Here is a 72,089-nt window from a genome sequence, read left to right as displayed (position 1 = left end):
ATTTTTTTCTATAAGATATATAAGCTGGGATTTTTCCGTACCGAACCATAAAACGGACCGCGTTTAGTTATGTATTTCACTACGTAAAATGCATTATGCATATAGGAAAAGTACCGACTAGTTATGTATTTTTCTTCTCCCGATGGTTGCAGCGCAGGACAGTTACACAGGCATTCCGATCCAGAACACTAGGGTTGAGTAGGAGCGAGAAAGAAAAAACCAGCAAATGAATAGCACCGATCGTTTTGTCCGGCAATGCTTGGCCGACTGAAACAATGGCCATCTCGAGCTCAGCATCAATCACCGGACGAACGTAGCTACTCAATCTTCAAAACAGGATTCTTTTGATGCATGGCGAGTTGCTGCTCCAAGGCTTCCTTGAGTGTGCAGTCATGGGAACCCTTAATCTGGACCTCCTTGAGTTCAGACAGTTTTTCTAGCCCAGAGAATTGCAATTGAGATCTCGAACCACTCAAGCAGTGAGCCTTCAGCAGCTCAAGATTTTGCAGTGCTTGTGATCCGAAAGTTACATTGAAGGTGGAGCTGCAAGCAATCTCAAGTACCTTTACTGTTTCATAGCAGCGCAACTCTTCTCCATGCAACATGACACAAAAGTCGAGCTTACCACCAGGAACCTGCTTGATACTGAGACGTAGAATACAAAGCTTAAGATACTGGAGGGCCCTAATGGTATCTTCTGCTAATATAGTCATCTCCAAATGCAACTTTGTGAGCTTGTGAAGAGGGTTGATCCATACTGGCAACTTGTCTACAAGCCCATACAGTTTAAGGCTCTGTAGATTCTTTGGTGGCGAGAACACCGCAACGTTGGGGAAGATGCCATCCAAAAGTTCTTGATGATACTTGTTTACCCGCACTGACAAGGATTCCAAATGGCCATGACCTGAGAGTGCAGAGAAAAACTCCTTGCTGTTTTTCTTGTTGATACCTGAAAGCCCGAGCTTGCGCAACTGGGTGAGCTTCCTGAGCTCTTTCAGGATTGCCCTCCCCCCTGCAGAATTGACATTTACAACACCGAGCGTGTGCAATGCTGTCATTTCCCCAATCCTTGTAGACACCTCAACACCATCTAGTTGTCGACTTCTACAGAACACAGATGATGACGGTGATGCCGAGGTATCTGGTGTTAGTTGTTCCTCTTTTGGTATTATGGTACCAGCACGAATGTACTGCAGCTTCTTTAGCTTGGTGATGGTCATTGGCATCGTCACAACAGAGGTACGTAAGACATCCAGAGTCTCTAGCTGCCTCAAATCACCCAATGAACTCGGCAGCCGGCAGATATCAGTGCATCCTCGTAGCGAAAGGTACTTGAGGCGAGACAGCAGCTTCATCATTTGTTTGAGGTCTTTGTATTTCACATCTGATGCATTCTCAAGATCCAGCACCCGAAGCAACCTCATCCTGTCAGAGATGAAGAAGGATCTCCACTTTCCGAACACTGTCAGAGACCGTAGCCGTGAGAATTCTATGTTTTCAAACACAATTCTGTCTCTATCCCAGCTTTCCAGTATGCTGAGGTGACGCCCTGAGCGTTGAGTGGTCATGGTGCAACTGCCCCCCAGTTCAAAGACAAGGTTCTCTTCCATTTGACGAGAGATGATGTATTCGCGGATGAAACTGTTGACTTGACACAATACCATTCTTGTGTCATTGAATGCAGTTGTGACTGAATGTGGTGGCTGCTGGATTATGCTCAGATCAAGCAGCCTCGAGAAGAAACACTCTCCCCTCTCCTCTGCAGAACTCTTGTCGGAGTCCCTGGAGTAGCCCTCCGCAATCCAGCGTCTCACTAAACGCCTCCGTCGAATGCAGTGGTCTCTTGGAAAAATCGATAGATAGAAGATACATGGCTTGAGGAAATCTGGGCATGTACGAAAGTACGAATGCATCCAGCCAAATAGTGCCTGTAGACTAGCGAACTCTGGGCTGCTCTCCAGCTCATGCATAAATCTGCGATTCATAGAACTTGCACTATCCATCCATGTGACTGTCTTGGGTGCCAAAAAATCAGCTATAGCAACTATTACTTTGGGAAGTCCGCCACACTTTAGTATAAGTTCTTGTAGCTCCGCAGCTTTGGAGTCCGTTATAGAAGATGATGTCTTTTTCTTAAGTACCTAATGTTCCAATATTTGAAGGACAAATGTTAGTAGTTAGTACTATAAGCACATTGGATTTAGATGTTTCAGTCACAAAATGTAGGTGCATGGTGAAAAACGTACTTGATACATGCATCAGAAAGGCCATGCATGTCAACAGACTAATGGGAAAAATATATAACTGCAATAATTCATTCATAAATGTATTAACTATAAATGTTAAACCAAAAGAAAAGGAGCAAAAACATCATTGTTTTAGCTACCATTAGCTTCCCATTTTAACAAAAAACTAGAGAAAAAGAATCTGTGAAGCCGTATAACAGTGTAATACAACAATTGCATTTTTTTATACAAATGTACCACGTCATTCTTTCTAGCCACCGAAAATTACTTATTCCCTAGAATATTTTGCTGCAAATATTTACACAACTATATTACTACAATAGTTTTTTTTTCAAGAATCTACCATATTGTTCCATAACACTACTATTAATCCCATGTTTGTTTTGTTTCCATAAGCGAACATGGGGCTTTCTAGTAATTTAAATCTATTATTAACAATTGAATATATGTTACTAGCCAAAATTTAATATGACCTCTACGACCATATGGAATCGACCATGCCACTTTTTTTAGCAGAGGGTCCTATATTTTTCCACAACTGTTTGAACAGGTGCAATGGTTACAATCTGAAATGTATGCAACCTGTTGAGGATCATAAGGTTACACAACCGCTCAGTCAGATACATATTTTTCCCATTTTCATCATGACGCCCTCCAAATGACACATGAATTAGAGGACCAGATTAAAATGCTATGGACACATAAACACAGTGCCGGAGCTTTGAAATACATGGAGAGAGTATCAATCGCATGACTTCATACAAAATATAAAATGATCAACTTCTCGTAATATTCCTATTTTCCTTACCAAACAAGACATTGGGACTAAAATCAAAGTCCCTTGCTTGATTTCACCAGTCACCACAATTTCCCACCAGTGGACCCCTATTCCCGTTTCCAATTATACCTATAGATGCGGAAAATTGTTTGTTTGATATATTTTTACCATCCAATCATTCATGTCCTAAGGGAGAGTATCACAGCCATCCCTACTCCCAATACCCCAGCGAGGCAGATCGGTGCCAACAACCCCATCTGTCACTGTCGGTCCACTCCTCCTAAGCCCCTGCCCTCCCTAACATTCGACTAGGTTGTTGAAGTTCACCATCCGGAATCCTATCATCAACAACTGCTGGCTCCCTGCAGTTCGGCTTAGTTGATTGTAAACTTTTGCTCATGTTGGTTGTTGTAGTTTGTGGCTTTGTGCATAGTTCCGCTTCTTTTCGGCTGAAACACTGTCCAGGACCGATAGGTAAGGCTATTAAGACGGGACAGCTTCAGGTAACTTCCTGCTGCCGATCCCAGCAAAAAATTTCTATTGTCTAGTAAAACTAGGATCAGGCTGTATTGGGCTCTTTTAGTTGGGTCTAACTAATTGTTTGAGATTTTGCTCCAATCTAGTTTGTTGTTCGAATTTGGCAGTTGGAGATTTATTGCTCAGACTGGTAGCTTAATAGTTTGATCTGGTTTCTGAATTGGATAAGGTTGTAGTTTGATACAATTTGCTGTGTATACTATGTCAGTTCCAAAATTGTTTTTTTTTCTTTCTTAAAACAATTGACATGCACATGTCAATAGAACTAGGAACATATTATACTCCACAATTGTAGTCACTCAATTTAAATTTTGAAAGTAATTTGACACTGAAGCGAACTTGCATAGTGTACATCTGCTAAATGATGGTTCATTACAGCTTGCGTGATCTTTGATCGGATTTATGGTTAAGCATTTTAAGAGGGTCATTCAGGAAAGAAAAAAACATATACGCCAACTATCTGCATTACGGATACTTGCTTCCACACCAATCTTTGCAGGTCCAGCACCTGCAGTTCCAGTCCATAGGATGAAGAATTGTGGTTGAAAAATATGCATGCAAACAATTTATTCAGATTAGTTGGAGTTTGTGTTAAAGTTCGATTATTTAGAAAAGAAAATTAACAATAGAAGTGTCACTTGAATCACTTTCATTTAGAATATTCGTAGCTCAATAGTCTCAGGAGCAGCCAACCAACCTAAGAAACAACCAGATTACCAGGTTCGGTGAGCCCCGATCTTAAAGCTCAGTCAGGGGGGCGTCTTTCCCCTCTGAATGAGTTTTTTTAAAGACCAACCATTTATACTAATAATAGACTTCTGATATTAAAATATATTGATGGCTGCAAATCTAATGATTGCTTTGAGTTTTGGAGTTGCTCTCTTCGCCTAGATAGTGACACGATGGTCCTAGTGCAAGATATGCTCATGGCTATTTATGTAGAATATTTCTCTCAGTCCGAGAATACATGTCACGTCTGTGGGGAAGTGACTGGATTGGATAGCCAGGTGTGGGAGGTCTCCGGCCAATTCTTTGCCAATTTCCTACCCGTTGTGGAAGGTACGACGCCCCAGGCGTTGGTTCTAGTAGCAAGGGGATGAGGAACAAAGGTAACAGTAGGGAGATGAGAACTAGAGAACAGGGATGAGAAACTAAATTGATTTATTGCTTGATTCCCTGAGGGGGGGGTGTGGCTGCTCTTTATATCCAGAGCTTGACCGACTCTAAACCGAGTAGGACTCAAGTCCTAAATGGACTTCATCTCGGGTCGTCCCTGATTACAACTTATCTCTTTCCATCTAATAACTCTACTCCTAGCCGAGTTCAATTCTACTAACATATCTAACTCTATCTTCTCAGCCGAACTAACTATGCAAACCTATCCTAATCCAACTGACCTTCGGATTTTAATCCTAAACTGACTCATTTATTGGAATCCGACTATGCTAACTTATCTGGTAATACCGCACATAACAATACAAGGCGTATTTTATTGTGGCCCGGTCTCTAAAATTAGAAACATACTTATAATTTGACTCATTGTTGGTCAATATATATAAAAGTTTGACTTTCCTATAATAAAATGCGCTTTGTAATTTTGGACGGAGGGAGTAACATTCATTCTTTACACCTATATAATAAGGGTGAGATAATAATCGGAGGTTGTTGTTAATCAAGTGAAGGGGAAAAGAAGGAAATTTGCACATCAAGTTTCGAGTTTCCAAAAAACATTTATGCAAAAAATTACATTGAAATGATGTAGAGCAGATTAATGTTTCTTGTGAGTAAACACACCTGCTTTTGAAAGAGCTCGAAGGCTGCTTCAGCTTCTAGACCTTTGACATTAAGAATGACCTCTTCATTATCTGCACAATGTGTGGCGATGCTTGCTTCAGTTGTAATGGCAATGATAATGCTTCCAGAAGGTCTAGATACTAAAGCAGGTTGAATTATGTCCCATTCTTCCGTAGACTGCAGATCATCAATTATGACGAGGCACCGATGTTCTTTTAGAATCTTACGACACTCTTGAATAGGGTCTTTGATTCCCATGGATTGAAGGGGTTCTGAATGCAAATCGGAAAGAAGGTTCCGACAGAAGTCCCTTAGATTTAACGGATGGGGTACATTGACCCAACCGTACATGTCAAATGATGAGCCACTTCGAAGAATTCTGTCATAGTACAAGTTCCTGACGAGGGCTGTTTTCCCAACGCCAGCAATCCCCCACAGAGACATCACTTGGAAAGCATTGAAACGTGCCTTGGCAATATAGTGACGAAGTTGGTTCGTTTCTAACTCGCGTTCAACAAGGTAAAAATGGTCCATCCAATCACGGGCAGCTTTCCTTTTAGATGTGGGAAAGTCACTCCTGTGGCTCATTCCGTCATGTGTTAATATCTCAATGCTGCTGTCCATCACCCTATTGATCTCCTCACCTTTAACTCCATGACCTTGAGAACCCTGAAAGAGAAAACAGTTACAAGGGCATACAAAGGAACTTTAGGCTTGAGGGAGGGGATGTAGAAGTTTAAAAAAAATTCTCATATGTAAGGGAGATGACATTCTGCAATTTTGTAAAACTGAATGATCAAGCATGATTTCATTTAAAAGATATCAAATTGACAATCAGTGAATGAATAGAGATGGAAATTATACAAACAATATTCCTGATGAATTTTTGTCTTTTTTTCATATCTCCCAGCTGAACTCGAGTTTGATCTTGAAAATATACATCGTTGTTGGATAACTTGATGACGCCCAGGCTTACCTCCTTGAAGAAGACACATACAGAGTGCTCAGCTGAGTACTGCTTCAGCTCCAACACTTGATAAGAATTCCCGATGCACAAGCTTGCGATTTCACACTGCTGCGTGGATACAATGATCCAGCTGCCGTTCTTCTTGTCAGGTAGATATGTCCTGATGCCATCCCACTCTCCCATTGTGGACACGTTTTCCAGGACAACTAGGTACCTCTTCTCATTTACTTGCTTCATGAACGCATCAATGAGTCCGCCTTGCGTGGTCGCTGTAACCTCAATCCTCTTCAGTTCATTTACATCTACATTGGTTCCTTCTTGCAGGCAAGAGTTTGTGTAGAACTGAGATACCAAGCTCTGAAGGAACTCATGGGGATTGAAAGGATGTGTCAGTTTCACCCAGCCACGGCATCCGAAGTTTTGGCAAATTTCCGGGTCTTGGTAGGCTTTCCTGATGATGGACGTCGTACCAAGATCACCACCTGTTCCCCACACCGAGATCACCCCAAGGTCACTGCATTCCTTGGCGATCAACTGGGTGAGGTCCCCCAAGCCTTGCTGTTTTCTCGCAGTGTGCCTCGCCTCAACGAGCATATCGAGCGCTGTCGTGCTGACGGCGGTGCTGGACGCCGGCTGTGGCTGCGTGATGGGCTTTGAGCCGGAGTCGCTAATAAGGCTGTAGCGCGAGTTCCTCCTGCTCACATCCTCAACCCTGGCCTTCAGCTGTTGTATCTCAGCGACTGCCTCATCAAGGGGCAGCGCCGCCACCGCCATGCACGGCGGCAGCAAGCGGCGCCACCAGTTTGGCTCGTTGTCCAAGTGAACAACAAACTCAATGCAATCCTCCACGTCGTAAGCCAGGTCGCGGACTTGCCTGACCCAGGTCCTCACCACACTGTTCTTGACACGCTCCTCGTTGGCAACGTTGAGGAAGGAGTGCATCATCTCAAACTCGCCTGCGATGAACACCAGTTCGCGCTGCGTGCTCTGCCGCAGCTTTGCCTCCTCCTCGATTGCCAACTGCGCCTTGGTCAGCGCCCCCTCTACCACCGACCTGGCCAAGCCAACCACGAGATCTGCCATTGCTCGTGCAGTCTCTCACTCTCTACTTACGTTTTAGTTGTGTGGTAGCAGGTCGCAAGTAATGTTGCTAATGCTCATAATTGTGCATCGTCTAAGAACAAAGAGATGGGACTATAAAAGGAGAGATCAGCTGAGATACAGCTAATTTGGACATTGTTAAACGAAATGACCAGATCTGAGAGATGATTTGGACTAATAACAAATTAATTTGGCAGTAGACTCACAAACTTAGTCTCGCCAGCTGAACACTTCAAATTGACATCCATGTAAAAGCTGTGCGTCTCGGGTCAATGGATCTGCACTGAACCGACACCTTAATCAAGTTGACCTGAATCAAAAAGAGAAAAAAAAATTAATGAAATAGAAACAGAATGATTGGCCTATGTTGCCACATGGGGGTAAATCACGAAATTGACCACTTAGGAGCAAGACAATTGGTACACCTCAGCAAAAATATGTCAAACACACATTTCTAAATGAACACAATTTGGAGTAGTTGTTACATACCGTACAGCTTAAAAGAAGTGAAAATGTTTGTCATACTAATTCATATGTTTCTTTAATATCAGCCAGCTGTTAATGAGATGGCCACAGCCCAACAGCCTTGAACCTTGGCATCACCTAAGTTGACTTCCTTTTGCATATACTATACAATCTAAACTCAACTAACTGATCAACAGTATGTTGTAGGGGTTTATAAACAGTTCTAAATTTGGTTTGCAAGATGAAGGTTTTGAAGGTTCCTAACAGAATAGCAGAGCAGTTGCATCAGATGAACAATTTTCAGTGACATGATCAGCTATATATGTCTACTGAGTAGGATATAATGCCTCGGAGAAAAGCTTCTGATAAAATACATACTGTTGAATTCCATTATAACTTCTGCAACCTTCTCCCAGTATTCCAACGAGGAAGAAACTTTGAAAACTCAGTATTCCTATGAAAAACATAATTTTATTGTACTAATCTTAGAAAAAAAAAGGATATGTTCACAATGGATAATCATATGAAAGCCTGGCAAAGGTTCAGTTTTAAGTGTTATCAGTAGTTTGCATCGTGCATGTAAGTGTTAATAACAAAGAGTGATGAATGTGCTGCCAAACGGGAAGTGCAGAAATGTTGTGTGGTTACCAGCCCAAGGCAATTCATGTGCCAAGTGAAGATTTTAATCAAATTTAACTTCCAAGGTAAATTCGAAACGCAGGGTCGCAGATCGAATGCTGGAGAGGGCCAGGTCACATACAGTAACATACGCCTTTGGATCATAGTGGCATAGAGGAGCGGCGGCGGCATCATAATGGCACGCCGACGATGCAGGGGAGGTGTTGCCGTGTCGGCGTTCCTGTTGTGCCTCTAGCACCGGGGACTGGGGTGTAATCAATCAAGTGAAGCACAACCATTCCACTGAGCAATTTTGTCGAGCACCTAGCTTGCATCTCTTACGTACCTGCCTCTCCCTATAGCAGGGTCGATATGTAAGTACAACAATGGTTTGGGTTCGAGTTCAGGGGCATCGATGAATGCTAGAACTGGAAACTCAGCAGGAGGGTAATCAAATCGGTTAATCGTATGTTTGGCATGAACGTGATAATTCGAGGCACTCGCCAATACCAGCTGCACAACCACTAAAAATCTAAAATTGCCACAAAACCTGAGCAAGACTGACAAGTAGCTGCAATCACAATTGATCTAATATTTTGAAGAGCCACCTGAATAAGCAGTTTCATTAATACAGAACAGCAATCTGAAATTTATCTACAGTCCCAGCAAAGACATGTCCATATGCGTTTCACGATGGAATCGGCAACTCTGGCTTACCTTACCAGAGGTAAGTAACTAGACGAACAGTACTTGTGACTTGCCTTCATGAACCCTACAAAACTGCTGTTTGTGAACAGTAACCACACGAACGCGGTTTGGGTTCCAAAGAAGACTTAAAGTCCACAGGTCTTCGGGGATTTGAAGACTTGGCACACAAGATTAAGTGAAAATTCAAGCAAAAAGCCAAGTGTACAAGATTAGGCGTATTGATGAAGATCATGATCATCATATACCCAAATCCCCATTCAAAGGTGAAAGGTACTAGACATAAAATATTTTTCAATTGGTATTTTTGCCTTGCCTAGAATTGCATGTGCTTAATTCAATTCACCGTAATGCCTAGTGCAGGTTTTTCATATGTTAGGTTGTTTGTGTTCCTTTCTTTCTTATGAGCAATCTATATGGTTTATTAGTTGTAGGTTTCTTTCATAGCACTAGTCCTTCAATTGGTAATCACTAGCTCTTCAATTAGTATTTCTTATGTGTCATGAACCAATCCATATAATAAATTTCTTATTATTATCAATAACAAGTGTATATCTCTTACAAATATTCAACACTTGTATACACACTTTTAGGGAGAATATATCTTATGGGTTGTGATTTTGAGACTAATATATGTTTCAAGTGATATCTTTTATAGTCTCATGAAGTGATCAACAATTCCTCGGAGGTATGCAACGCTTAAAAGATTCAATTGATATCAATTCATTTTCTACATTTAAGCTACCTTCATGCATAATATGTCTTAAACTTCCTATCTTGTCATATTATCTAGTTGTGTATATATTTTTACTCTCATCATATGAATTCACATATATAGGGAGAGTTTAGATTATATTATGTGGGTTTCATGATTTGTGATCCTTGTTTGTCTTTTATAATTGGTATCAATGCCTCCTATTCTTTCAATTAGTATATTTTCAATTGGTATCAATACCTCATGGATCATAGCTTATGAAGCTCTCTTCCAAAATGCTCTAATGTTTTTCCCTTGAGCTCAATATGAGTTTGTAGCCATTTTGAGATTATTGACAAGGGGGGGGGGGGGATTTTGAGACCAAAGTAAGAACCAAGAAAAAACAAGATGCAAGAACTATCTTAAGTAGATTGTTGACAAAGAGGGATGCATCTTGAGTTGACAAAGGAGATGAAGAAGCTCTTGCATGAGACGATCGAGGGAGATATAAAAGGAGGGGAGATTGTAGCAAAAACAGGAGATATAAATTGGTAAGAAATGATTGCCTTACAATTAGTATCATAATTTGTTCTGACCATGCATCCAAGCAAACAGGTATGGCCTTATGAATTTTTGAAATCATGTATTCTCTTAATTGGTCTACATTGGTATCATTTGCCTCTTGTTTTGGTTGTGTTGTTATCAATCACCAAAATGGGGGAGATTGTAGCGAAAATGGCCCTATTAGGCTATGATTGTGATTTTGGTGATTAATGATAACATAGTCAATGAGACTAACATGTTTGCCAAAAATATATGTCAGTAGGTCTCATAGATGCAATACATGAAGAAACCACTGCAGCTGGGACAAAGTTTGATTGAATTGGAAAAAGTCCCAAAGAAATTGTTCTCACCGGAAGGTCCGGCACCAGAAGAATTGCACTCACCGGAGCATTATGTCCAGAGGCAGTTTGCCACACCAGATGATCCGATGATAAGGAATATACACTCCAGAGCAATTATGTCAGAATGAGTACACCAGACTAATTCTTGCAGATAAGAATTCAAGCAAAGAAGATTGAAGATCTACTCACCGGATAGTCCGGTGATGAAGTGATGCACACCGGAGGCTTCATCGGAGTATTTAACAGAGTATGTGGAAAACCCAGACAAGGAGAAGTTCTACACACCAGAAGGTCCGGTGACGAAGATAGTGCACACCGGAGGCTTCACTAGAGCATTTAACAGAGTGTGTGAAAAACCCAGAAAAGAATAAGTTCTACACACCGGAAGGTCCAGTAATGAAGACAGTGCACACGAGAGTATTTTGTGCAGAGAAGAAGTTTGGCGTGGTCTGGCTCAGGAAAACTCATCGGATAGTCCGGTGATGGATTGAAGATTACACCGGACAATCCGGTGTTCAGAAGAACTCTGAGTGGAGTTTCAACGGCTAGTTTCTAAGAATGTAAACACCGGATGGTCTGGTGCTTGTACCTCTATTAACGCTGGATCATCTGGTGTTCACACAATATGTGAGCCATTGGGATAATGGCTAGTCCGCAGGGTTAAGGATATATATACCCCTCCACTCATTCATTTGAAGTTGCTGGAGTCTAAAGAAACCCTTGTACATATAAGAAGATATCCAAGCCATCCAAGAGCATAAAGTGTTCATCTAAGGCAATTAAGCACACTATTAGCATGTGATTAGTGCTTATAGGCCTAGAGAGAAGAGTTGCTAAGTGCTGTAACTTAGAGTGTGGATGAAGAAGTGATCCAAGCTTGTACCTCTAGGTACGTCGACACCTTGGAGTCTTGGTGACTTGCCAAGAACTTGTTGACCCTCCGACTTGATGTGAAGCGGTGACAAGAATATCGTGTGGGGACGCGGGGACCCTTGTCTTTGTGACTAAAGCTCTGAAGTGACGATGGCGTACAAGTGACCGGAAGAGAGGTTAGTGGTGAGACCTTACCTTGGTGGTTTGGTGGCTCATCGTGCTTGAGGCCTTGTCTTGGTGACTTGGTATCTCAAGAAGCGTGACCGGAAGAGACTTGGCGACCAAAAATATATCCTTTGTGGAACTCCAACATGGACTAGGGGTGGCTTGTGTGCCACCGATACCATGGGATAAAAATCCCTCGTGCCGAGTTTGTCTCTCTACCTCATTTACGTTTCCGCATTTACTTACTTGCAATTCTCTTAAGCGATAGAGTAGATACACTAGATAAGCCTAGAGCACATTTAGATAGAACTTGAGATACACTTATCTTGTTAAAGTTTTGGAGCCAATAGTTTTAAGTGTCATAATTCACCCCCCCCCCTCTTAGGATGTCCTCGATTCCCTTCACTTGTGCTCAGCACTGTAGATAAGAAAGACACACTCAATAGATTGAGCAGTCAATTTGGTACGTTCACACGGGGCGAGAAGAACGTAACAAACACAGCCAAAAAGACAAAGAGCAGAGTAGTCAGGAAGCTGTCCACATAGACACTCGAAAGGAATCCCTCCCATGATAGCAGAAGAGGGTAGGATATTGACCAAGTATGTGGCAGTGGAGACAGCTTCAGCCTAAAAATGAGGTGGAATAGAAGAGACAAGCATAAGTGCACGAGTAGTCTCAAGGAGATGACGATGCTTGTGCTTAGCAACACCATTCTGAGCATGAGCTCAAGGCAGGAGAACTGAGACAATGTGCCCTGTCCAGCAAGAAAGGAATGAAGATGCCCAGGCATAAATTCACCAGTAGAGTCAGCACGAAAGACACAAATAGGAGTGCCAAACTGAGTGTGAATCATAGTGGAAAAACGCTTATATATAAATAACACCTCGCTATGAGAAGACATGAAATAAATCCAAGTGTGGTGAGAGAAATCATCTATAAAGATAATATAGTAGCTATAACCCCCTTTCAAAGCGAAAGGAGCCGGACCCCGTACATCTGAATGAACAATGTCAAAAGGAGACACTAACTCACTATGAGGATAAGGAAGTTGAACCTGTTTGCCAAGCGTACAACCCTGACAATCTAAGGACGCATCTCCTGAAACAGACCCTAAAAGACCACGATGAACTAATGAAGACAGACATGACCCACAAACATGACCTAGACGATGATGCCACTACTGGAAGGAGCCTGTAGTCAAGGAAGTAGAAAGACCGACGACAGCTGCAGAAGGAAGATGAAGCCAATTAAGCTCCCATAGATGTTAAGAATAATGGCGCTGGGGGCTAGTACCAATCAGAGCACCTGTGCGATAATCCTAACCATAGCAAGAGTCAGAATCTAGAATAACACGATAACCATGGTCAGTAAACTGACCAGCTGACATGAGCTGCATGGTGAGTTGGAGAACATGAGCAACAGAGGGGACGTTAAAAGAAGAAGTGCTAAGAGTGCCCCGACTAGCAACAAAAGGAGAAGTACCATCAACGGTAACAACATGAATAGGAGAAACAAGAGGATGAAGCGAGAACAGACTGGAAAAATCAGAAGTCATATGAAAAGATGCTCCTGAGTCAAGAATCCAAGGTGAAGTACCTGACTGTGTAGAAGGTTGTCTCTCAGTGACAGAAGAGAGGGTAGTAAAACCAGCAGAACCTGTCGGTGCAGAACCAGAGGTAGCAATCAGGTGATGAAGCAGCGTCACAATCTCCTGTTGAGTGTCGGTCAAAGAGGTAGTCGAGGAGCTAGCGAGGTAGAAGCACCCGGAGAACATTGAAGATGCTTCTTCTTCCAGTAGCAGTTCGCCTCGACATGGCCCTCCTTGCTACAGTAGACACAGCGAGGGCGACCGCAACCACATGAAATGGGCACAGGTGGTGAAGGAGTCATACGAGCAGCAGACGATGGTGTAGTCGAAAATGTAGGCCTAGGAAGTGGACAAACAACCAATATTGAAGGAAGTTGTAGCAGTCCAGAACCGCGCAGACAAGTCTCCTCTAAGCGCAACTTTGTAAAAGTCTCCACAAGCATGACACAAGGATGTTGAGCAAGAAGTTGAGCCTGACGCTACTCAAACTCCGGATGAAGGCAAGTCAGGAACTCGTAGAGGTGTCGAAAGTCAGGCTCAGCACGCAGATCAAAGTAGCACTGACAAGAGTGGCAACCAGCAACAAAAAGAGAGTCCAACTAACGCCACACATCTGACATCTGAGCATAGAAAGCATCAACTATGGCATCACCCTGCTAAAGAAACTTCTCCTAGCAAACAACAGACAGATAAAGAGCATCCCCTGACGACTCATAGGTCTGACGAAGATGAGTCCACATCTAAAAGGCAGTAGAGAACCCAACAATCTCAGAAGAAAATCTATAATCCACATTAGCAATCAGAATAGACGCCGCACGAGCATCATCATCCATCCACTAAGCAATATCAGACAACCGATCATAGTACAGCTCCAAAGCTTCCGAATAGACGGAGACAGCCTTCTCATTGAAGGTGATATGCCCTAGAGGCAATTATAGAGATGATTGTATCATATGTCTATATTCATGTATTACCAAATAATGTGTTATTCCAAGAATGACTATCATTTACATTGATTGGCAAGTATGTGACTTGTTCATGAAACTCTTTGTTTATATCATGATATTATTCTTAGTCGATCCTTGGTTGCATATTATTGTGATGATACATAAGACCAACACATGTATTGATTGATGATCACATTTCATGGATCATAGGTATAGAGATACCAGGTCAATAATGTGAACATTTATGTTAGACAACATGATGTTAGATAGATCCACCTTAAGATACTATTGGGATTGTTATTTATGATGTGCCATCAGTTGTTATCTCAAATGGTGTCCTTGCACGATCCTTAGACCTGAGATCATCATTGATTCACATAATGTGTTGTGGCATACTTTGAGGGTGTCAAATGCTATTCTGTAACTAGGTATGAGCGATCAAGATAGAATTTTCCCCTCGAGCTAGTTGGATTGAGAAAGTGCATGGCCATGCCAATATAATTAAAGAGTTAATGATGATGAATCCACTACTTGATCGAGTGAATGGTCGAGCTATCACAAGTGTGGAACGTATCTCGCCTTGAGCTTAACTAGTATCGTGAGGTGAAGGGATCAGTACATGTGTATATCAAGGTTCAGCCGATATGATCTTTTGTATATACTCAAGAGTCAACATATCCTGCTAAGGACCGCTATTGATTTTGGTTTGGAAAGGGTTTTCGAGTTGTAGCCGCTTGTACATGAACCTAACGGATCAGACACTTAATGGGTTGAAACAAAACATGCGAATTTGATTCATATATGGGTTTTGATTGGATTGTGATCCATGAGAAGTTATAGTCCTAAAGGGCTTCCAACATGGGAGCCCATTAGCGAGCTTTATATAAGGAGAAGCATGGGTAGGGTGTGCATAGGTTGAGCCACTCCGAAACCTTAGCCGCAGCCTTCCACACGATCTCCCAAAAACCCTAGCCGCGCGTTCGGTGCTAGCACATCGGCGCTCGGTGTTTCTGCCCAGTACATGTGGATACCGTAGAGACATTGCTTCTATTGCGGCACTGATCTTCTCAGCGAGTCAAACACAACGTGTTCGAGTTGGTCGAGGAGCACGATCACCTGCTCAGAATTAGTCGAAAAGCATGACCACCTGGTCAGAGTTGGTCGAGGAGCATGACCACCTACTCGGAGTTGGTCGAGAAGCATGACCACCTACGCGGGACTCGTCGTGGATCTGATCGAGAAGCTGCTCGAGGAGTTTGACACGTACGATGTTGGATCGGTCTACTCCAACTCTTCTTCTGATGTACTGCACGTCAAACGGTAACAATCTATGATCTGCTACTAGGAAAATTCCCTGGGTGAATGCGACAGAAAAATTTTGTTTTAGGCTAGCGTAGCCTGCACGTTCGCCAACAGTGGTATCAGAGCCATCTTACATAGTTTTTTGTTTGGATCGATCACATATATGTGATATGTGATAGTAAAGATTGGATCTATTATTTTAGTGATCGGTTCATGTGATGAATCAGTTACTGCATGGTTTTGTGTAATTGGGATCGGATGAGGTGCAAGTCGATGGAACCATACGACCAAAAAGATTAGCTCGATCTCCCACCTAGCCGCGCATGCGACTTGTCCCTACCAGCTGGAATCACCATCGGGGCTATCAGCACGCGCCGCTTAGTGGTCGGGAGAACAACAGATCTAGGTTGTACGTGTTGTCATCATTTCCAAAAAACCTCATGCGTTAATCAATATGATTGATCCAATGAAAATTGAGGTATTGTGAATAACTCAAAATCGGCTTGATGTGATCAATCTGATGAGATTTTCATAGTGATTTCATAGATACGATCTATGAATTTCTGAGAGGTTTTTAGGGCGCTACCTTGAAACCCGCGAGGGGCGGTTTCCCCTTCGACCCCCTACCCGCAAACCGGCTAGCGGGACCGTCGTGATGTCCGAGCCTAGGGCTTATAAAGATAACATGTTGACATTGCAACATTAGATTTCAATTTCACGCTTAGCTCGTTTTTGCAGAAAATTTTGTGACTAGTATGTCCTTATTTTTTATGTGATGCATATTTGTATTTTCCATGACCTGTGTGTCATGGTTAATTGTAGCCCAAGGCTGTCATGATATTGTATAACGACCTGTGTGCTGACATGTGATGCTTCATATTCTCATGTAATTTGTCTAGTGCTATTAGGTGTAATAGACAAATACATAACCATGAAAACTCGAAGCATGATGAATCGGAGGACAGGGACCATGGCGATAGAGATCACCATGTAAAGGGGTCATACTATGTCACAGTTAATATGATTGCCTGTGATGCTTATTTATGTTTCTGTCATGTTGTTTTATTCATGTTTTCTATGAGATGGATATGTTTACATGATAGAATAGCTTCTCTTAGAAAAATTAAGAATAATTGATGTCCTTCTAAAAGCTGCACCTACTTAGGTTTTTATCATTGTTTGGTAGGTCTGCCAAAGCAGGGTGTTATCTTTTATCTTAACCAGTTAGGGTGGATGTCGGACATCCACACGTATAGTGTTGGTTTACTTAACAAAACTATCAAAACAGTTTTGGGCTTTGGGGCATAGTATTGGGGCCAGGGCATTTGATGACACCTAATAAACAAGAGTCACATAGGGATGCGATTAGCAAGATGTTGCTTACCTATGTCACCTAAGTTTCTAACAGTGATGCCAAAGTTTACTAGAACCTAGTTGAATATAGATCTTGTTCCACTATATGTCGTTAAAGGGAAATAGTTCCAAAATATATAGTGGGAGTATATTTTGTAAAAAATTTAATTGAAAGGTTTACATAAACATAGTGTGAAACTTTACATATTTATTTCTGTTGTAGATCATGGCACCTACTGTTAACGCCAATTCCACTTTTAATTTGTGATCGATTCTTGAAAAAGAAAAGGTATCTGGAACAAACTTTATTGATTGGTATAGAAATCTGAGAATTATTCTCAAACAAAAGAAAAATGAATATGTTCTAGAGGTTCCCTATCCTAATGAACCAGCTAATAATGCATATGCTGCTGATCAGAGCGCTTACGAGAAGCATGCCACTGATTCACTCGATGTTAGCTGTCTCATGCTTGCCACTATGTCCTCTAAGCTTCAGAAGCAATACAAGAACGCGGATGCTCACGATATGATTATGGGACTCCGAGGCATGTTTGAGAACCAAGCTAGGGCCGAGAGGTTCAACACCTCCAAGTCCTTGTTTGCGTGCAGGTTGACAAAAGACAGTCCAGTTAGTCCTTATGTGATCAAGATGATTGGTTACATTGAGAGCCTGGAAAAACTTGGTTTTCCCCTTAGTCTTGAGTTGGCTACGAATGTAATTCTCCAGTCGCTCCCTACAAGTTTCGAGCCGTTCATTTTGATTTTTCATATGAATAGCATGGAGAAGAGCATAGATGAATTGCATTGGATGTTTAAGACTGTTGAGGAAAGCATTATAAAAAGCTTTAGTCATGTGATGATTGTTCAGAAGGATAGTAAGAAAAGAAAGCGCAAGGATAAGGATAAAGCGTCAGATGAGATCTTGAGCTCAAAGCCTAAACCTGTTAGAAAGTCCAAGGCAGACCCTGCTGCTTCTGATGCTTGCCACCACTACCATAAGCCTGATCATTGGTGGAGGAACTGCAAGCTATATATGGAAGAACTCAAGAAGAAAAAGAGAAGTAAGACGTCCACTTCAGGTATAAATGTTATTGAAATTAATCTCGCTACCGAATAATATGTTATTCCAAGAATGATTGTACCACACGTCTATGTTCATGTACTACCAAATAATATGTTATTCCAAGAATGACTATCATTTACATTGATTGGTAAGTATGTGACTTGTTCATTAAACTCTTTGTTTATATCATGATATTATTCTTAGTCGATCCTTAGTCGCATATCATTGTGATGATACATAAAACTAGCACATGTATTGATTGATGATCATGATTCATGGATCATAGGTATAGAGATACCATATCAATAATGTGGATATTTATGTTAGAGAACATAATGTTGGATAGACCCACCTTAAGATACTGCTGGGATTATTATTTATGATGTGTCATCAATTGTTATCTCAAATGGTGTATGTGCATGATCCTTAGACCTGAGATCATTATTGATTCCCAGAATATGTAGTGGCATACTTTGAGGCTGTCAAACGCTATTCTGTAACTGGGTGGTCATAAAGATAGTTTTCGGGTTTATCATAAAACATGTCGTGGGGTATGAGCGATCAAGATGAAATTTGTCCCTCCTTGATAATGGGAGAGATATCTTTGGACCCCTCGAGGTAGTTTGATTGAGAAAGTGCATGGCCATGCCAATATGATTAAAGAGATAATCATGATGAATCCACTATTTGATCGAGTGAATGGTCGAGTTATCACAATGGTGGCACGTATCTGTCATTGAGCTTGACTGGTATCATGAGGCGAAGGGATTGGTATATGTGTATATCAAGGTTCAGTCGATATGATCTTTTGTGTATACTCGGGAGTCAATATGTCCTTCTAGGGACCGTTATGGATTTTGGTTTGCAAAGTGTTTCCGAGTCGTAGCCATTTGTACATGAACCTAACGGGTCAGATACTTAATGGGTTGGAACAAAACATGCTAATTTGATTCGTATATGGGTTTTGATTGGATTGTGATCCATGAGTAGTTAGAGTCATAAAGGGCTTCCAACGTGGGAACTAATTGGCGAGCTCTATATAAGGAGAGGCGTGGGTAGGGCATGCATAGGTTGAGCCACTCCAAAACCCTAGCCGTATCCTTTCACACGATCTCTCAAAAACCCTAGCCGTGCGTGAGGTGCTAGCACATCGATGCTCGACGTTTCTGCCCAGTACGTATGGATGCCGTAGAGGCGTTGCTTCTATTGCGGCGCTGATCTTCTCAGCGAGTTGAACATGACATGTTCGGGTTGGTCGAGGAGCACGAGCACCTGCTCGGAGTTGGTCGAGAAGCACAACCACCTATTCGGTTTGGTTGAGGAGCACGACCACCTACTCGGAGTTGGTCGAGAAGCATGACCACCTGCTCGGAGTTGGTTGAGGAGCACGACCACCTGTTCGGGTTGGTCGAGGAGCACGACCACCTGCTCGGAGTTGGTCGAGAAGCATGACCACCTGCTCGGAGTTGGTCGAGGACCATGACCACCTGCTCTAAGTTGGTCGAGGAGCGTGACCACCTGCACGGGACTGGTCGCGAATCTGATCGAGAAGTTGCTCGAGGAGTTTGACGCGCACGGCGTTGGATCGGTCTACTCCAATTCTTCTTCTACTGCACTACGCGTCGAGCGGTAACGATCTATGATCTCTTACTAGCATAATTTCTTGGGTGAATACGGTAAAAAAAATTTGTTTTAGGCTAGCGTAGTCTGTCCATTCCCCAACACTCATAAGCAACTATGGTGATATCAATAGCTGCCTTGTTTCCTGTGTCAATAGTCGGCTGCACGGGCTCCGTCAGAAGCTCCAGGGAAGGCAGACAAGGAACGTCGCTATAGAGAACACCCCAAAGACAAAGGCCGTGCAAATGCTACACAAAGTCCCGATAGTTGGCACCATCAAAGAGCACTGAGCACCGAGGAACTAAAACAGTGCTTGACGACATCCTGAAAAGATGATGAACAACGGCGAGAGTGCAAAGGAGAAGCAATAGTCGATGGCAAGAGCGCAGCGATGGCAACGAGCTGCTGAAAAAAATTGCTCTTTTTTTTTTGCTTTCAGCTCTGGCTGTGTAATAAACATAGCTCTGTTTCAGAGCCACCAATAGCACGCAGCGGGAGGAGCCGACGGAGGAGACCGATGAGGAGCCGACGGAGGAAGCCTGCAGGCGAATCAACTGCGATCGACGTGTAGGCGGCCTGGGTAGAGCGGCATGGGAGGTAGGCTAGATGGGCATTGGACCCGATAGGCCAGAGCGAGGCGGGACGCGGGAGGGGAACTGGCGGAGGAGGCCGACGGGTAGATCTACGACGAGCTGGCAGAGGAGGCCGACGAGTGGATCTATGACGACTGACGCGCAGGCAACTAGAGCTGAGCTGCACAGGAGGCTGGCCTGATGGGTGACGGGCCCAATCAGCCGGAGCGAGGCGGAGGAGGTCGGCGGGGCGGAGTCAGGCAGAGAACGTCGGGGTGAAGTCGGGCGGTGGCGAGCAACCGAGCCGAGAGCCGGCGAAGATCTAGCGGCGGCCGGTGAAGACAGGCATCCAGCGAGCGGGTTGAGAGATATGATAGCGGTTGGATCTAGACGAATCGGGAGGGGAGAGATGGATCGGCAAGGGAAGAGGTCGAATCTGACGAGCATTGTAGATGAACAGTAGCCAAAAGACGCGTGAAGTTGCAACACGTGGAGAGAGAGAAACCCTAACCTTAAATTTTGGTTCTGTATACCATGTTAGAAATAGTAACTTATATTCACTAGAGGCACTAGACCAGAATATATACACATATACAGGTGATAATATGCAAGAAATTTCTTATAGTCTAGAGATATTACACAAAGCAATATATATCTCTAACACATATAACACAGAATATGCATAAACATGAATAATAATTGTTCTAAAAATCATATGAAAATAGCCGGCCTCTTAAAAGCACTAACTTGGAGAAGAACACTTCACAGACTGCGAACAGAACTTCAAAACGAGCTTCTGGGATGAATGGTTGTGTTGCTGCTGGTGCGTGTATATTAAGTATCCAAACAAAATATTGATCTTGTAAACAAATATATGTTGACTTGACTCCAGCCAGACTAAGATGCCCAATGAGAATCTGAAATGCATGTTATTAGGTTCTTTGCTAACGTTGGTTACGTATGAAATTATTATGATACTTAAAGATCATAAAGCTTAATTAAATTGAAAGGAGTACAGCATATTGATAAAAGATGATACCTTTTTAATATAACATATATCCCGTTGTCCTCAATGACCCTCAGTGCTTTCTCATGCCAATGCCAACAATATGTTTAGCTTAGGTAATGTGTGGCAGGTTTTTGTGAACAAATCCACTGGATTATTACTAGTCTTGATTTTTGGTATTTTTATATCCCCTTTAGAAGATATGTATCTGGTATGAGTGTGGGCATGACTAACATTTCTTCTGCAATCAAGCATCACTATCTTTCCGAAGAATAGTGGGTGTTTTATCGGATTCCACATCATTAAACTATTAAATATACGATAGATTATTTTTCTAAGCCATTTAAGCATCGAAAAATTGACTTGACTCAGCCATGTGATGCCAGCACCGTCCAACCAATCAGCATCCGGAGAAACTTCTGTAGCTTAACGCTAAGCGAGAGGTCATTAATGGCACAATACAGAATTTGAGTCTGTAATACTGCAATTTGGTAATTATATATACTTGAAGTAACTAAGCAAAGAGCCAAAGACTTGACTGGAAAGGATTCTGGCTGGTGAGGTGCGTGTTCACGAAGAGCAAATTCCAACTTCAAAGTTTACCTATAAGACCCAACCACTACGTGCATCATGGTAGTAGACTCACTGCTAGAAATCGGAATTTCTTTGTGGGCAAACTATAATTTCCTTGTCAACTTTCAGGGAAATTTGAATTTCCATGTCGGTTTAGGGTACCTCTCTGGGAAATTTGAATTTCCTTGTCGGTTTCTATTAAACTTTCAGGCAAATTATAATTTCCTTGTCAATTTTCAGATTAATATAACTCAAATCTACAATCCTAAGGTGAACATTACTGACAGGTAACCCCAGATATTTCATAAGCATGTACCCACCTGACAGTTAAACAAATTTGCAACAGTTAACTGCTCTTGCTCAGAAACTCCCACTACAATTACTTCACTTTTCTAGTAATCTATTTTCAACCCAGACAGGTGTTCAAAGAAGTACAATAAAATGTGTCAGACCACCATTCACTAAATGAGGGATTAATCCTTTAATTAGCTCTGCATCTCTAGCATTAGTGAGAATGGCAGCTAAGACATCTACAACAAAGTTAAAAAAGAGATGTGAAAGAGGATCACCCTGCCTCAGTCCTTTGGAAATTCTCAAATAGTTTACAGGCACACCATTAATTAGTTTGCTATCAGCCAACTATGAGCGAGATTGCGACCACACAACAACCCTAGTAAAGGTGAATACCAATATTTGTAAAAGTCTACAAAGTACTGACTTAGTCAGAAAAAAAAAGAATATTTTTGCAAGACTAAGAAGAAACAATTTATTCTAGATGCAGACTATGTAAAACCATTGATGGATTCGTGATGATCTTTATCATTCCAACTAACTGTTAGGGGCTAAACAAGGACATGAGACTGACGAAGTTTAGAGTTTAGACATAAGCTGCTGTATTTTTCTGGCCATTTTTTATAAAGAAAGCTAGCAGCCGCCCGGCACATTGATATGTTTGATGTCAACCAACTGTGAATGAGATAGCAAACCCCTAACCACAGCATTTCTTGTACTGTAGTGGAGACAGATTGATTACTACAGCATGTGAGGACGTCGAAGATGTTATCCCAGAACATACCTCTTTGAATATAAAGTGAATTTACATGCAATATTTGTAAAGTCTGCTTAATACTCTCTGCTAACCAAAAAGGAATATTTTTTGTTTGATGATTTGTGTGATCTCAAAGCTCACACATGACTGACTCGTAACAATACTTATTAGATGCAAGAGCAAATGTGAAACCACTGACGGAATAGTGATGGACTTAATCGTACTACCTGTCTATCAGGGACAAGAAAATGGATGATAAACAGACGAGTTGAGACACTGGCGCCATATCTGACCATTGTGATAAACGAAGCAAGCATCTGGCTCATTGAATAGTTTATTGTTAGCTAGCATTGAATGAAATGGTGAATATAGACCCCTTGCATCATCCAAGGTGACTTTCTCAAGAGACAGACTAGCTGAACCATTTTCGAATGTAGTTAATCAGACTAGCATGTGTCTGGACATTTTACTATTCTCACCATCCCTAAGATGGAATAATAAGGAATAAAAATATGGTAAGATCAGACCATATTCGACAAATATTCGAGTCAATTCTCCGAAATCCACTCCAGATTTCAGACTAGATTGGTTGGGTGAGAAATTTGCAAATGAGTCGAATCCATATCCCTTGTTTTTTATGAGGATGTATAAATTTTATTTTAGCGTACATATTGTCAATAAACATGTAGGCACGGAGACCATAAAAAGAATGCCCAAAACCTTATTAGATATATTGGGTTAAAATTCAATCATTTTCTCGAATGTTTGAAGTGCTAAAAACTTTTAGAGCCACCACAGTGTTTATAGAATTTTTTTAGGGTGCTATTGTGTTGTTACCTGCAGAATGGTGCCAACCTGTCAAAAAACACTCTAATGTGTAGCAAGCTTTACACCAAATTAAAAGATGTACCCTTTGCAATTAGTTCTCCCTTTGCTATCACCTCCTGGATTCACACAATAATTTTGTGTTCTTTGTTTTGGTGCGAAGCGTCAAAATTGATTCCATGTAAGTTTGCTAGCTTCGCATTTCTCCAGCGTTGAAACCAGTGCAAAGTACCAAAAGATTCACTTGGTACCTGGTCTATGCCTCCTTCCAATCGAGCAGTATATCAGCTGCCATAAGACCTGGGATCAACATGACAACAAGCGGCAATCGAGCTGCCAATAGTAGAGGCTCAGGTAGGCTCAGGTTTCCAGTCAAAAATAGTAGAGGCTCAGATGGTAGAATATTTTAATGAAAATTTGCAACTAATAAGAACAGTAGATAGCATCTACAGAACATTACTAAATCAATGCCCAGGTCAAATCCATACACATATGCATACAACAACAGAACCTTCTTTTCCATTATTAAGAAGATACATAAGCAGAACGTTTCCAGTACAGAGGAAAAGAACTGGGCAGAATTTAGCTATATATGTTTTTCACTTCTTTTTTGTTGAACGAAATGATTTTCACATCTTCTCCTAACGATGCAGAATACACATAGGAGAAGTACCAATCATCTTGACAGCTTAAAGGATGCAGATGTTTTAGTTTAAATTGGCATGATGTTCACATCGTAGTACTGGATCAAGTGATAGGAAAAAGAAAAAGTAATGAACAGGACCAATCATGTAGTTGTACCGATGCTTGGGTCAACAGACTGATCATCGCAAGCTCACATCAGGATGAATATGGTTCCTCCAGCTTCAAAGCAGGTTTCCTTGGATGCTCCTTGAGTTGTTTCTCCATGTCCTCCTTAAGTGTGTTGTCATGGGAACCCATAAGCCGTACTTCCTTGAGTTTTAGTTTAGACAGATTCTTTAGCTCAGTGAACTCAAATGTCGACCCACTACAGCGGTGAACCATCAGCAGTTCGAGATTTTGCATTGCTTCTGATCCAAAGGATACATTTACCTTGGAGCTACAAGCTATCTCGAGGATCTTAACCTTTGAATAACAGCGCTGCTGCTGTCCATTCACCCAGACACAAAAATCAAGCCTACAATCACCATCTTGAAGCGGCTTGACACAGAGACGTAGGATACATAGTTCTTTTATCTCCCCAAGGACTTTAATCATGTCAACTTCTTCTGACATGGCTATCTCCAAATCCAACTTTGTAAGTCTGGGAAGATCTTTGATCCATGCTGGCACCTTTTTTATAAGCCCATATAGCTTAAAGCTCTGAAGGTTCTCCGGAGGCGAAGAGATGTTATCCAGATAATCTTGATTGCCCTTGCCGAGCCACACTGACAAGGATTCCAGACGGACATGATTTGAGATGGCAGCACAGAACTCCTTGTAGTTTTTCTTGTTGATACCGGACACACCGAGCTTACGCAATTGGGTGAGCTTCCTGAGCTCTTTCAGGGTATCCTTGCCCCACGCAATATCAGCATTGACAACACCGAGCGTGTTCAACGCCGTCAGTTTATCAATCCCTTTAGGCACCTCAACACCAACTAGTTGCCGAGATCTGCAGAGGTTGGGCAACCAGGATCTCGAAGGACATGGTGTTGATGATTCCTCTGTGCGGGAAGTTTTGCCAGCACGGATGTATTGTAGCTTGTTTAGCTTGGTGATGGATGCCGGCAAGGTGACTATGGAGGTGCCCCTGACATCCAGAGTCTCAAGCTGCCTTAGCTCACCCAATGAACTCGGCAGATGGCAGATCTCACTTCTTCCTCGCAGAGATAGGAACTTCAGACGAGGAAGAAGCTTCACCATCTGCTTGAGGTCTTTATCTGACACATCTCTCGCATTCTCCAGATCAAGCACACGAAGCACCTTCATACTTTTAGAGATAAAGAATGATTCCCACTTCCCGAGTACTGTTAATGACCGTAGCCGCGAGAAGTCAATGCTCTCGAACACAATTCTGTCTCTGTCCCAGCTGTCCTCTATGACAAGATGACGTCCTGTGCGCCGGGTGGTTGGAAGGCAACGCCCCTTCAGTGCAAAGACCTCCAGTGCAAATATGATGTTCTCTTCCTCTGGACGTGAGATGATGTATTCGTGAAAGAAAGCACTAACTTGGCATAGGACCATTCTCATGTGTGCGATGACTGTGCACTGTGGCGGCTGGATCATGCTCAGGTTGACGAGCATTGAAAAGAGCACCTCCCCTTTCTCCTCAGCCGTGGTGTCTTTGGTGTCCCTGGCGTAGCCCTCTGCAACCCATCGCATCACCAAACGCCTACGTCGAATGATTTGGGACCCAGGGAATATTGACATATAGAAGATGCACGGCCTAAGGAAATCCGGGCAAGTACGGAAGTAGGAATGCATCCAACCAAATAGGCCTCGCAGACCACCAAACTCAGGGTTGCTCTCAAGCTCGTGCATAAATCTGTGATTCAGAGTTCTTGTGCTATCCATACATGTGACTGTCTTGGGTGCCAAAAAGTCAGCTACAGAAACTATTACTTTGGGAAGTCTGCCGCACTTTACAATAAGTTGTTCCAGCTCCCTGTCATTTGAACTCTTTAAAGGGGACGCCTGGTTTTTCTTTTGTACCTATCATTCCAGAAATTTAAAATTATATTAATCATTATGATAAACACCAATTACATTAGGTATTGAATTTTTTTAGTTGCAAAAAATCAAGATGTTGAACACACGCTTAATACATTAAAAAGGCCACCCATCATCAGAGAATAATGGGAAAATAACTGAAAATTTTCATACTATAAATGAACGCTGAAGGAAATAATAAGCTCAAATGAGGAAAAATACTGCTGTACTGATACACAGGATGATGATACACCTTTATGTATTTCAAATTGTTTGAACAAGTGCTGGTAAGGATTGGAAATGTTTGACCTATTGAGAAGCGTATGTTAATCTGCTCCTCAGTTGTGTGATGAATGGGTAGGGAGGTTTACAGGAAAATGAGATCTTTTGTCCAGATTGGTGTTGCAGCAGTTTTCTGGTCCGTTTGGGAAACCAGGAGTACTGCATGTTTTCACAATGAGTTGCCGTCGGATCCTGTTGCTTTGATTAAGTTCATTTGCAGATGGCTAAACGATGGGCTCTGTTGCACACAAAAAAAGCCAAACAAGGAGGCCATCATCCAGAATGCCAGGCTGCTAGAACAAGTAGCAAGGGAGGTCTTTGTGGCTAGTAAGGGATGAGGGATGAAGGCTGACGACAAGAAGAATACAAGGATGAGAAGAAATCTGAAGATGACGATTTGCTTTTGATGTTCTGAAAAGTTACTCAGCAGTTATCAATGTTTTTTCGGCTGCGGGTCATTGCTAAATGTCAGAATTTTAGTAGGACGCTATGCAGGCATGTTGCCTTGCCATTGATTGTGACCAGATGTCTCATGTTTGGAGCATCTGCTGATCATATCGTACTGTTGGTTTCTTTTACATTCATCCTGAACTTGGATCTTGTAGTTGACTGTGATTTCTATTAATAGAAATCGGCAGGGGCATTTCCCCTGAAATGCTCTTAAAAGAAAGCATATCTTCCCTGGGCAGACAACAAACCTAACAAAAGATAAAGCAGGCCTCTGTTCTGATTTACTTTCCTATCAAACTACACTTTATTGCTTGCATGGAACCATAGGGTGAAAGATGGTTTTGAATTGTTGACATCATACTATAATAAAGTTCACTACTTACGCTCTATTCCTATGCATTGCAAGGACTAAATTTAGATTTTCTAGCATTTGTACAAACAAATTCAAAATCTTGCATAAAAAGACTATCCATCTCTACGACACAATCATGGATAACACATTAGAGAACAACACGATATGGATGTGATGGTAATCTCATTTTGTTCTTAATCTCCATGACCATGGGTGAAGGAGAAACAAATGGTATTTTTACATGAGATGTTATGCTTGCGGAAACAGTCATGCAGGAAAATAGATTCAAGGAACTAGAGCAGATGAAAGTTTCTCGTGAGCAAGCATACCTGTTTTTTAAATAGATCAACGGATGCTTCAGCTTCTAGACATTTGACGTTAAACACAACCTGTCCATTATCTGCACAATAAGTGCCAATTTTTTCTTCTGTTGTAATGACGATGATAACACTCTTAGAATGTCTAGATACCAGAGCAGGTTGTATTAAGTCCCATTCTTCTGTGGACTGTAGATCATCAATAACAACAAGGCACTGATGTTCTTTTAGAAGCTTATGACACTCTTGAATGGGGTCTTTGATTCCCATGGCTTCAATAGATACTGAATCCAAATCCAAAAGTAAGCTCCGAGAGAAGTCCCTCAAATTGAACGGATGGGATATCTGGACCCAACCATACTTGTCAAATATTGGGTCCTTTTGAAGCATTCGTTCATAGTACAAGTTTCTGACGAGATCTGATTTCCCAACACCAGCTATTCCCCACACAGACATCACTTGCCAATCATTGAAACGTGCCTTAGTCTGACAGTTACGAAGTTCATTCATTTGTGACTCATGTCCAACAAGGCTAAACTGGCTAATCCAGCTACTAGCTACATCCTTTTTAGAGGTGGGAATTCTGTCATAGGATATCTCATTGTTGCTGGACATTACCCTTCCGGTTTCCTTTCCCTGAGAACCCTGAAAATAGGAAGCAGTTAAGGAATTAATCTCATTCCTGATCCTAGTTCTCACATTGGCACGAGATTGTATATCCAAGTGTTTCTTGAAGTTCATACAATAAACACTAAAATATATTAAGCATGAAGAATCCGTGCACCAGTTTTGACTTGTGACCTAAATAAGTAAATTTGTGAGATATAGCAGAACCCTATTTTTTAGGATTTTTCTAATAAATTAGAAAACATAATGACCAATAGCATGTATTAGAGACTATGATCTCCAAAGTAACAAGTTAGAAATAACATAGAGACAGTATTTTTTTCATAAAAGTAATTGATGATGTTTCGGGCTCACCTCCTTGAAGAAGACACATACAGGGTACTCAGCTGAGTACTGCTTAAGCTCCAACACTTGGTACGAATATCCGATGCACAAGCTTGCGATTTCATGTAGCTCTGTGGACACAATGATCCAGTTGCCCTTCTTCCTATCAGGTAGGCATGCCCTGATGGCGTCCCACTCTCCCATGGTACACACATTTTCCAGAACAAGAAGGTACCTCTTCTCTTTCAATTGCTTCATGAATTCTTCAGTGAGTCCACCTTGGATCATCGTTGTCATCTCCATCCTCTTCAGTTCGGCTACATCTACAGTGGTTCCTTCTTGTAGACAAGAGTTTGTGTAGAACTGAGCCATCAAGCTCTGGAGGAACTTGTGGGCATCAAAAGGATGTGTCAACTTCACCCAGCCACGGCATCTGAAGTTTTGGCAGATTTCCGGATCTTGGTAGGCCTTCCTGATGACCGATGTCCTACCAAGATCACCACCTATCCCCCACACCGAGATCACTCCAAGGTCATTATTTTCCTTGGTGATCAACTGAGTGAGATCCCCTAAGCCTTGCTGTTTTTTCGTGCTGTCCCTTGCCTCAATGAGCGTGTCAAGAGCAGCTGCGCCGATAGAAGTGCTGGCTGCTGGCTGTTTCTGCATGACTGGCTTGGAGCCAGAGTCGCTGATGAGGCTGTAGCGCGAGTTCCTCCTGCTAACATCCTCAACCCTGGCCTTGATCTGCTCTATCTCTGTGACCACCACATCCAGAGGCAGTGCCGCCCCTGCCATGCAGGACGGTAGAAGACGACGCCACCAGTTTGGCTTGCTGTCCAAGTGGACAACAGACTCGATGCAATCCTCCACATCATAGGCTAGATCACGGACCTGCCTCACCCAGGTCCTCACCACACTGTTCTTGGCACGCTCTTCGTTGGCAACGTTGAGGAAGGAGTGCATCATTTCGAACTCACCAGCTATGAACACAAGGTCACGCTGCACGCTCAAACGCAGCTTCGACTCTTCCTCGATCGCCGACTGGGCCTTGGTCAGCACCCCCTCCACCACCGACTTAGCCAAGCCAACTACGAGATCCCCCATTGCTCTCGCACTGTTCCACTCTCTCTTTTTGTGTATGTTGTGTGGTAGAACTGAACAAGTGATGATGCTAATGCTTGGAATTGTGCATTGTATGAGCACCTAGAGATGGGGCTATAAAATGGGACATCAGGTACTAAACAGCTAATTTGGACATTGTTAAACAAGACTGACCAGATTTGCGAGATGAGTTGGGTCCATAACAAATTAATTTAGCTGTAGAGTCACAAACTTCGTCTCGCCAATTGTGCCCTCAAGTTAACCAATAGTGTGCAAGCTGGTGCCTCTTGGTCAAGGGATCTGCACCTACACCAAAAAGAAAAGTATGTTATTCAAGTAAAGACAGAATGGTTGCACATGTTGTCACATGGGGGCAAAATGGTCACTTAAGAACAACACAATGTACACCTCAGGAAGAAAACAACACAATAATTTTTTTAAGAAAAAAATCAACACAACTTGGAGTGGTTGATTGCACACCCTAGCGCTTTAACAAACTAAAAATGCTTATCAACTTCCTTTTGCATACCCTATGCTCAATTAATTTTTATTTTAAGGCAACTATAATCAACTAACTAATAAAGAAATATATTATAGTAGTATTCACTATCCAGTCAGATTCATACATGAATGGTTTTGCATCATTATGATTCCAAAGATTGCTAACTGTATGGCATGTGAATGGTCTATATCTATTATGTAGCGAGGATATGTTGCTTCAGAGAGAATCTACTCACAGAGCATATATTGTTAACCACCTGGACGATTCTTCCCAAACATCATTAATATTTACACCCTTTGATCAAACAGTGCATCCACCCGATCAAACACAACTCCTACCTACCTCTGCATTACTTGATTAATGGCCCGCAGTCTGGACGCCTACCCCATCTAAAGCAACAGGTTTTGTGTTTTGTCCAAAAAGAACACGCTCAAAGGAAATCACACCCTGAATTCGACTTGCATGCCAACAGCGAACCGTGGGCATGTTAAACAAGACTGGCCAGATCTGCGAGATGAGTTGGGTTCATAACCAATTAATTTAGCTAGACTCAGAATCAGTCTTGCCAGTTGAACCTTTAACTTGGTGGTGTAAAACCTGTGCCTCTTGGGTCAATGGGTCTGCACCGATACCAGCACACAAATAAAGCAGACCTGTTTCAAAAATGAAATACAATAATCAAATAGAGACCTATTTATTTGTATATAAGAACAATAGAACAGCTATGCATCAGGAAAAAACAAATCAATAATATATTTTAATGAGCACAACTTGGAGTAGTTAATTACAAACCCTACCGCTTAAACAAAGTGAAAACACGTATCATACTAATTCATAAGTTGTTTTAGTATCAATTGTTTTGCTATCAGCCAGTCATGAATGAGATGGGAACGCCAAGCCTAGGCATCGTTGAAAACCCGACTTCCTTTTGCATATTCTTTGCTCAACTAACTTTTCTGTTGAGGCAACTATACTCAACTAATAAGAACATTATAAGGGTATCCAAACAGGTCAGTACATTGTTTTGCACCAGTAGGATTTCAAAGATTGCTAACTGAACGGCAGATGGAGCATTTGCATCATGTGAATGATTTGTGCCTAACATGGTCAGCTATATCTAGCGAGGAGGGTATGTTGCTACGAAGTGAAACTCCTGATAATATATACCAATTGTTGGGGAAAATAAACCAGTCTGAGAACAATAGTTGAAGATTGTTATCGAAGGTCCCTCCAAACCCTTCAGTCTCCGGACGCTCAGCAGGAGGCCTGACTTCTGGAGGCTGTGAGCCCTTTCAGACCACCTCTCTGGTACGTACGTGGCCTTCCCAAAACTCAGAGCTACAGCAAACCCTTCCGGAGTCTCCGATCTCCAGACCCTCAGCAGGAGACCTGGCCCCCGGAGGCTGCGGACCCATTCAGGCCACCCCTTCAGTGCTCGTGCGGCCTTCCGAATCCTAAAGATGCAGCCGGTCTACAGAGATAATATCAGGAAAGAAAGGACACCCCCTGCAGTTGACCTGACACGAGGTGACAGGTGATTAATGCCGGTACAAGTGGTGCTTATCCTGACACCCCAGTGCGATGAAAGTCGTTCTGACACCCTCGGTAGAGCAGCGTCGGGCCACAATTGGCGACCGGCTCACCTCTCAGGGGGCAGGCACCACAATAGTTACCATGATAGATATTTATCTTCTATGTATGGTAAAAAAAATAGTTATCCATAATAAAACCCAGTAATTCAGTCAGCTCCTACATACTTATACATCATGATAACTTGTACACTAAGCTACGTATCACCCAATAAATAAGGGGTCGTGATTATCTGGGCAGAGATGGGTCAAAACACTCAATACAACACAAAAGGTCACACACAGGACACAAATGTGCATAAACACAAAGTCACGCTGTGACACTCCCCCTAAACCGATCTATTTTTCTACTATCAATATATTTGTGGTGTTCCTTCCTCTCAAACTTCGTCTCTAAGCTTAAGTCATTACCTTAGAAGAAACTCTCGCCGTACTTGCTGGGTCAAGACGATCTCTTACTCCAACAGCGCGTCGTCCGTAGGGACTCAAACACAAAAGTGCTAAAGAGAGGTAGAAATCCATCAAAAAAAACCACCAAAGCGCTAGCTCTAGCCGCCATATCCACCGTTGCAACCATGCAACCATATGCGTGGCTGTCTCAGCCATGCACACCATATGCACTCTCCAGCTCCGCTGCCGTGTGGGACGGCGTTCCTCCGGCCTTGACCAACTGAGAACCTTGGGTCGGTACAGAAACTCCAGACGGCGCGGAGGCCTTCCAGCCTCTGCATGGCGAAGACATCGCCACACCAGGAGAGGTCGTGGCCAAGGCCGCAGCCAAACAGGCCGCTTTCCAGTGGTTCTGGGCAGTCGAACCCACGGGTGTTCCCAGCTGGGTTTGGTCCCAAAGTATCTCCTTCGACAGCACTCGAGACACCCCGGGTGAACCCGGGACACCCCGGGTGAGCCAACACCTTCGGAGAGTCTGTCCACCCAGCGTCCTCCTCGGGCCCCTCAGGCGAAAGAGGGTTCCGAGGAGACACATGGCTCCGAAGTGCGCAGACCCCGCCAGCGCCCCCGGCGTAGCCCTCATGACGCTAGCCACACGCAGGGAACCCCAAGTCCACCTCGTCCAAGGAGGCGTAGTCGGAGCCACTCCGGCTCCAAAAGCCGGTTCACTGGACGACCTCGACGGTCTCCCCAAAGGGAAAGAGGCCTTGGGGAAGCCACGGGCTCCGGGACACGCAGCCCCTGGCAACGACCTCAACATCAACCACAAGCTCCAGTACCCCCGGAGGCATACGGGTGCATCCTGCACGGACCGGGGCGCGGCCACAACACCGACCATTGCCGAACCCTCACGACCTTCCGGAAGAAATACCTCAGAAGACAAGCAGGATACCTGGCCACAGAGGGAACCGGCGAAGGACGACACAGGGGTCAGAAGCCTAGGGCACGCTCCCGAGCAAATCCCTGGCCTTTCGACCCCACTCCATCGCCACCAACTCCGCCACCGACGGTGTAATGTCCCAGCGACAAGGACCGAGTCGGAGAACGCCGTCGCCAGGCTCCGAACGTATTACCTCCGGAGTCGGGCAACTGCTAAGAACCAAGGGGTCGAGGACCACTGCTTCCGAATAGCCTTCAGCTTCGCCTCTGACACGCTATCGCCAGGCTCCGGATGAATTACCTCCGGAGCCGAGCAGCAGCTAAGGGCCGAAGGGGTCGAGGACCACCTCTCCCGACTAGCCTTCAGCTTCACCTCCGACACGCCGTCGCCAGGCTCCAGATGGATTACCTCTGGAGCCGGTAGCGGCTAAGAGCTGAGGGGGTCAAGGACCACCTCTCCCGACTAGCCTGTGGCTTCGCCTCCAACACGCCGTCGTCAAGCTCCGGACGGATTACCTCCGGAGCCTGGCAGCAGTTAAGGGCCGAGAGGGTCAAGGACCACCTCTCCCGACCTAGCCATAGGCTTCGAGGCTTTCAAGCCTAATAATAGAGCCCTTATTCTAGCAAAGATACGTCCACTATTACCTATCGATATTTTACCTAGTTGACCTATCTTTCATACAGTAAAGACCAAAACATGTTAGAGGCCTCCAACCTTACTGCTAGAAGTCTTTACAACAGATAGCCACTAGGTAGAAACAATAAATCTAGATTATGTCCCTGTTTAGTAGTAAGCAGTAGAACTTAAACATCTTCATTAGGCATGAGTTATGAATAGTCGTCTAACCTAGCTATATCTCATACTACAATTAGCTGCTTATTGCCAACAGTAAACTGCAAAACTTAACTAGTACATAACCATGCAAATACCTACACTCCTGCAGACGCGACATGCCTAGATCACTTGGAAGGCAAGACTGCCTAGGTGTCCTGAAAGGTATTGTGTAGCATCGGCAGTGTAGTTGCCACGTATCAAGAGACTTCCTCGATAGATAGTGTTGCGACGCCACCCAAATGACTCCTTCAGGAGGCCTGACAAGCCCGCATACCCCGGATGCAGCATGTCTAGGTCTCTTGAAAGGTATCGTCTAGGTTTCTTGGAAGGTATCGCATAGTCTCGGTAGATAGTGAGGCCCACACACCTGCAGCTGCGCCGCATGCCTAGGTCACCCAAAAGGCATATTTTACTAAGGTGTTCCTGGAAGGCATTGCATAGTCTCGGTAGTGTTGAAACCACGCCTCAAGGGATATCCTTGAAAGCGGAGATGCGGTGCTCTGAGGAATGTTGTCGCAAGGAATCCTCGTTGCACGGCACGCCTACACACCGCGGGCACAGCGAGCCTAAATTAAAGCAAAGACATCAAGCCTAGGTTTCCTAAAAAGCGTTGCATAGCCTCGATAGTATGTAGATGCCGGTAACCAAAGGACTTCCTTGGTAATATAGTTGCGACACCTTAGAAGGATTTCTTCAGAAGGTGTGACACGCCCACACACCTGTAAACATTGCTTGCCTAAGGTCACCTAAAAAGGTTTCCCAGATGGTAGACTTTGCCTTGGTAGGCAGTGGAGCCCACACACATACAGTAGCGCAGCATGTCTAGGTCACCTAAAGGGTAGATTATGGCAAGGTATCCTGGAAGGCATTGCATAGCCTCGGTAGTGTAGAAGCCGCATATCAAGGGATGACCTTAATGTGAGGATGCGGTGCTCTAAGGAATGTTATCGCAGGGAATCCTTGTTGCACGACATGTTTATACACCGCGAGCGCAGCATGCCTAGTTTATAGTGAAAGGCTAGATTTCCTAAAAGGTATTGCATAGATTCGGTCGTATAAATACCACGCGCCGGGGCCTTGATGTGAGGATGCGATGCTCTAAGGAATGTTATTGCAAGGAATTCTTGTTGCACGACATGTTTATACACCGCGAGCGCAGCATGCCTAGTTTACAATGAAAGGCTAGATTTCCTGGAAGCTATTGCATAGATTCCGTCGTATAAATACCACACGCCGGGGCACACCCTTGGTGGACAGTGTTGCGGTGCACCCGAGGCATTTCCTCAGGAGCACGACAAGCCTACACACTGCGGGTGTAGTATGCCTATATCACCTGGAAAGTAATACTACCTAGGTTTCCTGGAAGTTATTGCGTAGCTCCGATAGTGTGTAGTGCCTTTGGCATTAATACATGCAGAAGGGGATACAAAACCTCCGACAAAAACGGAGAATCCTACAAAGCCTCCGGTAAAAACAGAGTCCTACAAAACCTCTGACAAAAACGGAGAGTCTTACAAAGTCTCCGGCAAAAACGAAGAATCCTACAAAACCTCCGGCAAAAACAAAAAATCTTACAAAGCTTCCAGCAAAAACGGAGAGCCCCATAAAACCTCTAGCAAAAACAGAGTCTTACAAAACCTCCGACAAAAACAAAGAGTCATACAAAACCTCCGGCAAAAACGGAGTCTTACAAAGCTTCCTGCAAAACCTTCGATAAAAACGAAGAGACTTACAAAAACCTCCAACAAAAACAAAGAGACCTACAAAACCTCCGACAAAAACGGAGAATCCCACAAAACCTCCGACAAAAAACGGAGAGTCTTACAAAACCTCCGACAAAAAACGGAGAGTCTTACAAAACTTTCGCCAAAACAGAGAGATTTCCAAAACCTCCACAAGACGGAGAGTCTTGCAGAACCTCTGCTAAAATGGAGAGACTCTCAAAACCTCCGCAAGACGGAGTCTTACAAAATCTTCGCAAGACGGAGAGCCTTACAAAAACCTCCGCAAGACGGAGAGCCTTGCAAAAATCTCGGCAAGACGAAGAGTCTTATAAAACCCCGCAAATAGGAATGCCTCCCAAAAACCTCTGCTAAACGGAAAACACCTCCGTACCATAGGGTGCCTTACCAGGAATGAGACTGTTGGACAACCAACAAGTGAAAGTTGGTGACGTGTCACTCCAGTTGTTAATGACATTCCATATTTTTCTTTTCAACATATTTCAGGTCTCAAAGCCTTGAACTAACCAAGGAAAAGGAATATGTACTGAGATGCTTGCCATGTGACCATAAACCCCACAAGATCTTTTTTTTTTGTGTGCACGATGCAGGCCATGTGAATCCTTTGGCTGATTAGTGAGAACTCTTTCTTTTGTCTGGCACTAAAAACAACGTGAGACTGGCTGGTATTTTACAGATAGGCTACTGTACCAAAACCAAAACCGATGACGTGTCCTTTGCCTTCTTCACAGGTTAGCTCTCTGAGGCGATATGCCATCCTTTATTCAGAGCAGCAAGGTTCGAACTACAGTATCAACAGTCAGTTAAGCAAGAAGCACTAGATCACGAGTCAACAGCACTCAGTTATCTATCTATCAAGCGTAGAACAGAGGAGCAGCTTCCTATCCAAGAGCAACACAATTCATTTCAATCTCCCGTACCTTGTGCAAGAAGGACTTACATGAGGAATTGTGGGTGAGCGGGAGGTAAATCTGGCGCTCGAGTGCTGGGTGTTCCGGGCGGTCGACGGGGCTGGAGAGTTGGGGCTGGTGGTGATAGGGATTGAAGAACTGGAGCGAGGAGGGGATTGAAGTATTGAGCAGCAGGAGGCGAAGGACTCATCTAGCAATATAAATGCACTGGGGGAGCATTCTGAATAACTACACCACCGTGGACTACCAAATGAAACTAGACGCTGCACTCGAAATACAGCATAACAGTATTACATTTTTTTTCACAAAAGTAGTCTCTGTTTATCTAGGCTCGTATCTCTAGCATGTATTTTTAAGGAGCAAAGTACTATCTATATGAATTAGGATAAATGATATTGTCAATGGTTCATGTTATACATATCTTTAATTTGTCTAGCTGAAGAACAATTATTTATAAATAATCTAATTGTATAAAAATGCAAGTGTTATCTTAATGTTTGGTTTGAGCAAATAGTAATCTCAAATCGAAATCGAAATAGTATATGAATTTCATGCATATTAATGTTTACATGCAATTCATGAGTATTTTAATGAATGTGGTGTAAATTTGAATTGTTTGAATTTAAATTGAATTAAAAAGGGAAATCGCATGAAATGATATAAATACAATTAAATGGATTATTATAAAGGGACTCACTTTTTCATCTATTAAGCTAGAGCTGAAAATAATTTTACAAATTAGTACACAACATGAAAGAAATATTAGTGAATTTTTCTAGTTTTTTGGAATATATTTAGGGCCTTAAAAATTGATATAAGTTCTAAAAGTAGCCATCTTTGAATAATTTAAATTTTAAATCTACAATAGCTATTGAGGTAAATCCTTTCAAAATGGGTTGTTTTTGAATTATAGAATACACATAAAAAGTTTCTAAATTTTTGGAGCCCTGGGACATCTAAGTTTGGATAGACATAGAGGGAAGGAGATATTTTCTCATCTGGCGGTACTGTTCAGCTGGGAAGAGTATCTTCTTGAACCTCTCGACAAAACACTCAGAGACCAAGCTGCATGTGGCCGACAATCATTGAAGGACTTGAGCGGTGCCACAGCTCCTACCTCACCTTATCTCCTCCCTCCCTAGCTCTTTTCCCTCTCATTCCCTCACTGGCTGCAAGTAGCAATAGGCCCCCCTCTGCTCCTCTCCACGTTTTCCCCATTGAGTAGCAGCTCTGTCAAAGCAAATCCATGGCCATTAGGCTGCCTCTGAGGCCTCCCAACCAAACTAGAGCTCAGTGAAGCTCCTTCAAGGTCTCCTTTGCCGAATGCCGTCTCCGATTCGTCAAATTCCCACCAGAATCGTGCTCGAGCGCGGGCCATTCTCCCCCAACGCCGATGTTGTGCTTGGTCGACCTCACCCACGGATCTATCATCCCTAACTCCAGCTACCGGCAATGCTCTCTGCATTCTTACCGTCTGGTAAGCCATCCCTCATCTTCGCACATCCAGACCACCCTTAGGCAATGTTGAAGCTCTTGCATGAACAATCCTTGGCTAGGAGTAACTGCAGAACATGTCGTCGTGAGCCTGATTGAAAGACCCTGCCAAGCTCGCCACCACCAACTTTTTGGTGTTTGAAGCTGCTGCAGCTACTGGTGTCACTCTTGAGATGTCATTCACGTCATTCATCACCAGACGCAAAGAGAGAGCGAGAGAAGGATGCTGAGTTGAGGGAGAGCATCACCATTGGATCCTAATCGGACGGCAGGACTATGATGCTACAGTAGCTATAGTAACTCGATGCCTTGGGAGGCGGCTGATTCTTGACCCTTTCATATATGTTATAGATTAGGTAACTCAATCAAACATATTTAGTGACTAAAGTGTTTGTGTTAGGAGTTCAGTAATTTGCTTAAACCTACATGACAAGCTCCATGGCTTGCTGTGTATTTTAGAGCATGTTTGGTAGAGCTCTAACATCGGGATTCATGCTGGATATGGAGTTTGTAAGTTAAATTAAAGTGATTTATGGCTTTATTTTTAATCAAAAATACAAAAAAGATGGCTCGCTCAAATATTTCTACTTTATCTCCAATTGACCAAGAATTTTTAAAGCTTGAAATAATCTGCTCCAAAAAGCAGAACCTTACTCAAGACCACGGGAATATCTCCACGTATTGATAAAGTTTGTTCTCATCCTATCGGGCATGAAGTGTAATGCTTCTATGTTCTACCTAAACAAAATTTCAAAAATACCGAAGCACTACGGTTAGTTTTACCTATATAGTTGTGAGCAGAGTGCAGTTGCAAAACAAATCATCAGTGTCCTGTTGACATTGGTACTTATTTTTTTTTCAATGAGGTCCCTGAAGTTAAACCACCTCCACGTTTTTACATTGATCTATCACGCCATGTTGACAGCAACTACGACATCAACTAAGATCACAATGGAGGTACGCATAATCCAATCTGATGTAATTGTTTGTTGACAATTTGACACTGTCAAAAGCGACCAACTGCCCCACCTTTCATACTGTAGGTAACAACTCTTCTTAACACACCATTCATAAACGATAAGGAAAAACACACCAGAGCCTAGCTTAAAAATAAATTCCTTTGACACTTTGATGTTCCGCCCAAAGTACCTGTATATAAATTATATATGTTTTTCTCATAATATTATCTCTTCTCCTTTCCATGCAACAGGGTCGTCACGGCAAATTAATTTTCATTATGGCTGTTCCTTGGTGACACCCGACCACAATCCTACACAAATTCATATCTTGTTCAAGATTTCAATGTGGCAGAATAGAAAAAGGTAATAACTGGAGAATGGCACTGCTATGTTCATATCTTGTTCAAGATTTCAATATGGCAGGAAAGTTGTTATTATGTTAACATGTTTAGTCAGACAATATAATGGTGTCAAAAAAATTTGGTTAAACAAAATTTATTGATCAGATAATGTATAGTCATTTGGAGATAAAGGTGCTTCATACTTAATTTGTGTCAAAAATATGCAGCAAAAAATGTCCAATCGCAGCCCACCATCTTACTTCTTCTTTATCCTTCCCTGTCATCTCCGGCAAACCCTCCCTCTCTCCAGTGAACTTCTAAGTGATTGTACCTCCTTCCCCATTGTCTCCCTCCGCGCCGCCCTCTCACTCCCTCTCGATGGCATCCGTGCCGCTGGATTCGCAACCACCGCCCGCCACCGACTAATCTATGTCCGCCGAGTTGTTGCTGGGAATCCCCCTCCCTAGCACTGATCAAGCGGTGGTCTTCCACCACCTACAACCGGTAGCACTACACCGCCTTGACGCACCACCCACACCCCGCCACCACTGCCAGCGAAATTTGCTACCCTGGGCATCCCTCTAGGCTCGGGTGAGCACTTTGGTGAACCCAACCCTGAACCTCAAAACCCGAACCGTAGTGAGCAACAAAACGAGGAGGAAGACGATTGACCTGTGGAGCCCACTATCAATGAGGGAAGAGGGGTGGATGGATCATGGCTTCGGGGGATCGGGAGAGCCTAGAGAAGTGATATAAAGCACGGTACAGGTGTGGGGTGATGCAACAGTGCCTCACAATGGATATGCGTTGGTAGGAAAAGGGCAAAGACAAGGAAGAATCAGTGGTGCATAGCAATGGCCCAACCGTGCGGCTCCCCAAAGGGTCATCCAAACTCTGGCAGTCCTTTTGATGTAAGACAGGGAGGACCCAGTTATAGCGGGAGATGAGGGAGCTAAGGAAATCAGAGTTGGGTTAGGGATCTCAAAAGATGGGGAAATTAACGATGGTGAAGCTCTCGGCCAGTGGCGGCAGATGCCCACCGATTTATAGCCTCTAATGCCTATCAGGTCGGATGAATGGCACGGCTATAACTAGTGGGGAAAGAGATACGCGGAGGCGCAAAGAATCGGCAGAGGGACAAGCTCGCATGGGCGTGACCGAACGCAGGGCTTTTTATTGGTAAATAAAATTTACCAGGGTTATCGGTAAACATGATTTATCGGATATACATGATAAAATTCAAAAAAAATTAAATAAAATTCAAACAAAATACCAGTAAAGTGGATATATTGGATATACCAAACCAAAATTTATTTTCCTGGCCACGCGAGGGGGTACGCGCTGAGGCTGAGGAAGAAAGGGGGAGGAGCAGAGGAGTTGGTGAGGAGTGAGAGCAAAGTGGTAAATTCGGGAGAGGAGAGTGCAACGAGCTCTCCTTTAAGGGCATGATCACAGGAGGACACGAGTTTGTGCACGGCTTGGTTCAAAGCTCGCCTTTAAGGGCCGATGAAGATGGGCTTTGCATATAGCTCCAATGCTTGAGGGAATGTGTATATCTCTATTTTTTTTAGAATACGCAGGAGAACTGTGCATCTTTGTATTAAGGTAGGAAAATATACAAATAGTAGCTTACAACAACCTCAGCAAGGCCATAAGACTATAACATAGCATTTCGCGTAATTACACAAAGAAACAACAACCAAAGATACCTAGAACACATTGATCAGCAGTGCTAGCCGATTGTCCCCAGCTGAATTGCAAGTTTGGCGAGCTTGGCAGCTCCAGCACTGCACCAAAGCTTTACGTCTTCCCTGATTGTCACAACGACGGAGTCCACGGTCGCACGATTGTTCCAAAAAATGATATCATTTCGTGATAGCCAAAGCCGGCGATATACTAATATGATGAGGGAGTCCATACCTTTCCTGAGGTCACTGACCACACTCCCTTGGAGTTGGAGCCACCAATCGAGAATGGTGACTTCTGTTGTTTGTGTCTGGACGCCGAGTAGCCGCCACCATACCTGCCTGGAGAAGCTGCACTGAAGGGGGAGTTGGTCTGTGGACTTCGGGACTTGAGAGCACAACGCGCAAGAATCATCCTGCTGTAACCCATGTCTGCACCTACCGTCTTCGGACGGTAGTCCATAATCTGTCGTGGAGAGCCAACCAGGCAAAGAATTTGACTCTTGTAGGAGCCCCAGTCTTCCACACCAGCTCGGCCCCCTCGAAGCGAATGGAGCCCTGGAACATGATGTTGTAGGCTAATTTCGTGGAGTAACAGCCAGAGGCACACCATTTCCAAACGATTTGGTCTTCATCGTCGCTGAGGATCACACTGTCAAGTTGAGACCAGAGTTGCAAGTATTGGGGAATGGCCGGTACGGTTAAGTGCCCCGAGATGTCTCTGATCCATTTGTGCTCAGTTAAGGCTTTAGAAACATTTCTCTTTTTGGTGACTGAGGTGGCAACATAATTGAAGATGTCAGGAGCCAGTGATTGGATGGAGTGACCTCCCAACCAGGCATCTGTGCAGAAGAGCATGGTCCTGCCATTGCCGACCACAAAAATGGTGGAGGCATTGAAGAGATCAACAACCTCACGCTCATTGGCAAGTGGAAGAGCGGCCCACAATTTGTCCGGCTGAGAGCGCTGCCACCAGAGCCAGCGCAACCTCAGAGCCACGCCTGCCAGGCGAATGTTGGGTATGCTGAGGCCGCCAAACGCGATCGGCCGGCAGACCGTAGGCCAAGCTATAGAGCTACGACCACCAGTCATTGGTTTATCGCCCGCCCATAGGAAAGCCTTTCTTAATTTGTCGATTTGTTTGATCAACCATGGTGGCACCTTGATTGCAATGAGATGATGAACCGGAGTTGACGAGAGCACAGTCCTGACCAAGGTAGCATGACCAGGCTTAAAAATATGCTTTGCCTGCCACAAGGGAATCCTCGATGCAACCTTGTCCACAATCGGTTGCAAGTGCTGCTTGGAGAGCCGTCCGGTTGTGAGTAGGACTCCAAGATAGAGGATAGGGAATGACGATAGCTCACAAGGAAGCAATTGTTGCAAGACTGAAATCTCCTCCTCCGAGCATCCAATTGGGACCGCAGTACATTTTTCAAGATTGGTATGTAAGCCAGTTGCTTTGCCAAAATGTTGGATTATTGCCAGATGTGCTTGGATGTCTACAGGAGTTGGTGACAAGAAGATAACAGCGTCATCCGCATATAGAGAGCAGCGGTGCAGAATTGTGCCGTGACCAGCGGTGTCAATAATGCCTTCGCCGCCTGCCTTGGAAAGGAGACAGGCCAAGATATCCATTGCCAGAAAAAATAGAAATGGAGACAGAGAGCCTCCCTGCCGCAAGCTCCTTGCGTGCCAAATTCTTGGACCGGGGTCGCCATTGAGAATGATCTGAGACGAAGAGGTCCCAAGAATTGCCTCCAGCCAGCTGCACCAGCGTTCATCGAACCCCCAAGCATGAAGAAGGTCAAACAAGAAAGCCCAATTCAGTGAGTCAAAAGCTTTAGATATGTCTAGTTTGAACCAGAATTTTGGGCACTTGATTTTCTTTAGGAGCTTTGCCGTATAGTGGACGAGCTTGAAATTATCATGGATTGATCTACCGGCAAGGAAGGCACTTTGATTATTTGAGACCATAGAGGACAACCTTGGTGCAAGCCGTAATGCCAGAGCCTTGGTTATAATCTTCCCAATGCTATGAATAAGGCCGATGGGTCGATAATTCGAAGCCGTCAAGGCATCGATCTTCTTCGGAAGCAAAGTGATCAAGGCATTGTTGAGGCCGCCCAACCCCCTCCGGTCGCCAAGGCCGAAAGCACAAATGGCAAGAGCAACATCCTTACCTATGACATGCCAGGCGGCACGGTAAAATTCCGTAGTGAAGCCGTCCGGACCGGGAGCCTTGTTAAGAGGCAAGCGTCGGACAGTATTGAGGATCTCGCCATCGCAAAAGGACCTGTCCAGCTCGAGCAAATTGAGCGGAGAAATGCCTAAAGCATGGAAATCAAGAGCAAGATCTCTGGACGGGGAGGAACCAAAGATGGAGTTGAAATGTTGGAACAGCAGCACTTCCATCTCCAGATGAGAACAAACCCATTGTCGATGCTCATAGAGATGATTTTGTTATTGCGTGCATGAAAGCTAGCGAAGGAGTGAAAAAGTCTTGTGCTAGTATCACTGTCTTTGAGCCAGGTCATCCTAGACCGAGCTCGCACAATCGTGCACTCGAGAGAAGCCAAGCCAAGGTAGAGGAATTTGAGCCTTCCCCGAAGGCAGGACTCGTCCGGGGTGAGTGTTCTGAGCTCTTGAGCAGCGTCGAAACGCGCAACCACCTCTCGAGCAAGCAATAATTGTTCTTTGATGTTCCCGATCCTTTTGCAACTCCAGGTTTGGAGCACTTTTGCCGTCCGCCTAAGCAGGATGTCAAGGCGATGGAGAGGTGGCATGGACACTTCATCAACAGTAAGCTTCCAGGCATCATCAATCACCAAGCTAAAGCCAGGTATTTTACTCCGGTTCAAAGTGAAAGCGGTGCCGCTTCTTGGTTGTTATGGAAGTGGAGAGGAGAAGGGGAGAGTGATCGGAACAATCGGTTGACAGCGCCTGGAGGAAGTTTTTTGGGAATACTTCGTCCCATTCCGATGAGCATAAGGCTCTGTCCAGCTTCACCAGGGTAGGAGTGGCCTGCTCGTTAGACCACGTGTATTGGCGGCCAAACAAGTGCAAATCCTTGAGGTCCAAATCATTGGTGAACCACCGGAATCTAGCGATTGAGCGCCAGTTGACACGATCGATGTTCTTGTCAGCAGCTGAGGCAAGCATGTTGAAATCCCCAATTAACAGCCATGGGACCTAGGCCGCAGCACGATCATCAGCGAGCTCGGAGAGGAAGGCTTCTTTTAAACTTTCATCAGTAGTACCATAAACGGCAGCGAGGAAGAAGCCCCCATCCGACAACGAGGAGATTTGCACGGTGATTGAGTGCTGGAGCACTTGGACAGTGGCAAGAGCCAAGGGTGGTCTGCAAGCCACAAGAATGCCACCCCTCATGCTCGAAGTAGGCAGGTAGGAAAACCCGTTGAACGCCGGGCCGCATATCTCATACACGATAAAGGGGTTTATTACATTAAGCTTGGTTTCAGAAATGCAAACAACCGAGGCATTGTGATCCGACACCAGCATCTGAACAGCGTCTCGACGAGCTCTGCAGTTAACCCCGCGGACGTTCCAAGATAAAATGTTTTGATTATCCATCAAGAAGATGTGCATGTTAGTAATCCTGCGCGTGCCGGTTAATCAGGATTGCATAGCATGTTTGTTTTCAGTTTTGAAGCATGCGCGCGAGCTCCAGTTTGTGGACGCCGCGAACGTAGGAAGCCGTGGCGTGAGAATCGCTCGCCCACGAGCCTAGGTATGCGGACATGGGCGACGTCACGGAGCGTGGGGATGGACACACGATTCTCCCGCATCGTGCGCACCATGATCGGCGCTGCTCTGCTGTAATCTTCAATAAATGGCGAAATAGAGATCAGAAAAGCTGCCGCTTCATCGCAGCACCAAAACCGAGTGTCCACGTGATCGTGTTGCATGTTCTGTGTGCGTTCTTCTTCGTCTCCGACCTCGTGACCTCGCCGCCGGCGTTTACTGCCGATCCGAGACTGACAATTGGTATCAGAGCCGTACGTGGGGGCCTCACACCAAGATGGTGTCGCCGACGAGGGGCCGTGGCCGGACGCCGCCGGGGACGGACAAGACCGGGATCTCCGGCAAGGGCGACGGCTCCGGCAGCAAGACTCCGACGCGCAAGCTGTCCTCAAGCTGTTCCCCCCCCCCTCGCTGTTCGCGCACCCGCGACGCTCGCCGCTCGCGCACCCGGGACGTACGCCGTCCGCGGGAGGTCGTCATCGAGCGGATCATCAGGGAGACCGGCAGCTCCGGCAACTGGCCGCAGCTGACGAAGACGAACTACAATGAGTGGTCATTGCTCATGAAGTTGAAGATGCAGGCGCGGCATCTGTGGGACGCCGTCGAGCACGACGACATGGAGTTCCACGACGACCGCAGCGCCCTCGATGCCATCTGCAGCGCCGTCCCACCGGAGATGGTGCCCACGCTCTCGACCAAGGAGACTGTGAAGGAGGCCTGGGAGGGCATCAAGACACTCCGCATCGGCGACGATCGGGTGCGGAAGGCGACGGCGCAGAATCTCCGGGCGGAGTACGAGGCGATCACGCTTCGCGACGGCGAGCCGATTGAGGATTTCGCGCTGCGTCTGATGGGAATTGTCCAGCGCCTGGTGACACTCGGCGATCCAGAGGCCGATCACAAGGTGGTGGCCAAGTATCTGCGCGTCGTTCGCCCGAGGTACAAGCAGCTTGTAATCTCAATTGAAACCTTGCTCGACATCTCTCAACTGTCAATCGAGGAGGTGACGGGGAGGTTGAAAGCGGCCGACGATGTCGAGCCCGCATCGGCGCACACTGCGGGGGGAAAACTGTTGCTCACGGAGGAGCAGTGGGTTGAGCGATACAAGAAGAAGGACCAGGTGTCTAGCCGCGGCGGTTTCGGCTCCGGTGGCCGTGGCAAGAGGCGTGGCAGGGGCCGTGGACGTGGTGCCGGCGGCAATGGTGACTCCAAGGCTGGTTCCAGCGCGGGCCGCGCGAGTGTGGACGATGTCTGCAAGAATTGTGGCAAGAAAGGCCACTGGGCCAAAGACTGCCGTGGCAAGAAGAAGGAGGAGCAGGCCTATGTGGCCCAGGACGATGAACCCACTCTCCTTCTTGCTCTCGGGGTGGTCCATGAGGCCGAGCCTGAGCTCCCCACGTCGTTGCCGCAGTCCAACGAGACACCGCCGCCGGTGACCCGCGATGGCGACGTCCTCCACCTCGTCGAGAAGAAGGTCATCGCCGCCTTCGACGCTGCTGAGGACCGGGACCCGAAGCGCTGGGTCCTGGACACCGGCGCGTCCAATCACATGTCGGGATCCCGAGCGGCCTTCGCCAACCTCGACACTGGCGTCACCGGGACCGTGCGGTTCGGCGATAGCTCCATCGCGCGGATCGAAGGGAGCGGCACCGTGCTCTTCTCCTGCAAGAATGGCGAGCATCGCGCGCTTCCCAACGTCTACTTCCTGCCGCGCCTCACCGCCAACATCATCTCCGTCGGCCAGCTCGACGAAGGCAGGTACCAGGTTCTCATGGAAGATGGCGTGATGCGCATTCACGACGAGGAGCGGTGTTTGCTCGCGAAGATACACCGCAGTCCAGGAAGGCTGTATGTACTCGACATCACCATCACACGCCCTGTCTGCCTGGCTGCGCGCGCCGACGAGGACGCCTGGATCTGGCATGCCAGGTTCGGGCACCTTCATTTCGCCGCGCTGCGCAAGATGGCGCGAGATGGGCTAGTGCGCGGCTTGCCCCTGCTCACCCAGGTGGAGCAGGTCTGTGAGGCCTGTCTTGCTGGCAAGCACCGGCGCACACCATTTCCCCAAAAGGCGCTGGGTCGATCAACGGATGTGCTTCAGCTTCTTCATGGTGACTTGTGCGGGCCAATCTCGCCGGCAACACCCAGCGGAAATCGGTACTTTCTCCTTCTTGTCGATGACTTTTCCCGGTATATGTGGGTGTCTCTGCTCCCCTCCAAGGATGCAGCTGCGACGGCGATCAAGCGCATCCAGGCGGCTGCAGAACGCAAGACAGGCAAGAAGCTGCTGGCTCTCCGAACGGACCGTGGTGGAGAGTTCACTGCGGCGGATTTCATGGACTATTGCACTCAGCTCGATGTGCGCCGCGAGCTCACGGCGCCATATACACCACAACAGAATGGCGTCGTGGAGCGCCGCAACCAAACCGTCGTCGGCACAGCGCGAAGCATGCTGAAGGCGAAGGCTCTCCCTGGCGTGTTCTGGGGGGAGGCTGTGACGATGGTCGTCTACCTGCTGAACCGATCATCGTCCAAGAGCATCGGAGGGAAGACGCCCTATGAGCTATGGACCGGGAGCGCGCCGGGGGTACACCACCTCCGCACGTTCGGGTGCGTCGCCCATGTCAAGGTGACCACGCCGAACCTGAAGAAGTTGGACGACCACAACCGCCGCATGATCTTCGTCGAGTACGAGCCGGGCTCCAAGGCGTATCACATCTACGACCCCACGACCCGGCGTGTCCACATCAGCCACGACGTCGTCTTCGAGGAGGCGGCGCAGTGGACGTGGCTTGCTGATCACGACGGCGAGCCTGCAAACTTCGTCGTCGAGGAGCCTGCACCGGGGCAGTCTGAGGTGATCACCACCACCAGGACGACGACGATGCGTGCACCAGCAACACCTGCATCATCAAGCTCGCCATCACTAGCGCCAGCTACACACTCGCCGTCACCAACTCCGGCATGGTCGGTAGGGAATTCTCCAGTTCCTGCCCTTTCCGAGTCGACCCCGAGCCCATAGGCGCATCAGGGCTCCGGGTCGATCAAGTTTGTCACGCCACCCGGTGCCGGAGCCAGCGAGCTGCTGGATGTCGACCATGACAACGACGCGCCGCTGCGGTTCCGCAACATCGACAACGTGCTTGGGCCGGCCACGCCGCCCGGGCTCGCTACACGGGATCTGGAGGAGTGGCTCTTACTGGCGAGCGACGCAGAGCCGACAACGTTCGAGGAGGCGCTGCGTAACGAGTGCTGGCGTCACCCGATGCTTGATGAGATGACGTCCATCGAGGCGAGCGGCACATGGGAGCTGGTCGAGCCGCCACCGCGCACACGACCGATCGGCCTCAAGTGGGTCTACAAGACCAAGAAGGATGCAGCCGAGATCGTCACCAAGCACAAGGAACGGCTCATCGCGAAGGGTTATGTGCAGCGCCAGGGGATCGACTTCGACAAGGTCTTTGCTCCAGTGGCGCGACTTGAGTCCGTGCGGCTGCTGCTTGCTCACGCTGCCTACGAAGGCTGGGCAGTGCACCATATGGACGTCAAGTCCGCATTCCTCAACGGTGTTCTCTAGGAGCAAGTCTACGTTGAGCAGCCGCCCGGCTTCGTGCTCAGGGGGCACGAGCGCAAGGTGCTCCATCTCGTGAAGGCTCTCTATGGACTACGACAAGCACCGCGCGCCTGGTACTCGAAGCTAGACGAGTTGCTGATCAAGCTCGGCTTCCAGAGGAGCACCTCCGAGCACGCCGTCTATCTCTGCGGTGCGGGCGACCGCCGCCTTGTCGTGGGAATATATGTGGACGACCTGGTGATAACTGGCGGGAATCAAGTCGACATCGACACGTTCAAGGCGGAGATGCAGTCAATGTTCAAGATGAGCGACCTGGGGCTGCTCCACTACTACCTTGGCCTGGAGGTGTCGCAGACGGAAGCCGGGATCACCGTCAGCCAGAGTGCCTACGCGACCAAAATTCTGGAGAACGCGGGCTTGGCTGGATGCAACACGAGCCACACTCCGATGGAGCCTCGACTGAAGCTCAGTATGCTGAGCTCTGCCCCTGCTGTTGATCCATCTCAGTACCACAGCATAGTGGGATCCCTCCGTTACCTGGTGAACTCACGGCCGGATCTGGCATACTCGGTGGGCTACATCAGCTGGTTCATGGAGAACCCCACCATCGAGCACTTGGCGGCCGTGAAGAGGGTGCTAAGGTACGTCGCCGGTACCCTGCACCACGGCTGTCACTACAAGCAGAAGGAGGCTCAACTCGCCGGATTCAGTGACAGTGACCTCGCCGGCGATATCGATACGCGCAAGAGCACCACCGGCGTCCTCTTCTTCCTCGGCGACAATGTCATTACCTGGCAGTCCCAGAAGCAAAAGATCGTGGCCCTGTCTTCATGTGAGGCAGAGTACATTGCCACGACGACTGCAGCCTGCCAGGGAGTATGGTTGGCGCGGCTACTTGCAGAACTTAGAAGCGAGAAAGCCAGCGCCATCACTTTGAAGATCGACAACCAGTCCGCCATCGCGCTCAGCAAGAACCCTGTCTTCCACAATCGCAGCAAACACATTGACGTCAGGTATCATTACATTTAAGAGTGCATCGAGGAGTGCAGGGTGAAAATTCAGTCCATTGGGACTTCGGAGCAGCTGGCAGACATACTGACGAAGGCTCTGGGGCGTGAACGCTTTTGCGAATTACGCTCCAGGATTGGAGTCATTGATGTACAGGGCATGCGCAAGGATTAGGAGGAGATTTTGTTAGTAATCCTGCGCGTGCCGGTTAATCAGGATTGCATAGCATGTTTGTTTTCAGTTTTGAAGCATGCGCGCAAGCTCCGGTTTGTGGACGCCGCGCACGTAGGAAGCCGTGGCGTGAGAATCGCTCGCCCACGAGCCTCGCGAGCCTGGGTATGCGGAAATGGGCGACGTCACGGAGTGTGGGGATGGACACACGATTCTCCCGCGTCATGCGCGCCATGATCGGCGCTGCTCTGCTGTAATCTTCAATAAATGGCGAAATAGAGATCAGAAAAGCTGCCGCTTCATCGCAGCACCAAAACCGAGTGTCCACGTGATCACGTTGCGTGTTCTGTGTGCGTTCTTCTTCGTCTCCGGCCTCGTGACCTCGCCGCCTGCGTTTACCGCCGATCCGAGACTGACAGTGCAACGAGGAGCAGTATCCCTAGTATTCCGGGTTGCCCACCTCAGGGGTAGCGGAGATGGCTGCTAGCTCCTATCCTAGGAACAGTTTGCGGATGGCTTGAAGGTGTTTCTATGAGAGTGGTTGTTCAAAAAGTTTGAGGTAGGCGCTGTGGAGCTGCGGGTTGATTGCCTCTCAATCTTGGATGAGACCGAGCTGACGCATGAGCAGCAGCTCACCGCGCTTGGATGGGCGCACACTCGAGAGGGTGGATTGGGACGCAATACGCACGCTCCTCCTGGGCGCTTGAGCTGAAGAAGCCATGGACTTGATGCGGCGTGGTGGACACATCAGAGGAGCTGGGATCTCGCGGGACAATTGCTGAAGGAAAGACAACACTGCAGAGTTGGTCTCAAGGACCTACCGAGCTGGAGATGCGCCGCTGTGAACCAGAGAGACAGCGTTTGAACCCGGCTCACGCGTAGCAAGCTTACTGTTGGAAGTTCGACAACTGCGGCGTTCGATACCACGCGAGAATCTGGGGGAGACGCGGCCCGACAGCGAGTGAGCAACCACCTAGAGGCAGAGTGAATTTTGCTAGGCGCACTGTAACCCGACTGGCACAAGACGCCGTAGCCACGCCGAACGCATGACCGAAGGGGGGGGGGGGCGGATTTCATCGAGGTGAGTCCGCAAAGTGTAGGCCCGAGTGATTCACAGATGCAGGCCCGGACGGCTCTGAATGAGGGCCCACCGGGCTTGATGCTGAAGTGGGGCCGGAGCACGCATCCGAGGCGAGATCAGGAGAACGGCCCCAATTCATGGGAGAGCCAGCAGACGCAAGCTTGACCATGCCGCTGGAGCGGTACTGACGCCTTCGGTATGCACATCACATGATTTTGCTGTGAGGGAATCCCATTGGCACGGCAAATGATAGGACCTTGGGCAAGGGGCATGGAGGCCATACTGCCTGAAGAGAGGGGCTCGAGCAGCATGGGTCGCCAGCATCCCGGGCGGGAAACACGGCAGGGAGGTCAACCAAGTCCTGGACCCGTGATGGGTGGGACAGCGCGCCACCTGACCTCAGTGGCGCTTTGGACAGCGCGCCCTTAAAAGTTCCGAACGTAATGTCCACGGACGTCGAGGATGGTGTGAGAACGCCTAGTGCCCAACAAACACCGCGAGTGCGGCCGCCGACCGACCCACCACCATCGCCGGAGAAGCGATCTGGCAGCGGGAGGGAATTCATACGCCGTCCATGGGGTAGACCAGAACACCCAACGCCAGAGGCTAGGTCGCTGCCCTCCTCGCTGGATAGGGCGGAGCCATCACTACTTGAGGACGACGGAAGCCTGAACATAGCTAAGGAAACCAACCGGATGGAAATGTTGTATGATAAGGTGCTCTTGTCCAAGACGTGAGGAGAGAGAGCACCGAACAGCCGCTGCGTCTCGGGGTCGTCGTAGTGGACAGCGATGGCCGGCTCGGCAACCACCAAGACGGCAGTGGTTGGTATGAGCTCCGGGGAGCTGCACCACGCGACAGCGCGGAGGACAGTGAAGTCGTCCCGGTCCGCAAGTGGGGTGTCAACCTCAAGACGTTCCACCCAACATTGACGGCCGAGGAGGTGCTGCACGGTAGAGACGGACCCCACGTGAGGCAGAAGGCCTTGAAGCGCGACAACGACCCGGAGGTTCAGGGAACCGGCGGAGGCATACGCCAGGCGAGTCCAAGGCCGAAGGAACCAGCAAACACCAGGCGAGAAAGGTCAAAGGTGTGCCAGTGGCCGCAAGAATGGCGTCGCGGGCGGCTTGCGTGCGGCAGATGACTAGGAAGCCGTCCGGATGGTAGGTTGAGACTTTGAACTCGTCCGCCGAGACGCCGAGCGCCTCAAGATGGAGGTACGAAGATCAGCCGCCTGGAAGCCGACCTGAGCTCGATCAGTGTAGGCGATGAGCGCCCACCGGAGGCGGCTCTCCTACAAGGAGAAAGCGTCTGTCCACGGAACAATGCAACATTCCAGCGCCAGCGACGATCGGAGAACAACAGTCTCCTGGGTCGGAACCCGTGGGGAGGCTAACAGCAGAGCGTCCGGAGGGGAACCCAGAGGGGTGGGACCTATTCCCGCTGAACCCAGTGGGTGGAGCCCGAGGATGGGCACGGGAGATCACGACTGGCAGAGAGAGGCGGCGTGCCGTTGCCAGCCGAGGAGCCCACCGGAGTGGCCGAACCAGAGGAAATGCGCAGGAGTTGTCGACGAACGCCTGTACTCGTGGAGCTCGAAGAACTGCTGCGCGGACGCTTGCAATCTTTAGCTTGGTGTCAGAACCCCTTGCAGCGAAAGCATCTTGGGGGGAGACGGCAAGTCGCGCGATGGTGCGACCATGAAAGACAGTTCAAACAACGACCGTCGAGAGTGGCCGGCAGGCTGCGCTTGCGCGGCGTGGGAGGGCGAGCCTTAGAGGCCCGAGGACGACGTCGACTAGCGACCAAGGTCCACCCATCCCCGTCGGACTGCTGAGGTAGAGTCACGACAGCAGATGGGTGAGGAGGTAGATCGAAGCGCAGGGGGCTGGCCCCTCTTGCGGCATCCATGAAGCCGGTAGGAGCTGCAAGCGGGCGGTTGTCATGGTGTGGCGCCTGGTAGACGGCCTTCCCCTTTTGGGCAGGGGTTAGACGCCCAGGAACGGCGGACGGTGAAGCCGGCGATGGCGGAACCGGAGGAGTCGGATCGGCCGGGGAAGCGGACAGCGGCGTGTCATGCAGCCATCGTTGAGCCTTCGAGCGACCCGCGGAGGCGTCAGGGTGGAAGGGGGTGGCGAGGGGCCAAAGAGGTTGACGGCTAACGACCGGAGGAGGGGAACTCGGCGACTGTGGGGTCATGGACGCCGGGCTTGGGGTGAACGACGGCGGTGTGGAGGAGGTGGGAGAGAGCGCCATCAGGCTCCGACAGGACCGAATCGTATATCTCTAATTCAAATCAACTTCATTGATTTATATTAAATTCGATACGCTAATAAGTTAGTTTCCAAATTTTATAAATGATTAGTGTCATTCAATTTGCTTGTTATCTGTTTGTGTCTTTGTTGGTTACAATTTTTGCATTTCGGAAAATGAATACCAATTGTAAAACTTGAATGCCTTGTTACCTATAACCTCTCCGTTGTAGAGTATTTGGCGCCTCAGACAGTCAAACTCTACCAACACAAAAAGAAATGAGAACATCAACACCTTCATTTGTCTCGAGAATTTCCTCTTTAATGATAAATTTGATCATGCCGACAGGCACTATTAGACAAACTGACTACTGTCAAATTAGTGCCTTTTGCATTCTCTGTACATGGATTGAGTTCCCATAAGCGGTTTTTTGGGTTGGTTTTATTTCTTTTGATAGTTTAAGATTTACTACCAATTTGAACTAAATACTATATATTCCAATGAAATCCCACCCATCCACCCACCTTTGTTTCGGTGATTGGCTCATAAAGAGGTCACTTGATTCCAAAGCTAGTTTCCTAGTTGTAACAGAACATTTAGATTTTCTTTCTTCTCCTGAGAGTGGTACTGCAGAGCTCCTGGCTTATTAATCAGCGGAGGGTCTTGGAATGCCCATTGAAAACAGCCTTCCCTAACCTGTTCGAAATCTGTTATCAACAAAACCAAACGGTGGCAGAAATCTTAGATGATGGGGATTGTAATTTGAGTTTCAGGAGAACGTTTGGAAATGTGGAGATTGATGAATGGGAAAACATACAAAAATTTAACTGGAGATGTGATCCTGTCTGGGGTTCAGATGGTATTAGATGGGAGTTAGAAAAGGAATATGCACAACATATCATGTTTCTATGCCCAGTAGTAAAATTTGTATGGAGCAATTTTACGAGATGGTTTCTGATCGAAGGTCTAAATAAAATTTTGGTCATAATCTTAGCGGCGGTGTGCTGGTCGTTGTGCCTCACACGAAATGATGCAGTTTCTTAGAGATACCGTGGTTGCTTCACCTGTTGCTGTAGCTTACATAATATTGTCGTTTGTAGAGCTATGGGAGATCCTTATTAAGGACCAGGAGCGCGATAAGATGGAGAAGATGATGGTCGACATCAAAATGCAGATTCGGCGACTTGAGGATAGACATCTTGTAATAGACAATGGCTAGTTTATCTACAAAATTCTCTTGCTTTAAATCAATCTGTTGTTACTCTTTTGCTGTTATTTTTGTAGAATCTAAAGTATGGGGGTCTTAGAGTTATGGGTTGATAGATGTATGAATAGCGTCGCAGACTGATCTAGGATTAGGAAGGGAGCGTGATGATGTGTTTCTAAACTGTGTAATGAACGCTGGTAACCCCAGCAGAGTAGCAGACTATGTTTTGCTTTATAAAAAAGCAGGGCCAAAAGCCTTTGGGCTAAAAATAATAATCCGCGGAGGGTAAGGCACCGCTTGATTACACTGGTGCAGTGCTGCGTAGCATTCTAGCAAAAGCTAAATAGGAATAGAAAATCATGCGATCATATTACTTACAGAACCATATAGTGCATCGAGATGAATATATATAAAATGATGTCTTCAAATGCAGTCGAATTACACAAGAGCTTGGTTCATGTATGGGAAATCAAACCGCGAAGAAACCGAAGTAACATGGCATACACGTACAGCCAATAAGTACTTTCCTGATGGATAAGAAATATGTTGAAAAGGAATGACAAGCGTGAAAACATTGGGAAATAGATAGCTACTGGCAGAACCAACAAAAGGGACTTATTTGAAGGACTTGATGCATGAGGTAGTTCTGAGCAGAACCAGCACAGACGTAGGAATATTGTTGCAGAGTAAGTGGTTACTCCATGCGAAGCTCCAAAACATACGCCATCTTCTGGTGCATTCCATCCTTGTCCCACTGAGCTTTGAAGCCCTTGTGAAGATACAACAGCCACAGCTTCTTTAGAGAGCAGAGCGATTCGATGTCTTTAGGGACCTTATCCAGCCTGGGCAGCGCCACAATATATAAACCTTCGATATTTTTAAGAGAACCCTTTCCAATCATCAGCAGGTTGACATTGGAAAGGTTCTTCAGTACGAGCGTCTTCAGTTGTGGGAAGCACCCTTCAGATATATCCAAGGTGTCTGCAGTGCTGGCCTTGTTTAGGCTCAGATAGGTGAGGTTTGGCACGTGTGGTGCAAGCAGTTGGAGTGGGTCTTCGTGAAGACCAGACCAGCTTAGAGCTAGATACTTGAGATTTTTCCCGTGGCCGTGAAATATTGGGCAGTGCAGCGTCTCGGCAGCCCAACGGCCTCTGACGATCAACCTGTGGAGCTCTTTGGAGTGTGGATTGAGAGCTTCCAAATGGAGTGGCTGGTTCTCATCACTTGCATTGAGAAGCAAGCTGGACAGAAGTGGCATCTTGGACAGGGTAACAAAAAGCTTTTCTGAATGCTTTGCACTAACGTTGCCAATCCACACGCTTTGTAGTTTCCTCAGTTTGTTCAGTTGGTCTGCCAAGTCATCTGTGGCTTCCACAGTCTCGAGAGTCTGAAGTTCAACCAAGTTAGAGAGGTCCTTGGGTGGCTGTACCCCGACGAAGTACTGGAAATCTTGATGCTTCTCGTCAACGACTCTGTCAGCTAACAGATGCCGCAGCTTCCTAACCTTTACTATGCCTCGTGGCAGCTTCTCTATTTTGGTTTGCTTGATGTCTAGGGTCTGTAGGTTGGACAACTTCTCAATACACTCGGGGAGTGACTTGACCCTGCTGCGCCGCAAGCCAATGTAACGTAGATTAAAAAGGTTTGCTATAGATGCTGGCACTTCGGTGATTACAGAATCTTGCAGCTCCAGAACAGTAAGGTAGCTGGATCCAGACAAAATTGAGGCTAACATGTGAGGAGTGGAAGTCACGGCATCAAGTGACATTAGGGTGCGAAGGCGCGGGAAGCTCACTCTTGATGCATCACTGTCTTTCCATCCACATGACGACAGACGACGGACGTCCTTGTCCATCTGTATCATTGCACCTTTATCATTTGCAGAGCCAAACTTCTCGTCTTTAGCAATAGAAAGAGCCAGGTCATGCACAATGTCGTGCATCTTACATGTGTTCACCCTGCCAAGCTCATCATTGTCCACAACTTGCAGCATGTTCCTGTTAATGAGCTCCACGAGATTTAGTTCAGCCACATCCTCCGGTGTGTTGTTTTCGTTGGTCACCGCAAAGCCTTCAGCAACCCACTGTCTGACAAGGCTCTCCCTTGACATGATGTAATCTTCAGGAAACAGGCTGCAGTATAGGAAACAGTTTCTGAGGTTTCCTGGTAAGTCATTGTAGCTAAGCTTCAAAATTGCCTGGACATTGTCTGGTTTAGCTAGCTCGCTCCGGAACTGCCTGTACATTTGATTCCAGGCATGTTCTGTTGGTTTCTTCGAGGACATGAGGCTGCCCATAGAAACAATTGCTAACGGCAGGCCCTTGCACCTTTCGACTATGGAAGCTGCCACATTCTTGAGCTCTGTTGGACACATCCGGTCTGTTGTGTTATTGAAGGCCCTTCTACAGAAGAGGTTGAATGCATCAGGGCTTCCCAAAGGCTGGAGCTGCAGGTGGCAGTTTGAGGATGCAAGAGATGCGACGTCATCTTTCCGCGTTGTGATGATAATACGGCTTGCTTGCAGATTCTTGAAAATATCTTCCATTTGGAGATACACCTCCTTATTCCAAACATCATCCAACACAAACAAGCATTTTCTGCCACCTTGGAGATTCGATCTTATTTCTTGTCTCAACTCGTGGACGTCCATTTTGTCTATGCTAGTCGAGGGCTTCTCTGTGCACCCAATCTTCCTGAGTAGTTCCCTCAGCAAGCCATCTATTGTGTAGGTCTGTGACACTGTGATCCATGCATTAATAGGGAATTTGATCTTCTCGTACTCATAAACATTCAATACCAAGGTGGTTTTTCCCAATCCACCCATACCTGACACCGTTATCACTGTGCTGTTCGGCTCATTTGAGTCAAGCCATCCGATCAGCTTTGTCCGATTGACCATAATCCCCACGAGGTCTTCATCTTGAACAAGTTCTGGCAGGCAGCCTTGAGATCCTCGTCGTTCAATTACATCAGGACTTGGAACAAGCTGAACAGCAGGGAAATAGTCCTTTTGCAGTTTTTTTAATTGCTCAATCTCACCCTTTATGAGGACTACCTCTTCAGCAATATCGCTGAAAATTTTGGCATTATGTGCTCCTTTGAAGAACCTCTTCAGTGATCCTTCTTCCTGCAGCTGAAAAGCGTGATACGAGTATTTGTCCATTACATCCTCAACGTGGAAGGCCAGCTTTCGCAGCTCTGCAATCCATCCCTTGACCACATTGATACTGAGATTTTTGGTATCCAGATCTTGTATTACATTGTTCATCATACTCAATTCTGTCCCAATGTGCTTAACATTTTCTGGCAGTTCCCTCAGGTTAGTTATTTTTTGAGATAGACTATCTATGACGAAATTGATGACTTCATCGCTTAAAACCATACCAATCTTTGAGATGGCAAGTAGCACCGCCTCTGCCATTAGTTCAGTGCTGTAAAATAGAAACACGGAGCTTGTTACATAAAGCAGTGAAATATAGAAGAAACTAGCAGAAAATAAACACGGTTACATGACCCGATTCCTGAAATCGAGAAATCATAGCCACGATGGACAAGCAATAATCACTAAGAGAACTAAGTTGAAGACAATGCAACTATGACTCATTCAGTTTTTTTTTTTTTTTTTTTTTTTTTAGACAATGCAACTATGACTCATTCAGGTTTTTTTTTTTTTTTTTTTTTTACCGTAACAAGTTAACTGTAATTGAGAAATCTTAGCCATGTTGGAAGAATATATATCGGTGATAGAACTAAGTTGAAGCCAACGAAACCATTACTCGCTCATCGTTTTTTTAACAATTCTGCTTCATGCTTCACACCTGTGCACACCTATTAAGAAAATCGTAATATTAAACCAATACACGATTAAAGTTCTGCCTTTTGTTACCTTATCTATTTATTAATAAAAGGAGATGTCCCTCCCACGACCCATCATGATGCTGTTGTATTTGTGTCAAATATATGCACAAGATCGGCTCTAGATATATTTAAGTTGTAATTAGGTGGGATGTAGTTAGATTTCTATTTTCGAGCCTATAAATATTAGGCATCACTATATAACCAGATTAATGGAAATAAAATATGTGAGAAGCGTTCGTAGTCATGCCTCGAGAATGTTGGCACGATAGCCAAACCTCATTAAAAAACATCGCGTCTCGTGTGTTGATCTTGTGCTTGCTTGTCGATTTTGGTGATACTTTTGCTAAACCATAACAAGTGATATCAGAGTCATGTAGAAAGATGGGAAGATGCGATGAGATATTCCACACCGTACAAGGCTTGCACAATTTGGGAAGAGACATGGCGTAAGATGGAGCATGACAACGATCGACGATTTGATTGGTGGATTCGGACACTTGGAACGTGGTGGCTCGAACCGTTCAATGAGCTACATCAACAGGAATCCATCGAGACATGGAGATCAGAGTGATGGCGGCTGGAGGCTGAGGGCAAGTCAAACGTGATGGCTATGTTTAACCGTGCAGCTGTAAGACATTGTGAACGAGATGGCAATTTCGACTCATGATCTGATTGATAGACGATGAATCTAGATCGGAATGGCTATTGCGTATTTAAGGTGGGATATTAGCAAAGATGATGTAAGCCATGGTGGACTTCAGAGGGTTGTGTCGAGGCGACGACGTAGGCGGTGGCACGCGTGTGCGGATCATGCGGCTAGCTGATGGTGTCGCATAGTGGGTGTGCGTGGATGACGTCGTAGTGGCGCATGTTCCTGTGACGTCGACGGTGAAAGGCTACACGGATCAGGTGTTGCGAAGGATGATGACGTCGCGGAGGTGGTGCCTGGCGGTTACGGAGGTAGTCCAGGTCATGCGTGGGCAGGAGTACTGGCCGATCATGTGGTATACGTGGCGCTGGTCCTGATGCACGCGGCTCGGGCATGCAGGATGCGCAGCAGCAGAGCCCGAGCTCTTGGCGGCGGTCAATCAGGTGCTAGGTGTGCTGGGCCAGACGGGCAGGAGGCAGCTGGTGCCCTGGCACGGCCTGCGGAGACACAGGTGGCCCAGGTGTTCGGCTTGACATGAGGTGAGGATGGCCTGGTGGCCTTGATGGCTGGCCCGAGTGGACCTTAGGCCAGGTCAGCCTGGTGACGCAGGAGGTTGGCGGCAGGTCCAAGCCAATAGCAGACCGGTGCAGGAGACACGCGCTCCCAGGTTAGCTGCTGTTGGCTGGTGGAATAAGAGCCGAGCAGCAGGCCTGGTTGGTCGGCTGATGGGTGCTGGACACATTCGCTTAGCCGAGCTGACGTGCGGTTAGCTGGTCGGTCGGGCACTCGACCGAATTAATAATGGGCTAGCATGGTCGACATGGAGACCGACTTAGGTCTGCTGGTGGGCCGAGACTGCATCCACGCATATTAGAGTGCAGACGTCGGTCGGTTGAAACTCGGTGTAGGTCGGGCAGAACTTTGTGCCGTGCAAACCGAATCTGTTTTGGAGTCAGGCCAATCAGCTGGGACAAAGCGGTACCGTGCAACAAAACAAAGTGCCTATAGAAGGCAACCGAAGAAGGAGAAGCTCACGTATCTGGAAAAATTGCAATCGAGCTGTTTATGAACTGATGCCTGACGGTTGATGGTAAATAGCGGGCGAAGATCGAGTCAGTTAGTTTCATTGTATGCAAACAGCGTGGTTGTCGACGAGGCTCAAGAGTGACGGATCATGTACAGGTGGCGCACGAGATGGCGTGCGTGTGGTTCATCATGTGAATGGTGGTGTGTCTAGGCGGGGCAAGGGGACCAGCGTGCAGAGACACGTTCAGCACATGTGAGGTACGCATGAGCGAAGGGATTCGATGATCTGCGGCAACAGGAAGATGGCATTGATGGTGTTCAAATTTGAAGTGATGAGATTTGACGATACTAGCAATTCAGGCTATGGTAGACAAGGGTTAAGGTTCTGCTAGCACAACTGGGTATCTTGAAGGCTCTGTAGGTGACGAAGCCGATCACGATAGATAATGACCAGTGGGAGGAGATGAAAGCACAAGCGGCGACAACAATCAGATTGTGTCTCTTCGATCAGATTATGTATCATGTCATAAATGAATCATAACCCAAGAAGATTTATATAAATTGGCCTATCAATCAATGCCAAAGACATTAAACCAGAAGCTATGTTTGAAACAAAAATTGTACGGGGCTGAAGATGCAAGAGGGGCCGAAACTTGCTGAGCACATAAACGTCTTCAATCAAGTTGTAGTTGACCTTGTGAAGGTGGCGGTGAAAATTAATGATGAAGACAAAAAGATTATTCTTTTATGTTTATTATCAATGTCTTATAAGCACTTGGTCACTACATTGACGTATGACAAATTGGTAGTCAAAGTTGATGACATCCTTGCAGCGTTGTTTGCTCATGAACAAAGGAGGAAGAACCATGCTGGAGAAGGTTCATTAGGAGACGCTTTGTTGATTAGGGGTAATCAAAGCAGGGAGACTGAGAAGAGATTGGGGATTAGAGACATGTGATGAGAGATTGTCCAGAACTAAAAAAGGGCGTGTCAATATTGTAGTTTCCAAGAAAGATGACTTAAAGAACGATTGTGATATTATTGTACTATTGAGTGAAAAGTCTTGTGGTGAAGTGTGATGGTTAGATTCTGCAAATTCATATCATGCAATATCTAAGAGGGAGTGGTTCTCTTCATACACTGAAGGTGATCTTGGCATTGCTTTGTTTGGAGATGACACATGTTACCGTGTTATGGGAGTTGTCAACATCAAGCGAAGATGTATGGTGGACATGAAGTGCTACTTAAGGGTGTGCGGCATGTGCCGAGACTTAGGAGGTATCTAATCCCGATTGGAATTCTGTATGAAGAATGTTGACTGTATCAGGTGGTGCCGGATAAGAAGACTATGAAGGTGATGCAGGATAGTGAGACTGTGATGATATGTGAGAAGAAGAGAGCTTATCAATATAAGCTGAAAGGTGAAGTTATGGAAGTAAGAGCTTCAAACTTTGCGGAATTTGTTCCTGACGACGAGGCATCCTCGTCAGGCTATTCAAGGTGAGTGAGGAGATGGACAACTCAAGTCTAGGTACACGGAGGTTTGCACATGGATGACTCAAGTTGGCGTGCACATTCGCTAAGTGGAGTTTGTTGTATTTATGTCGAATATATGTACATGATCAATTACAAATATATTTAAGTTGTAATTAGGTGGGACAATAAATAGAGTTATAGTCGGACTCCTACTTTCAGTATATAAATATTGAGCATCACTATGTAACTAGATCGACATAAATAAAATATGAGGAGTAGCGTCTGTAGTCATGTCTCTAAAATGTAGGTTCGATGGCTGAATCTCGTTAAAAACTTCACATCTCATGTGTTGCTCTTATACTTGGCTTATCGATTCTAATAATACTTCCGTTAAAACCTAACATGTGCCTAGAAAAAAAGAGAAATAACCTAGAAACTCTCACAAATCTCTCTTTATCACCTGATCCTCACATATACCAATCAAAACTCTTGTACCCCTCTCACGTACCGATCCAGCGCACATACCACGCCCACCGCATGTCTTTCGTGTTGATTAGAGATAAAGATAGCTTGAACATTAGTGAAACAAATCAAGGAAATGATCCTATATATGGTACTCCTCGGCATCCCACACCCGTATACCAGAACCATCTTTGCCGTCGTCGCCAAGGCCACGCTCTTCCGTATCCGTCGTACAGCTCCGTAGCGTGGTGTCTATCATCGTGTTCGCCTCTGCGCCGTCAAGCATCCACTGTAGGCTGGCATCACTGGACGGGTTGACACAGCGTCGACGTTGGAGGCTTGGAGCTCGATCGCCCACCGTGTGTATTCTGAACTCCAATTTGGCGGTTCCCAAGTTTGCATCATGCGAGGCAGTAGGCAATGTAATCGTACCGTGCAGCTTCGGGCGTGATGGGCGACACGCGCGATTGGACGGAAATCGGGCGGCAGCAGGCAGACGGCGCAAAGCAGTAGAGGTACTGCAGAACTGCAACCCGTGGGCGGGAGGAGGAGCGACAATGACGACTTGCCTTGCGTACTTGCCGTTCGGTACCACAGACCGGGCTTGTGTCTGTGTGCATCTCTTCACACGAGACCGCAAGAAAGAAACTCTTTTACGCTCGTATCACTTGATGTAATAACGAGAGCTAATATAACTTTTCTTAAAACAAAAGAGACAGGATTGGATGCCCACGACCACGAGCAGAAGCAAGCATTTGGCGGCGGCCAGGCCACGCAGCCGCATCCGGTACTAGGATTGCCGCACTCAGGTAGTCCAACATGGTAACATCTTTGATATTATATTATCATGTACTCCATGTACTCCCTCCGATTATAAATATAGATCGTTTTAAATTTATACATAAGGATTAAGAAAGTAGATTAAATGACCTTATTGTCCTTTATTTATTGTACATTAGAAAAGATAACTCATTTATTTGTGAGAGTGGTAGTATTTATTAAACAAGGGCAAGATGAGAATAAAAGAGAAAAAAATGTATAGAAGTTCGAGAATGACTTATATTTAGAGAATAGTTGAGGAGACTAAAACGACATATATTTACAACTAGAGGGAGTATTATGTATCAATATCAGCAGTGAAGATGCATTATAAAAAAAAAGTGCCATCTCATAACGTTGCATGCAACTCGATTGTTAATTTTAGAATATATATTAGAAGAATATATACTATTAAAAAAGATCATTATTATCGATTTAAAATTGACATCACTGCTAGCTTTTGAACCAGTAGTGATAGTAAGTATCACTGCAGGTTCTAGTTTTGAATCGACAGTGATAATAATACAATGACCACTACCGGCTCTAGCACTGATAATGCAATAATCTATGTAGATCCTTGAACCGGCAGTGATACTTACTATCGTTGTAGATTCAAGCCTAGAATCGGCAGTGGTAATCGATCCACCTGTGCAAAAATATTCTATTGCGATTTTTTCAGCATGATAATCCTCCTATGTTTGATCTCAAACTTACATGGAGATCCCATACTCAAATGTTCAAGAGAGAGTATTATATATGGTGAAATGCCCATTTTATATCTTGCAATATTCGAGTGACAATATTATATCTAAATGAATGACGAAAACACAATTATTTTGAAGAAAATGTATTTCTGTCACTCATTTAGATGTGTCCATTACCACAATCTAGCTTAAACGAATGACAATATCTAAATCTACATTCACAATAATAATAGTAAATATAAATGAATAGCAAAATCACAGTCCATTTTTAACATATTTGTGTTTTTTTCCATTCATATAGATCTATCTTTTATCATAATCATCTTCGGAGAGAGGTTGGGCACAAGGGGTAGAGGTGGCCACAGTGGAGACGGTAATCACCGTTCCACTTTGACCGCCATATTCCTTGGGAGTGGCTTTGGGAGATTGGAAGCGAAATGAGATGGGGGCGGCTGAGGGAGATGGACTCAATTTATAAAAAAATTATCACTACCAGTTTGAAATACAAATCGGTAGTGATAATAATTAACATGATCAGTTTATCTTCGTCAATTATTGCCCATCGGATTGGATTATGAACTAGTAGTGATAAATATTATTACTACAGGTTTGAAATACGAATCAATTGACACAAATATTATCACTATTAGTTATTAAAGGTACTTTTTATACACGTCTTTTTAAAAACCGACAATAATAATTACTATCATTATCGATTCAGTAGACTTATCATAGATAATACTTTTGCAGTTTTACTTTATAACATTTTATCATGTATTATGTATCAATATCGCTAATTATTAACGTTGAGTAGTCATAGTATCACTTGCGATGGTTGCAGGGGTGATAATATTAAGGGAGCTTCTATTTGAAAGTCGACTGAAAAGTTGACAATTTACAGTGGACGGATCCCAGCCGTCACAGACTAATCCAATGGTGGATGGATTGTCTTCAACCTTGATCGATTTTCCTGTTCTGCTTCGTTCCCATGTTTCTTTGGTTCGTTTTTCCTCCCGTCGCTCACCCCTGCCCACCCGCTGCACCCCTCTCCGGCAACTCCGACCACCAGTCGCCACACTAATCAAACCGTTTCTATCACACCCCCACCGACTGTGCCCACCGCACACCTGCAGCTCGCGGCACCGGTGCCACCGCCTGTTCCTAGCTGTACCCGTACCACCACTCCATCACCAACCGCCAGTCCGTTCGCCAACCCAAAAAGACCCTTCAGCTAACGCAACCAGTAGAACAAGGGGACATGCACATTCAGTTAGAAATCCGAGTCCAGCGCGTTATCTCCGCACAAATGTCCCACGCAAAGGTAACTCCTTTGATCCAAAACATAAACCTAATGGGTTTCTGGTATTGCCGATCCATTATTATTTTTGTTTTGGCTTTTATGACTTAAGTATCCCGTTATTTTTAGAAATAGTCCTATTTTAATAGTTTAAATAGGTTGATGATAACATATATATCTTTGCGCTCTAAACATATATAGTATCTACGAATTAACTATTTTACATGAAGTGAAAATAAAAGTATAAGCGATATGCTATACCTACATGGATCTGCCCTACATGAGGGTTGGGCCATAATCAGATTTTGGAGGCGTGGGGTGTTTGAGGTGTGTGCATGTTGACCCGTAGAAGGGACACGACACGACGTTTGCATTGGTGAGAGATTCTGGATATTTGACTGTCATGAATGCGGTAAGCTACTGAGGGTGTCAATCTTAAAGAGAGAGTGTAATATCGTAGATCATTATTGTTTTGCTTTCGTCGTGTTGCCTAAGTGTTTTAATACGACGAAAATAGTTTCACCTTGTAGTTTAGATAGGTTAGGACTAACATATAATGTCTTGTACTCTATACATAGCACATCTAGATTAAACCTTTTATAAAAATAATAATAAAAGTGTAAGCGGGATGCTATGTCTATATGAATCCATCTTAAATAGGAACTCGACCATAAGTGGTTTTTAGGGTGGGGTGTTACAACTTCTATGGACATTTTGAGACATCCTCGTTGTGAAACTTTCAGTACCAAGCAAAGCTTTCAGTACCAAACACATGCGAGCAAGCGTTCAAGTAAGCAGGTGCGTACCTGCTGAAGACTCAGCTTGCGAAGTGACTTGTAAACAGGAACTGCCGGTGTCCAACGATGCGACGAAAACTCTGAATCAGAGAAACAGCATCCGCTCTCCCGCGTCCGAAGTAATCCAGATAAGATGGTCAAACTGAGACGCCAAAACAAAGCTTCGTTTTGTAACTGAACATGGCTTAACTGCGAAGTGAAATAAATTTGAAACTTGAAGAGATATAAGAGAAAAAGTTTGCAGCCAAACACTAGATCCAGACAAGTTGAGTAGAGAAATCAACGGACCTTGGAACGGAGATAGTACAAACCAAAATGGCTTTATGAGCTGTGGATCCAAGAACAGGTTCGGTAAGCGATGTTTAAGCTTGTACTCGAAATGAAGACATGCACGCACCTGTTAACATTGGAGGGCTGTGGTGCAGAGATGCCTGCCTTAGAACATTTGGATAAGAACTCCGCAACTATAAGGTCTTGCTTCTTCTGAACATAAAATCCTGGAAAGACTTGACAAAGTCTACACCTTGGGAAGACTTGGGAAGTCGTCATTTTTAACATCTGCAAGTTACACCAATAGAAAATATTAAATTGGGAAAAATTATAAAACGAGAAAAAGAACATAACATTGTAAATTATTTTATATCCAATGGGTAATGGCCTGCCCTCTATAGAAGTCTTCCCAAGCTGTTAACAACAAACTAGGTGGATTAACGTGTCTACGCCACAACTAATTTTTATTGTACAGAGCATAATAAAAGAATACTAAAAAATTATGTTAACTATGTTTAGTATCTAAATATTTATTTACGAGTTTATCAATATTTAACACAGTCATTTAATTATGAGGAGAACAGTGATACTTTCACGCATGTACATAATTTTAACATGTAGACGATAGTAATACGAATCTGACTAAATTTGTTTCATATTTTGTTTGAGTTTTAGATATTTTTCTGTGCATTTTAGATTATTTCAGCCGATTTATCAATATAAATATTATTACTTTCGATATTTTTCTGAAATTTTAAAAAATATATGTATATTTATACATATGTATATATACAAATATATATACATATACGTGATAGTAGCTACAGTAATTTATCCAAATTTTGTACCTTTAATATATGTAATAGATGCGTGTGATGCCACTTGATTCTTGTTCAGTTCTAATCTATAAGTAATCTCGGTTGTTGGGCCATAATATATTTTCTAGGAACTGAGCTGTTAATGGTACGAGTACATTATTATCTAATTAAAAAAATGGTACGACTACGTGTTATGGGAACGTGAAACTGTGTGCGCTAATTAGAAGCGACGACTTCGTACAGAGCAGTCCTATAGCATATTAGATGGTATAAGTACATCAGCTTGACACAGGAGATGTGAGAACCCTGCAAATTAAATTTTAATTAATTAAATCGAGGGATCTTCTGTTAAAATAAGAGTTAGCACATGCTCATTTTTTGACATACCATATACTAATTCACATCTCAAACTTAACAATCGCAGCCATAAACTGATTAAGATGAATCTAATCCCATTAGTTCCGATATGTATTTTATATTTAAGATCGAAATACACACTTTTACAATAAAATTCATCATATAAAAACGTAATAAAGAGTAAGTAATGTAAAATATATTACAAGTTTTTAAATCATTATAAGTTCAGCAATTTAAACTACTAATTATTGAAATTAAAGGAGGAGAGCCATTTGACAGTCTGGCCTGATAGGTTATCAAGGGCTGGCTAATCTTGAGTTGTTACGAACAACATTATACGTAGGGTAAAGTTCTCTCATTTGAATTCATCCCATACCTGCACACCATCGTCCCACAATATTACAAAATCTTCCATTAAGGGTTTTAGGTAGACGTCGATATCGTTGCTAGGTTGCATCGACACTTGTATCAGCACCGGCATCATAAGGTACATCCACTTCATACACAACCAATGAGGAAGGTTGGTAACCGCAAAAGAACTATACAACAGAAAGTTAAACTTAGGAACAATAAAAGAGAACGACGACACATGCCCTTAGGCACCGTCTCAATGCGCCACCTTCAGAGTATGATGCACTACTCTTGCCCACCACCCTGATCGGCCGGCACGAAATAGCCAAAAACAGCCTCTTCTCTAGAAACAGGAGTACCTGAAAGCGTAGGCATGAGTACAAAGGTACTCGCAAGACTTAAACCATATAAAGCACATATACATAGCTCGACTCTAAGGATTATGCATTGATCATTAGCAAGGATGAGCTACAGGTTAAGTAAAACATATGCACTAAGCACTTAGACATATGTGTGAGCAACTGAAACATAACTAAAACATATGAAAACTACCCTGCAACTAACAACTGAACAAATGTAACTGCAACCAACATGTGTATCAATAAGTAACAAGTACCAACACCACCATCTCCCACATACCGAACCAAAAAACCATACTCGAAACTCTACGATCGATGCAGATGGACAGAAGCATGCTCATGACCGAGAGTGTGGCAGTTCGAACTGTTTATACACCCTGCAGGGGATACTCCTGGACCCACATGACACGAGGATCATTTGGCCTGTGCCACCGGCCAAAGTGCACACAAGGGGGTACTCGCGATAACTTTTTCCAACTAGCCCCAACTGTTTGGATCATGCATCGCTCAGCGCAGTGGTACTAGAACTACTTCCGGGATGTGCCGGACACTCCGAGTGAGGTTCCGAACGAAGCTCTCAGCTACATAATCACATAACTATCTAGAGTCTCCGGGTTTGTCCGGATTATTCGAGTGATACAGACTTGGGTTCTTCATGATTTTTCCACTCGGGTGATTTTGACTCATTTTAGAAATCTGTGCTACACAAACGTGCACATACCCTATCCAAGAGATCCTAAACCAAACTCGCACCCTAAACCCTAACCAATTGTGAACACAATTCAACGGACAAATTCTGCTGAACCCAGAGTATCCGGGTGAGTCCAGAGTATCTGAGTCAGTCCAGAAAAGTTGTTCTCGAATGGATTTTTGGTCGATTTGTATTGCGATCTTTTCCAAGCCTAAAGGGAACACGTTAGGGATAGTCTAAGGGTACTAGAACTTAGTCATCAACTACCAACATGACTCTAGAGCTTATTTTCGACCAAAATTGCATTTTTATTCCAAAAAGCTCAAGAATGTCAAGAACTTCAAGAACTACTCGATTCTAAAACGAAAACAAAAATGGATTGGATAGATGAGTAGCTCATCGGCTAGAGAATGCAATGGTACCACATGCATACCATGAATCCTCCACTTGAGCTCGGATTTTGGGAACAAAGGGAGAGTGAGCTTGAGTGGGAGAGTGGGAGGGGGAGAGCTGCTGCTGCAGCTTGGTGGGGACGTGGGGAGTGAGGCAGGAGAGAGAGAGGGTAGGTGGGGTGCTGCCCACTTGAGAGAGGGAGTGGGTGAGGTGTGGGGCCACATGTGGGTCCCACACGCTAGAGAAAATGGGTATTTTCAATGCAATTTCTATTCTTTTCTCCCCCAATTTTCTTCTCTCATCCAAATGATTTTTAACGAAGTGCATTAGCGCTCCGAATTACCTTTACAAAAAATTAAGCATAATGCTTAAGAAGCATGATTTTGCTTAAATGCGTGATTAAGAATTTGGGACGTGACAAACCTCCCCCCTTTAGAAGAATCTCATCCCGAGATTCGGCACAAGTCAAGGAGAGGACGATGAGGCTAGGAACCACGGTGTGAGAGATATCACACGGTGAAATACGGAACCTAATGCAATACTTTTATCCAACACAGTGATGAGCATAGACATATAAGAGGTCCCAATTGTGCAAAATTTACACGATGTTTACAAGCTCGCAAAGAGCTCGGGATACTCGAAGCGGATTTTACCCTCACGCTCCCAAGTTGCCTTTTCTTCGGTGTGGTTGCTCCATTGGAATTTAATGAATCTTATGGAATGATGTCGAGTTTTGCGTTCTGCTACATCCAATATTCAGATAGGTCGCTCACAATATGTAAGATCCGGCTGCAACTCTTGAGGTGCAACATCAAGGACCTCAGTTGGAACTCGGAGGCATTTCTTAAGTTGCGACACGTGGAAGACATTATGCATGGCGGAGAGAGACGGTGGCAAGTCCAGTTGATATGCCACCTCTCCATGTCGAGCAACAATCTGGAATGGCCTCACGTATCGTGGCGCTAACTTGCCTCGGACTTGTAATCGGCGAACACCCTTGAGCGGTGAAACCTTGAGATACACATGATCTCCAATCGCGAACTCGAGTTCTCGGCAGCGATGATCCGCATAGCTCTTTTTCCAAGATTGCGCCATGAGAAGGCTCTTGCAGATATTCAGAATATGATCTTCCGTTTCCTTGACCAAATCCGGACCTAGGAAAGCCCGTTCGCCGAATTCAGACCAATTCAACGGTGTTCGGCACCTTCGGCCATATAGCGCTTCAAACGACGACATATCCATATTTGCTTGGAAGCTATTATTGTATGAGAACTCTGTGAAAGGAAAACATATGTCCCACCTCATCCCATAAGTGAGGACACAAGCTCGAAGCATGTCTTCCAAAATCTAATTTACCCTCTCGGTTTGGTCATCGGTTTGAGGATGGTATGCCGTGCTATGAAAGAGCTTGGTTTGCATAGCCTCTTGAAAGCTCCTCCAGAAGTGAGAAGTGAATTGTGTGCCTTGATCAGAAATGATCTTTGCTTGGCCGAGAATGTGGTCTTGACGGGCAAGAAATGAGCTGACTTTGTCAATCGGTCCACAATCACCCATATAGAGTCATACCCATTCGAGGTCTTCGGCAAATCGGTAATGAAGTCCATTCCAATTTCCTCCCACTTCCAGGAAGGAATGGGCAAAGGCTGAAGTGTACCAGCTGGCTTGAGGTGCTCGGCCTTCACTCTTCGGCAGACATCACACTCAGCTACGTATTGAGTGATCTCTCGCTTCATGCAAGTCCACCAAAACCGTGGCTTGAAGTCTTGATACATTTTCATGCTCCCTGGATGAATGGATAGTAAAGAGTCATGAGCCTCATCAAGAATCTTCTTCCTCAGTGCTTCGACCCTTGGAACCACTAGTCGGTTCCCAAACCACAGAACACCCTGCTCATCTTTAGAAAAGCATATGGCCTTGCCGATCTTTATCTTCTCTCGGATTTGGGCCATGTCCTTATCATCCTTTTGAGCTGCTTTGAGATCATCCAGGAGAGTGGATTTGATCTCAGAATTGGCAAGGAAGCCATCTGGAACCATTTTGAGCCCAAGCTGAAGAAAATCATCACAAAGTGTGTCATTCCTAGGTTCGACTCTAAGGCAATGACAATGAGCCTTCCGTCTTAGTGCATCGGCGACCACATTCACTTTGCTTGGATGATAATGAACCTCCAGTTCATAATATTTGATCAACTCGAGCCATCTTCGTTGCCTCATGTTCAAATCGGCTTGAGTGGAAATGTACTTCAAACTCTTGTGATTTGTATAGATACGACACAAGTTCCCCATCAGATAATGACACCAAATCTTTAGAGCGTGCACGACTGCAGCCAGCTCTAAGTCATGTGTCGGATAATTCTCCTCGTGGTGCTTCAACTGTTGTGAGGCATAAGCGACAACCCTACCTTCTTGTATAAGGACACATCCGAGGCCCATGCGAGAAGTGTCGCAATAGACATCGAAACCCTTGCTCATATCTGGCTAAGTAAGAACTGGAGCGGTCGTGGGCAACTTCTTCAAAGTCTAGAAAGCAGACTCACACTCACTTGACCACTCGAACTTGTTGCCTTGCTTCAGTAACTCGGTCATTGGCTTGGCAACCTTGGAGAAATTCTCGATGAACCGACGGTAATAGCCCGCAAGTCCGAGAAAATTTCGGATGTCCGTGACATTCTTGGGTTGTACCCATTTAAGCACATCTTGCACCTTGCTTGGGTCAACTTCAACACCATTTTCTGATAGATCATGATTCAGAAAAGTTACCTTCCTGAGCCAGAACTTACACTTGCTGAACTTGGCATAAAGCTGATGACCTCTGAGTTGGCCAAGAACAATACAGAGGTGCTCTACATGCTCTGCATCAGTCTTGGAGTATATGAGAATGTTATTGATGAAAACCACAAAAAACTTATCCAATTCCTCCATAAACACTATGTTCATCAAATACATGAAGAATGCTGGTGCATTCGTCAATCCAAAGGATATGACAGTGAATTCATATAGCCCATAGCGGGTCGAGAAAGCCATATTTGGAATTTCCTCCGGTCGGACCTTGATTTGATGATAGTCCAATCTCAAGTCGATCTACGAGAAGACTTGTGCTCCGGTCAGTTGATCAAACAGAATATAAATCCTAGGGAGAGGATATTCGTTCTTGATAGTGACCTTATTCAATGAACGTAATCAACACACATCCTTAGAGTGTCATCCTTCTTCTTCACAAAGAGTGCTGAGCATCCCCAAGGTGAGGAGCTTGGGCGAATGAACCCCTTCTCTAGTAACTCCTTTAATTGCTTCTTCAGTTCCACCAATTCATTTGGCGGTATGCTATAAGACCTTTTTGATATTGGGGCCGCTCCGGGCATGAGATCAATAGATAACTCCATTACTCGGTCGGATGGCATTCCTGGCAATTCATCCGGGAATTTCCACACCACAGGAATACTTA

At 45.4% G+C, this 72,089-nt stretch overlaps 3 protein-coding genes and 1 long non-coding RNA gene across 16 annotated transcripts in view; 1 reads left to right on the top strand and 3 right to left on the bottom strand.

The window, feature by feature from the left end:
- LOC133900665 (disease resistance protein Pik-2-like) overlaps positions 1-8,286 on the bottom strand; it is an 8,383-nt gene extending 97 nt beyond the window's left edge. Inside the window, exons 1-4 of one of the 3 annotated variants that reach the window (XM_062341866.1) lie at positions 8,267-8,286; positions 6,332-7,733; positions 5,356-6,024; positions 1-2,141 (exon numbers count right to left, since the gene is read on the bottom strand). The exon at positions 1-2,141 is cut by the window's left edge and continues 97 nt beyond it. In XM_062341866.1, the coding sequence (XP_062197850.1) occupies positions 318-2,141; positions 5,356-6,024; positions 6,332-7,405 (3,567 nt within the window). In that variant the 5' untranslated portion in view covers positions 7,406-7,733; positions 8,267-8,286 and the 3' untranslated portion in view covers positions 1-317. Of the gene's footprint in view, positions 2,142-5,355; positions 6,025-6,331; positions 7,737-8,266 lie in introns of those variants that run through there. The other 2 variants (XM_062341867.1, XM_062341868.1) reach the window with 2 other exon arrangements.
- Positions 8,287-24,243: 15,957 nt separating this feature from the next.
- On the bottom strand, positions 24,244-36,730 carry LOC133900792 (disease resistance protein Pik-2-like). Of its 10 annotated transcripts, none has more exons than XM_062342029.1 (6): positions 36,258-36,730; positions 30,610-31,027; positions 30,047-30,178; positions 28,802-29,974; positions 27,833-28,465; positions 24,244-26,422 (listed from the first exon to the last, which is right to left on the bottom strand). In XM_062342029.1, exons 3-6 carry the CDS (start codon positions 30,071-30,073, stop codon positions 24,587-24,589), a joined length of 3,669 nt encoding a protein of 1,222 aa, XP_062198013.1. In that variant the 5' UTR covers positions 30,074-30,178; positions 30,610-31,027; positions 36,258-36,730; the 3' UTR covers positions 24,244-24,586. The 10 variants fall into 10 exon arrangements, with proteins under 10 accessions (XP_062198013.1, XP_062198014.1, XP_062198016.1 ...); XM_062342030.1 differs by having other exon boundaries at positions 30,717-31,027; XM_062342032.1 differs by having other exon boundaries at positions 30,047-30,172; positions 30,717-31,027.
- Positions 36,731-37,865: 1,135 nt separating this feature from the next.
- LOC133900117 (uncharacterized) lies at positions 37,866-54,604 on the top strand. Its single transcript, XR_009906505.1, has 3 exons — positions 37,866-38,257; positions 39,485-39,596; positions 54,212-54,604. It is a non-coding gene; the product is annotated as an uncharacterized LOC133900117 (long non-coding RNA).
- Positions 54,605-54,705: 101 nt separating this feature from the next.
- On the bottom strand, positions 54,706-65,925 carry LOC133900116 (disease resistance protein RPM1-like). Of its 2 annotated transcripts, none has more exons than XM_062341246.1 (4): positions 65,804-65,925; positions 65,695-65,734; positions 65,416-65,548; positions 54,706-57,749 (listed from the first exon to the last, which is right to left on the bottom strand). In XM_062341246.1, exon 4 carries the CDS (start codon positions 57,737-57,739, stop codon positions 55,013-55,015), a length of 2,727 nt encoding a protein of 908 aa, XP_062197230.1. In that variant the 5' UTR covers positions 57,740-57,749; positions 65,416-65,548; positions 65,695-65,734; positions 65,804-65,925; the 3' UTR covers positions 54,706-55,012. The 2 variants fall into 2 exon arrangements, with proteins under 2 accessions (XP_062197230.1, XP_062197229.1); XM_062341245.1 differs by having other exon boundaries at positions 65,416-65,595; positions 65,804-65,924.
- Positions 65,926-72,089: the final 6,164 nt, after the last annotated feature.

The sequence above is a fragment of the Phragmites australis genome, chromosome 19 (assembly GCF_958298935.1).
Source record: "Phragmites australis chromosome 19, lpPhrAust1.1, whole genome shotgun sequence".
Lineage (NCBI taxonomy): Eukaryota > Viridiplantae > Streptophyta > Magnoliopsida > Poales > Poaceae > Phragmites > Phragmites australis.
The sequence above is the reverse complement of the archived record's forward strand: the minus strand, read 5'-3'. Positions and strand labels throughout refer to the sequence as shown.

What these genes read in the sequence shown, in the direction of transcription:
- LOC133900792 (XM_062342029.1), bottom strand. Translation starts at nt 30,073, where the DNA reads ATGGACCCAACTCATCTCGCAAATCTG. An exon ending in CAACTCATCTCGCAAATCTG is followed by an intron (nt 29,975 to 30,046) that starts GTCAGTCTTGTT and finishes CCCCATCTCTAG; the next exon opens with GTGCTCATACAATGCACAAT. An exon ending in TTGATCTATTTAAAAAACAG is followed by an intron (nt 26,423 to 27,832) that starts GTATGCTTGCTC and finishes CTGGAATGATAG; the next exon opens with GTACAAAAGAAAAACCAGGC.
- LOC133900116 (XM_062341246.1), bottom strand. Translation starts at nt 57,739, where the DNA reads ATGGCAGAGGCGGTGCTACTTGCCATCTCAAAGATTGGTATGGTTTTA.